The sequence below is a fragment of the Protopterus annectens genome, chromosome 2.part0, assembly GCF_019279795.1.
Source record: "Protopterus annectens isolate FY-2018-M chromosome 2.part0, PAN1.0, whole genome shotgun sequence".
NCBI classification, from domain to species: Eukaryota; Metazoa; Chordata; order Ceratodontiformes; family Protopteridae; genus Protopterus; species Protopterus annectens.
In genome coordinates this window covers 1,602,806,060-1,602,878,148 of record NC_056728.1, presented here as the reverse complement: position 1 = coordinate 1,602,878,148, position 72,089 = coordinate 1,602,806,060, and positions in this window count along the sequence as shown.

Genomic DNA, 72,089 nt, shown 5'->3' with positions numbered 1-72,089 from the left:
TCACTGTTACTATCTGTGGGCTCATGGGCTTGCGATTTCCAAATATCTGACCCCGTCAATTGTGTTCACCCACCCCATGTGTCATACACCGCCCCTGTATGCGTCTTGTCTGTCTTGTCTGTTTACCTCCCCAACCTACCTCCCTGGACATACCTACTTCCTTTACCTCACTTCCCACTCTCACCTGAAAAAAAAAGGGCAATCTGTACCCACAAATAATTACGCCCCATACATAGCTGCCCATTTCACACACATGTCCATTGGACATGTAAACTGATAATTACAATTGGCAGTACAACATACTTTGTTCTCCTCACCCCTCTCCCAGGGGTGGAAGGTTTCACATATCACTCCAAATTTATTGCATATGCACAGCTGTTGCGGGTAAAGAAATGAGCAGCTATGGACCTTCCCTACACCCATCCTCACATCCCAAACTTGTTTACCTACTGTCCGACCCTCTTTGTGCCCCTTTTTTCACCACTTTCCTATCTCCCCATTTTCTTTTCTTTAAAAGAAATTAGTGCGGGGGTTAGCGGGAGTAAGCACTTGTAAGCAGTAGTAAGCAGGTTTAAGCGAGTGTGCACATGTGTGCGCTTAGCTAAGCGTCGTGCAAACCCGCTTACAACTGCTTAAAAGTGCCTTAGTCACTCTATGGCAGGGCCCTTGTTCTGCTCAGCAGCAAAAGAAAAAAACTTTGCCAGTCTCAAACCCCAGACCATTGACACAATAGACTGCATGAATTACCACTAAGCCACAGCAGATATAGAAATAACTGTGTTCTGAAATAAATATATCATGCATTACAATGAGGGAATGTAAATGGAAATCAGGAATGGTATAACACAAATCCTGTTCTATGAGTCTTTAACAGCAGTTGTTGTGGAATTGCATGAAATGACTATGAAAGGAGAACCAGCCATCCTAGCAGGGAATAATGTTAGAGTAGCACCTTACAAACACCACACAGTATCAGACCAGGATAAATACTGGCCACAGGAATACAGTTCAATAACCACATTTGTATGGCAGTTAATTGTGTAAGTCAGAAATAAAGTACATACTCCCATGTATCCTGTGTTAGCATTTGGAGGGGTGAGTACATGTCTACACTGAGAAGTGTGTAGTGGAAGCAGCAACATTCAGGTTTAAGGACAACATGCATATAACTGGCTAAAACCCTAGCTTCAGATAAGAGACATATACCAACCTTCTGACTGACACAACGGTGTCCAGAGCAAACAAGCATGGGCCCCACCTTGGAAGCTGAAAGGGCTACGCCTACCTAACGTAGCATTTTATAGCAGTGGGCTGCAATCACAGTGAGTAATGCAATCACCACACAGCAGTCTGCATGCAATTACTGAATAGTGAGCAGCAATTGGTACAGAGGCTGTCACATGCACAAGTGCAGATACCTAGAAAAGCAGGCTGTACCTGCAGTCCACAAATGCAATTCTATCATTGCAGATGCTGGGAGAGAGAGAGAGAGAGAGAGAGACAGACACAGACACAGACAGAGACAGAGACACAACAGAGAGAGAAACTGAGACATAAACTGAAATAGAGGGGGAAAACCCAAAACAAACAATAAAAAAAAAAAGAAACCTACAAAACTGTAACACACGGAGCAGGGAAATACAAAGGTAAGGTATGTAACTCACATGTATGTGTTGGCATGTAGTAGATGTTCCTGAAGAGTACTCTACACACTGCAAATCATCCATGTGTGGCAGCAGTACGTATCTATCTGTATCCACACATGTGCATAGGGCAAGGGACATACTGCAACTGTTAGTGAAGGGTGGACAGATATCTGTCATTGAAGGTTGATATGTGCATATATCTATGTAGGTCGTAGTGTTTCACCTAGAAAACAGAATGCAGTGCTGATATATGTCATGTGGTGGTTAAATGCTGTGGGACTGATTTGTCAGATCTGCTGTGTTATAGCCAGTGAGGCCTGCTAATGCTACATGGGCTGAGGACACCCACATGCATTCTGCACAACACTGTGCAATATAATCACATAACTGTACATCCCTCAACTGTCGCATAAGTGATATCCCCACCACGAAAGATGGACTGTACATGTGCCTATATGTACATCCATGTGTACAGCAATGGATGTGTACATGTATGTGTATAGATATGCATATATATAATATATATATATATATATATATATATATATATATATATATATATATATATATATGTAGATAGATATATAGAAATATATATAGCCATATAGAGAGAGAGGGAGAGACAGAGTGACACGGGGTCATATGTACTGCAACAGGTGTGTGGTGACCAAGGCATGGACTGTAGACAAGTGCTGATACTGCAGTGTCATTCCTCCTTTCCAAAACACTGTACCATTAACTACCACATAGGTAGAGATCTACCTAACAGTGAAGGTGTGATAAGGGAACATGGGACACAGGTGGACAGTAGCCTCCGCTTTGATGAAGACAGTGCCACACTACACCTGTAATCAGTGAGTGTGTTATGTGTCATGACAACAGGTGTGTCATCTATAGAAATATAGGGCAGTGTTCTCCTCTAGCCATCACAATGCCATGTGTGGTATGTACTTCACATGACAACTACACCAAGTGAAAAGGCCACAGACATACCTCCCAAAGGGTAATACTGGCCGCCAACAGATGCCCTATGCAGACTGACTCACAAAACCACATCTACACTGTATTGCATACTGGCCACACAGAGGTGACCTCTGCCGGACATACAGAGGTATGTCACACCCATAGCTGGGTGACAACTACCATGGCAACATATCACAATCCCTCCGGGATACACGCTCTATTGCCCTAAACCTTGTCAGCTCACTAAACAGCACATGCTGGAGGAAGAGGTTCCCATCTCAGAGATATGCCATACACCAGAATAGACCACCTAGCAATAGCAATCAAGGCTCCTTCTTCGCAGTTGTCATAAATACAGCTGATGATTTTGTGGGAGATTGGTAATACACCCCAGGAAACACCTCTGTGGTTCTGGTTGGCAGGGGCAAGTGAAATCAAAGTACATGTGTGTCAAAGGCCAGGGTAGCATATGGCTAGGTTGCCATAGGCCCTAGGGCCAACAGCATGTTACCTACCTATGACACTATGCACACACACATGTACTCAATGCAATACCTGTTATGTTAGGTTGAATAAGTATAACGCTGAATGTGTGCAAGGTCTGTAAAAGTGTGATAGCTTAGTGTGAAGTTGTATCTGACATGGTAGTGTCTATCCTAGCTGTGAGGACAGCAAATGATGTGTAATGTACTGTTAGGCATACATAGTAGTACGACATATGATGTGATGTAGTTCCTTGCTGACGAATGTGGTGTCTCTTTGTAGGCTAAAGCAATACATGTATGCTTAGTGAGTGGTACTGCTGGTGAATCCAACTCCCATATGAACTGTAGTACTACCAGAAGCTGTAGGCCCAAACAGCACAGTATGGTGTGTGTTCACATTGCTTGGAAACACTGTCATCTATGTTTCCTGTAGTCTGCACAAAGGACAAAACTCAGACATAAGGGTGTGTAAGTAGTGGCACACAGTACTGTATGGTACACAGGTAATGCTCATCTGTGTTGGCATATAGTGGTGTGTTGTATGTTTGTCTGATGTGTGTGTAATCATGCCTGTACAATGGCTGCAATCATATGTGTGTTACAGGGTATACATGTGTATCCAGCAACATATATACTCTGTTACAGCAGTATGCCACCTATAGTAACAACTTTACACATCTGTTAGGCAGGGCTATGGCATCAATGACTAAGGTGGTTGACTGGTACTACTGTACCTATTCTTTACATCTATTGCAATGGATGACATCTCTGTTCGTGCATTGGTGTGATATACACCCCTGTCTTGAGGTTGTACAATGTATCACAAACAGTGTGTCAGATACTGCTGTATAGTGGTGTGATATATAGAGTGTGCCAGGCACTGTTTGTTAGTTGTGGCCTGTGAACCACTAAGTGGTATTGAACGTGTGTAACCTCTGACAGACAATAGGATGGTGTATATGTCAGTAAAGTGATATCTGTGGTTAAAGGTGTAAAGTGTGCCACAGGACTCGCTCACACATATTGTTCATATCTTTTTCAGCCAGATGGCCCACCAAAGCAATCCATTATACACAGCAGATGAGGAAGAGATGATACTACAAAGCCTATTGCAGCAGTACATGATGCTGTTCTCCAGAAGCAGCCAGCACCAGCAGGAGTGGACTGCACTGTGGCAGGAACTTGTTAGTCGGGTAAATGACATAGGCATGCATTACTGGACATATGAGCAGGTATGCCATCACTGCAGTGATTTAATTAGACATGTCTGGTGGCGTGTGTCTGATATCCAAAGACAACAGCATGCCACAGGTGGTGGGGTGGCCATTCATCCCCTCCTCACCAGAGTGGAGGAGCTGCTCCTAAGCATGGTGGCTCCTAGACAGCAGAAACGTCAACCTCTGACATGTGTTGTCATGGAGGCTGGAGCCACCCAGCACGTCCACCTGCAGCAAGCAGGTAACCTGCCCTATCTGTAGATGACATTTAACTGTACTGTTAGATTATGTCGATGTGATATGTGTACTGTGTGTTTAGCAGTTATGCTGCCTAGTGTTGTGCAATACTGATATTTCAAATAATATCTCTACACCTGTGACTGTTGACTGTTGTTATACTGCAGTTTAGCATACCCACTGTAGCAATGCCACAGTTGTGGCCACTGACTAACTCTATCATATTTTCGTAGGTCCCTCTGGTGTGACAGCATGGCAGCCGATCCATGCTGGTGAGTGTGTTATACCTGCAATGTTGGTAATGAAATATGCATGTCATAGGTGAGGTGTAGGCCATATACACGTAACACACCTACGCATAATGCATGCCATGCATGTTTGCTGTAAGATGTTGCACAGCTCAGTAATGTCAGTAGCTGCCTCACTGACATGCAATACACAGAGCATAAGACACAGTTGTGGCAACCCCGTACTGCACATTGGATAGGCATAGTTGCAACACCTGTACACAACATAACACGTTTATCATACGCAGTATGCAAAGACATGCTACATATGGCGTAACCACACACCCACTGTAAGGTCACACCTCAGTATCCCACATGTCATCCACACACACATGATGTACCTCAGGGGTAGAGACCTATCATGGGGCTGTGCAGCAATCTTCAACACATAACACAGTCATGTTAGGCAATGCTCCCTATTGGGCACCTCATATACCCATGTACAAAGTGGCTGTGTAATAGTGAATGTATCCATGGCACTGCAGTTCAGGTACAGCATGCTAGGCGGTGGTCTGTCACACAGTAGTAGCCATGAGTGACCACAAGTTGCATGATGATGATTATGATGGCACATGGTAGTACACCCCATCCAGTTACAGTGACCATAGTAGTACACATAGCGGTCTTTGCTTTGCACCTCAATGTTGTGTGTGTGCAAACATATGCACCTATGCATGATATGCATAGCATGTTGTGTGTGCGCTTACATATGCCAATATACACAATATGCACAGCTGTCGCCATCTGTACAAAGAGTCACATATATGTCCTGGAATGCTATTGGGTGTATAGGTCACATGACACGCATTAGGTATGTGTGGTGTTTAATGTTGCATTCGTGTAGCATGCCATGTCATGGCTAGCACAGATATATCTGCAATATGTCCCACACTCACCATAACCACTGTACAATGGCCATGTCAAGCATTGGGATTACGTCACATCTACATGCACCACTCATCCCATGTCTGTACATTGCATGCATTTGCTACACCAGTGCCCACTATTATTCTCTATGGACACAGACACTGTAAGCAGACATGGCAATCTATGTGTCACACAGATAACACATGCAGCCATGGTATGTATACCACTGAGTGATGGTGCACAGGACATTGCAGAGCAGATAATACTTGTACAGCAATGTTTTGTCCATGTACACATTGTGTTCCAGGGTGTAGTCAATCACTGAAAAACTACACACATGCATCACAGCCATGTATAATGTCATTAAATAGGGCTGTCAACACTTGCACTGCATGGTCTTGAGCAACACATATTCTGCATGCTGACATGTGTGAAGTGACTGTTTGCCCTGTGATACTGTCATCCACCTTCACCCACTATTGTGTATGTGTTGGATTGCTGGTGTGTGTGTGTGTGTGTGTGTGTGTGTGTGTGTGTGTGTGTGTGTGTGTGTGTGTGTGTGTGTGCTGTGGTGAGCAGTGTATTTGTGTTCATGTGTGCATGTGTGTATGTGCTCATGTGTGCATGTGCTCATGTGTGCATGTGCGCATGTGTGCATGTGCTCATGTGTGCATGTGCGCATGTGTGCTTGTGTGCATGTGTGCATGTGTGCTAACATCATGTACAGATTGTGAAGTGTGTTTCCTGTCTTCCTTCCACAGATGCTGAGTTAGGGGTGTCTGAATGCAGCAGGGAACCTGATGTCACTGCCACTAATAGAGGAGATGATGAGACATGTATTGTGGTACAGGAAGGTCTGTCAGGGTCTGTTGTTGGTCCACCAATCAACAGTACACAGTGTTCAACCCCATCTATTCGCACACTCATACTGCCAATACATCCCTCATCACCAATGGCCTTAGCTGAGGGACAGCATACAGTCGGCATCGACCAAGAGAGTGTGGTACCCATGGCACATGTATCCCCTCACAGCAGCCATAGCTGGATTACTGGAACGGTACCATATAGGCGGATGCCCACGGGTTCTCTGGGGGGCACCACTGGATGTATTGCCCCTGGCAGACATGCCCCCAGAGGTATTACAACCTCTAGTATGTTCCGGGCTGTAATGCAGGTACAGGCATGTATGGAATGGTACACTCGACAGGGACTAAGGGTACAGAGGGCCCATTACACTGCTATCAATGACAGCATCCGTGACCTTGCAGGTGCCATCTGGAATTACAACGAGGTCATTGATAGCCATTGGAGGGAGACATTAGATGTTCTCCACAATGTGTTAGCCATGAGCCAGGACCGTGCGGGACAGATGGGAAGCAGACGCGGATGCATGCCAGCAACAGCAACAGCTGGCAGTCTTCGTGGATGGACCTCAGATCACAGCCGCTCCCGTAGTGGCAGTAGCAGACCCATCAATGCTGGGGCTGGCTTGTCCATTGACCGTCCTACTAGACCACGTGCACGTGACACTGGTCAGTCCCAGCAGTGACATGGGTCCAGTCATCATACCTCTGCCTCTGATGATAGCACCCAGTCAGGGTTGGTACCCGATACTGCCCATAGCACCCCTGCCAGGCACAGGTACCATGTCCGTGGTCAGAGACAGTGATCTGTATGGCCTAGCAGGTACAGTCTGTGGCTGTCCCACAACCGCCCTTATATGGCAGCCACATGGTAGAGTTGTGTGCATGCAGACACACGCACATTAACCAAACAACTAGGGCTCACACATACACACACATTACATCAACATTGGCCCATACTGTACTGTTGTCCCTCACACTCACACACACACAGACATGTCGATTGGATTGGTCAATGTCGGGCTCTGGCAAACCAACAACACATCCTGTGCATATGATGACACCTGTGCCTCCTCCTGTCATCTGTCACATTGATGCAGGTATAGGCTAACATGGTTCTGATGCACAGGGTGACATTGTAGCAGTGTAGCAATAGTAGCACGTTGCCAGCAGGAAAGTGTACTGATATCCTTGTAGGTACATCTGAGCAAGCATTATGCATCACAGCTCTGATAGTCATTGTAGCATTGTTTACACCAGTGTTAGGTCTGAGTATGTATTGTCCACCCATGTGCCACTTGGCTGAAGTGTAAAGTGTTGCCAGCATGTGTTAGTGAGTGGACAGTACGTGTGTGATGTGTGCATTACAAATTAGTGGGTGTACATCTGTGAACATAGTGTGTGCGCACTGTCTGAATGTACGTGTATAGTGGACACGTGGGATGTGCGACACACCCTGTTGTACACATTGTTAAGATCTCATGGTATCTTTCCATGGCCAGTATGCATTCTACTACAGATATGTACTAACATGGGTACACATGTGTGTATGACATGGGTTGACACTATTCTGTGGGTGATACTGTTGATATCTGTCAATGATCTGCAGTCTGGTAGTATACACCACCTCAACAGCATGACCATAACCAATCATTAAATGATGTCCTGACAAATGACACACAGTTGTAGGGAACTCAGTAACAGTTGCATCCTTCTGGTACTATACTATATATACTATAACAGTAACCAGTGGTATTGACCGCCACACATTCCTGGGACCACACCTGTATGGCATATAACCCTCTTAGGTACATGCAAACACACTAGGGATATGTCCATCCACATCTGGAAATGCATGCATTGGCCTACACTGCATTCCCTGCATGGGACGCATATCCTACACAAGGGTATCATACAGACAGATACCTGTTGCCCAATACATGCTGTATAGTCATAAGTTAACTATGGCATAGTCACCCACATTTACTAGACATACTATCCCAACAGTACAACATACGTGGTAGCCCTCAACATGTATGTTGGGTACCAATGTGTACAGACAGACACGTGTTATGTCATCTGTCCCTTGGTATCCACATATCCATAGGTATTGTGGGATCCATCGGTGTTTCACATAACACATTAGGGGCCTGCATGCATATCCACAGGGTGTTGTACACCTATAATGACTGTCCATTACTGCCAGTCGTTGTTGTGTATGAACATGTGTGACACATACCCCAGGCAATTACCCTCACTCACATTACTCTATAGTACGTGTCATGGGTGTGTGTGGCACAGATGACTTTGGCCACGGATCACTACAGTGGCTGGTCTTGTTGCATACATACATATGTGACCTATGATCTGAGAAGCAGCGGCACAATCTGTTGAAGGAAACAAATGCATTCATGTAGTATGCAGACTTCACACCTATGTACTGATTGAGGTCACATGTACACATATTCATTTGACACGCAGATACCCGATGTGTGCAATGTACATACTGTTTTAATCATATGTCATACATAGTAAAAGCAAAACCCGAACTGCATTGCCCACCTGTGGCACAAACAAACACACACACACTCAGCATTTGCAGGATTCAAACCCCTACCTAATTATGTTATGATACTACAGAAATACACATTAACACGGTGTGCTACATGCTTTATTGGGTGGTTTCTGTTTTCTTTGAATATTTGTAGGATGCTAACATCAGCAGAAATTCCAAACAGGGATGTACCTCTTTTAATGTGTTTTCCCAGTCTCAAAAAAGGCTACTCTTCTCAAAGGAAATCACAAACATACACACCCCCTGTCAGCGCTTACAAGATTCAAACCCCTACCTAACTATGTTATGATATTAGAGAAATACACATTAACACAGTGCGCTATATGCTTTACCGGGTGGTTTTTGTTCACCTGATATATTTGTAGGATGCTGACATCATCAGACATTCCAAAGAGGGATGTGCCTCTTTTAATGTGTTTTCCCAGTCTCCAAAAAGGCTACTTCTCTCAAAGGAAATCACACACATACACCCCCCCACACACACATTAACACACACTATCAGCGCTTGCAAGATTCAAACCCCTACCGATCCAGGTTATGATATTAGAGAGATACGCATTGACACAGCACGCTATATGCTTTATCGGGTGGTTTCTCTTCACCTGATATATTTGCAGGATGCTGACATCATCAGACATTCCAAAGAGGGATGTGCCTCTTTTAATGTGTTTCCCCAGTCTCCAAAAAGGCTACTCCTCTCAAAAGAACTTACACTGTCAGAGCTTGCAGGATTCAAACCCCTAACTAACTATGTTATGATACTAGAAAGATATGCATTAACACAACTCGCTATATGCTTTATTAGGTTGTTTTTGTTCACCTGATATATTTGTAGAATGCTGACATCATCAGACATTCCAAAGAGGGATGTGCCTCTTTTAATGTGTTTTCCCAGTCTCCAAAAAGGCTACTCCTCTCAAAGGAGCTCATACACATTCCCCCCCACCCACACTGTCAGCGCTTGCAGGATTCAAACGACTACTTAACTATGTTATGATACTAGAGAGAAGCACATTAACACAGCATGATATATGCTTTACTGGGAGATTTCTGTTCTCCTAGTATATTTGTAGTATGCTGACATCATCAGACTGGACATGGGATTGTGTGTGCACTTTCTTTTATGCAATCCCAGGAATGATCCATGTGGGTCAGCAGGTATCAACAGCTTGAACAGGACCCTGTGAGTCGCACCTTGTGTGATCTATCTGTGGACACATTGACATCCCTTCATATGTCAACACATATCTATGCACAGATTGTTGGTTTTGTGGATACGACATGTGTCTGTGATGTTGATGAAGAGCTATGCAAAGTCTTTATGGGACATGTATAGCTCTGTTCAGTGATGTATGTCCTGGGTGGCTGCCTTGCAAACAGTGTAGCATGTTTGGGAACCATGATCTGCACATGAACATACCACAGTTGGTAGGGTTGTGTGTTTGTCAGCTTCCAATAGCTCTGTTTATGACTTCAGCCATGATGCTTTCCATGGCCTTGCAGATTAGACTTTATAGGCTTACTGGACTATATTTCCCATGGTGTGTTGTGCACCCACACTTGTGGGGAGTGCCATCTGTTGCTGTAACACATTTGACGGTTCCAGACCCTGTAGAGTGGGTGATGCTCAACAGACTGTTCAGGTGCAGGGTCTGTTTGTTCTGTAGTGCATGCATGACACATATTGGGAAAAATTGTAATCCAATTGCTGCCATGCCTTTGGCTTTGGGGGGAGCTGGTCAGACATTCTACACGTGATATCACCTGGTATGATGTCAGGGACTATCATCAGTGGGAGGTGGTTATGTATATATGGGCCTGTCTGACAGGATGTCGGCATTGTCAGTAAGGTACATTTGGCCCTGACTCAGGACATATATGACTGTACATTGGTATTTATGACATAGCTGAAGGACATGTCGTGATTCTCAGTCTGGGCTCCTTCTCGGCTACTCTTTACAGAAACACCAACAAACCTGAGCACTAATCCTGGTTATACTCATTTACACACTTAACACCCTACTGATCCTTTGTGAACAGGCTACAGAGTATGTCATAATAACATACTGGCATGTCCAGGGGTCGGTTTCTTGTGTACTCTCCAGTCCAGCTAGTGAATATTGTAGTTATGACACAATGTCACATCTGCCTCATGTACACAGACAACCCTCTCCTCCTCCCAACACACTCAGATATATGTGAGAGATGCAACAATATTGACATACAGGAGGCTGAGCTCTCTCGACCCATGACTGGCATGGTCTATCAGGTGGTGGAGGTGACCACATACACCACATATCAGTCTCACATACACCAATAGTGACAGCAATCAAACCACATTATTACACATACACATACACGGAGGCTCTACATACACTCTGCCTAAGCAGCAGAGACCTCCAAAGCAGACACACAAACAACTGCTACCCCACTACAATACCCACATATCACACAGTTCACAATGTCAGTGTGCCACACAGTCACTGCCCTTCAGGCTAAACAACAGACCTGATACATATGTAATGGGAGACACTTAATGTCAGACACACTGACGTCCCACTTACCAGGCCAAACAAGGGAATAGTCACTTAGAGCTGTCTCTCAGGTGCCAGGATCTGCCACATAACACATGCACTCAGGTCACTCCAAATTAAGTCCAGGACTGGCTCCATCATTGTCCATGCTGGTGCGTACACCCTCAGACGTTCCTCCCTGGACCACATGACATGATACATAGAGGAACTCTCTGATCATGTAGCCCAGGCCGGTATGACCCTGACCTTGTCTAGCATCTTACATTCACCAGGTATGATGTCTCAGTATACCAACAAACTGATCACGTTTAACAGTTGGCTAACATATTGGTGTTATTCAAAGGGGATACAGTGTCTGTCAGCCTGGGGTGACATGCTCGACATGCCACGTAGCTTCCCTATGGACAGCTTGCGCCTGTCACCCTTGGACATTTGAATACTGGCTAAGGCACTTGCTGCCACTATACTGCCTTATTTAAGCGGGGCTCAACAGACAGACCCACCTCCATAGACATTACAGAGTACATGACACTGAGGGTAATGCTGCTCAACACCAGATATATTACTGTCACATTGACCACACTCAGGAATCTCCTCGGTATGGAGAATAGCAATATCTGTGCACTAACAGACACATGGTTCAGGCTCCCATATGCACACCAGCACTACCAGGTTATATTTTGTACCATGCTTTCTGACCACATAACTCGGAATGGCCAACACAAATAGGGGGAGTATCCATATACATCACAGATACACATACCTCCGGGTTGGTAGCACTGCACAAAGCATCACAGACCATACATATGCACCTAATATTGTGCAAATCTGCCTTTTGGTTTATTGCCTGCTACAGACCACACTCACAAACTCAGCAACCACATTCGTCTTTCCGGGGAACACTGGACAATATGACGGTCTCCCCAAACACCATTATATTGGGTCATGTCAAATACACACACATTGACTGGGGATAGTACTCAGGCCCCAACACCTTCGCCCAACAGTTGCTACAATCTGTAAACTCATATGCTATGGAAAAACCGGTCACCACACCCACAAGATGGGACAACATATTGGACATGATCATCACCAACTTGGGGACTCTATGTTCCACATCTGCGATATATCCTCATTGGTAAGGACAGAACATACTTTATCTCACTGGACATCCATATCCCGTCCCCACACCCATCCTGGGTAATCTTGGTGAACTTCCCAAAAGCAAACGTCACACTTCTCCATACCACGGTGGTATCCTTCAGAGACCCTGGGTCAGTGGTAAGTATGGCTCAGACTGCTGAATCCTTTACATACACAGTCTATGGACACCTAGTGGACTGCATGGATCATGCTATCCGAAATAACACCTGGACTCACTACTCCAATGGCAGGGGACCTGTCTGGTGGACCCCAGCCATTAATGTGCTATACAACAAAAGGAGGGAGCTACTACATGATAGAGCACAATCCCAGACAGGGAAGGCATCTGTGATCTGTACTAGCAGACAGCTACAATCACTCGTGTATTTATGTCAGGGCCGCTTCTAGTGCACAATTGCACCAGACACATCGGACACTCACAAGGCCTTCTTCAGTTAATTCAGGTACCTGGCTGGACACTCACTGATTTGCTGTGTGTTACTGCATACTGACTGAACATACCTTGAACCCACAGACATTGCCAACATCCTGGCAAACAGTTTAAATGCAGATGTCTCCCCCCCCATCCCCCCTAAGGAGGTACTGTCCATCCCAACAGAGTGCAACCTCCCTGACATCACGAATAAACAGGTGAGTGCTGCTCCCACAGCAAACAACACAGCATCAATGGGACCAGACAGTGTCCCGGCCTGTGTTGTACACGGCCTTTATGACAGACGTAACCCTCACATTACATCACTGTTCTATATCAGGGTTACTGCAGGATTCATACCCACGGAATGGCATACAGCGATAGTGGTCCCGCTACACTGAATACTGCCATAACAGACCACAGACAATATCGGCCTATAGGGCTAACTAGCCTGTTCTGCAAAGCTATGCAGCGTATTGTAATGGGACTCATGCACATAGACATGGGAAACCTACAGACACTGGGTCCTACACATTACAGCATTGTTGTGGGCAGATCTTGCCTGTTAGACCTGTTTGTATTCTATAAACAGTTACCAGGTCCATCAGTGTTGGGATGGTTGTCCACACAGCCTGCCTGGACCTTGCACAACCCTTCAACACAATACCCCACAAAGCCATTATGCATAGGCGCACCGGCATCAGTATCGACACATATCTCACACGATGGATTGTTACCTGGATCGGGGATAGCACCCACATCCTTAGAGTTGCAGGTGCCATGTCTGACTATACACCAGTTACACATGGCATCCCACAAGTCTCAGTCCTGGGACCTCTCTTGTTCAGTATATATTTGTGTGATGTACAGGCTATCACAGGAGGGATATGGCTGCCCATGTTCACAGATAACTGCAAACTGGGTGCCATAATCAACTCTCCAGCTGGCACATCCATATTCATACAGGGTCTCACAGAGATGGGATGACTGGTGCCTGAGCCATGGCCTATGGCTACATGCCATTAGTTGCATAGTCATCCCCTTAGAGAATGACAATATGCCCACACATTACCACATATGTAGTCATCCATTACATACGGTAGTAGTTGTTGCGGGTTTGGGGACATGACCTGTTCATACTCTCGCCTTTGACAATCACATTGCCAAAGTGGTTAGACAGTACTTCTACATAGCCCACCATATCCCACATGGTTTCACATGTTGATCATGTGTGGTCATTGTGCCCCTATACTCATCACAACCATGCTTGGTTACTATGCCACATTTGGGTTGTACCTTACCCAACACCTGCAGCAACTGTAATGGCCACAAATGTTACTCATCAAGCAGATGTAGGGACTCACACGGATGCCCTCTGCAGTTCAGATACAGTAACTCCAGCTCTACTCAGTCACTTACCACCTACACAGATGTGTTGTGTGCCTGTGGTTTAAGGCAATATCTGACCCAGAATTAATGGACATGCTCCACCTCAGGATATCCAACCGCCTTGGAGCTACACACTCCAGGGACATATACCTCAGCACAGATGTTGATAGGACATGCTGGGGGGACAGATTATTATCCATAAGGCTCCACTCACTGCAGAGTGTAGTCCCAGTTTTGCATAAGCAGAGCCACCCAGTGACCACCTACAGGTGACATCTTGACAAGTGGATGGGTGATCGTATGTGCACCTATGGGATATCTTCTGTGTCCCTGCTAGACAGAGGCACAATACACTAAACATAAATGGGCTATCTTGTGTGACCTACTATTCATGGGCACAGTGTTCTGATTTGACTGGGTTGCAGCAGCCAAACACACTCTGGCTATGCTTGAACATGTCCTAGGGCAGATAGCCTAGTATCAACCTGTGAACCTATGACAATGTTCATGATGCACAATGTGCATTGCTGATACTGTTTGCAGGTTTTTATAATCTTTGCTTTCCCACTTTCTATGTACTGCTTAGGTATCTGCGGAACGTATTTGATTATGACAGGGTTCCACTATATTATATATGTGTCTGTTGTCATATAAGTGTGTGCACAGGGCAGATTGGTGGATAGTGAGAGGTTCCTGGGTTAACACATGCAACTGCCTGATATGTGTGGCCCACTGCTGTACTCCAACATGGCCTAAGTCTGTGAGTATGCCCAGTTCAGCCTGTCAGTGTTCTGTTGCCTGACATTTGGCTCATGTATTCAAGTGTGTGAGCATGCCCAGTGTGACCTTTCTGTATGTTGCTGTTTGAGGTCCACTACATTTGTTAATGTATGTGTACATGTCCAATATTAACATTTGTACTGTGTGTGTTGAAAGTCAGGTTCTATTCTTACTGCAGGACTCACCTTTGTGTCATAACTCAACAGGGATTATGCTGTGCCTGCAGGGTTTCCATGTAATACGTTGCATAAACGTATCAATATTTCTTCATACAAGTTAACCACTACAATACTGTCATGGTTTAGTGGTTCAGTACTATGACTATAGTGCACAATATCCTGGGTTCGAGGCCCATCACCACTGATATTTTCATACTGAGCAGACTATACTGCTTAAGGGCCAGTAGAGCAACTATGAGCATGTTGGCTTTTGTTCAGCTATGCCCTACTTAGGCCCAGCTTGTCCAACATTGCTCAATATTAGCCATCATTGCTGGACATTGGCCAATATTACTCAACATTGACCACATTTGTACTAGTTGGTGTGTGCAATTTGGTTTACATATACTACATAGTGGTAAATGCTGTCTAGCACTGCTTTATATTGCTTAACACATGGCAATCATGCCTCAGGTGTTGATGCAGAGCTGCCTATGTTGGATGCACATACTACACTCCCTATACATGTTTTAACTGCAGGTAGTGTCAACGTAGGCAACCCTTTTACTATATGTGCGGGTCAGATATAGGTATCATTTCCAGAATTCCTACTGAGCCAGTGTATGTGCTATGTGGTGCCTCTTTGCCATGGCCAAGGCATACTTGGCATGCCTCCTTCTGCCTACTGGGGAAGGCTCAGGTTGTTCCTCCTCCGAGTCACGCTCTGCCTGTGATGGCCCTGGCAATGGTGGGGGGCTGTTTGGCCCAGGCCTATGCTGGTCCTGCTGCAGCTGTTTTCACAGGATCATATTATGTAGCATAGCATATACCATGACAAGTTGTGTACATGTAGTTGGTGAGTGCTGCAAGGCTCCACCAAATGTGTCCAGGCACCGGAACCATGACTTGAGCAGCCCAAGCACAGCCCCGATTACATTTTGTGTTTGTGCGTGTGCCTCATTATGGCGTCCCTGTTCAGGTGTGTGTGCATTTCTGATGGGTGTCATCAGCCATGGCTCCAGTGCATAGCCAGCATCCCCCACTAGGTGTCCATGTGGGATGTCCCCATTGGCAAATGTCTGGTACAGCTGTGTCAGATGCCAGATATGGTAATCATGGTAGCTTCCAGGGCAGCCAGCACACACATTCAGTATTATGCCCTGGGCATCACACATGACCTGGCAGTTGATGGAGGGGAAGCCCTTGCGGTTGAAGTAGACCCTACCCCACTCACCGGCAGGTGCTTGGATGCATATGTGCGTGCAGTCTATTGCACCCACTACCTCAGGGTATACCGCTATTTGCTGGAAGAGACACATATTGCTGGCCAATACCTCATAGGAATTGGGGAAGTATACATGATCACCGACATGTGCTGACATGGCAACCAGGAACTGGTGCAGTACCCTGGATGCTGATGCCTGTGATATTCCCATCATATCACCAGTTGGTCTCTGGAAGGTACCCGTTGCTAATATTCTTAGGCCAACACATACCTTAGTTTCCACTGGGATGGGTTCCCCTCTGTTGGTTCTGTGTGTGAGGCGTGACCTGCACAGCTCAACAATTTACTGCAAGAGGTCTCTGTCCACTCTATAGCACTCCACTATCTCCAGCTCATGTAGCCCCTGGTAGGTTACCCTGGGCCTGTACACTCTTCTCCGTCTCCTCACTGTGGGTTGTCCAGCAGTATTTGCATCATCACCACCCTCAGCATGTTGCATATGTTGCCTTATGACAGCAATGGCAGCCCCTAACATTTTTTGCCTCAGTACAGCTTTTTTCAGTTTTCACTGCTATTAGATTACTGCAGTGTTGCAGTGTCTCTTGAGAGAAACATAATGAACTGTTGTTTGCAGTGTTTGAAGTGCTGGGCTGGGCTGGGCTAGTGTTCTGCCTGGGTAATTGCCTGATTCTGATTGTTTTCACCTGCTAGCTCTGCTAGTTCTCCCTGGTAACTTCCCTACTATTTGTTGTGCTTCCTTTTTCCTTTCTGTTTCCTGAGGGGGAGCGCCGCGCACACAAGCGCAAACATGTGCACACCAGCTAACATGCGTGCACACATGCTTACACAGACTAAAACCTGCTTATTCTTGTCAAAACGCATGCACACCAGCGTAAACGCGCTTACAACTGTTTACACAGCCTTACATATGCTTACTCAAGCTTACACGTGCGCACACACACTTACATGCGCGCACAATGTCTTACTCAGGTTTACTGGCAGGCACACACGTGCATGCAAGCTCAGCAAGACACTTTGGTGTTATCCACGGCATACACCTTCCATTTCTTGACTTTACCTGGCCTACCTGTTGACACACCTCTTTCAATGATATGTAATTGTCGGCTGACACTTGACACTTTGCTCCAGTGAGCTTCACTCCTTTCATACATACCCCCCTTGTGATGTCACCTATCTTCTACTCTGTTACTCCCCTTATCTTACTCCTACACTCCACTGACTGTGCTCATTTCCTATGTAAACTTGTGATTCACTATCCTAGCTCTCATTTGCATAGGATTGCCTACTAATGCTTGGTTACATCTCTTAGACTGAGCTTCCCAACTTAGCAACCTCTACTCGGTGACCATGTTGTCTTCAGCCTGCCATTCACTTGCATTGTAAATTCACTTTGGGTATAAATTCCACATTTGTGGATCTTAATTATTAATTTTTTGTTTTTTAGGGCACAGTGCATTTGACAGCAGCGCTGCGCTACGGTTAATCCCCGGAGATCGGGATGAAAAAAAAAATTATTTTATTTCTATTTTCAATCACTTCCCATTGCCAATGGCCATATTTTTGGCCATTGTCATGCTTCCTCCTGTAAATGCATGCTTTTTATGCAGCTGTCATGGCTCCATTTTGCTATTTGCAGAACCGTACTCAGTTATCAACTGAGTACATTTCTGCAAATAGCACTACTCCTACTCGGACAGGTTCGGGTTTCCTGGATTGCAAATTTACCTCATTTGCATAGCTTTCACCTGCAATTGAGGTAATTTGCATATCCAAGCCCTGTCCGTGTAGGACTAGTTTAAGGAACTCTGTTACACGCCCCTACTGGCTCTTCCTGGATCGCTCGGCGGACATGTTGGCTGCATGGAGTCTTACTCTACTCTTAGACTCCGTGCAAGCCTTCGTGAATCCAGCCCAGGGTCTGAAATAATACAAACACTTGCAAGTAGCACAATTATAATCAACACATTTGCTGCTATTGAATGGCTCCTAATGCACACAACATATTCCCTATATCACATTTTCCATAGTTATGGACGTCTAATAACAGAACATGTCAGGGGGAATGTATCCATCAGCAATATGAGAAGTTCATTCAAGGTTGTGCAATAGCATGCATAACACTGCTTATCAGTGGAAATCATGAACATTTTCTTGTTTCCCAGCATGAAGCAAGGTAGCATAAGCAAAGCAAACACATGTAACATATCCTGACATCAGAATGGAATCATGCCAGACACTGCCTCATGCAACATTAACATAACTGAAAACTGACAAAATAAAAACGTGTAAACATCAAGGTAGTATTATTATTGGGATCTGCATTGTTTTATAATGTTGTCTGCCTCAGTAAAACTTTCAGCTGAGTGTTTGGCAGCACATCATTATTTCCATTCTTTTCCCCTTGAATGTGTGAGCAGCTATGTCTGTGTAAATCTAAATCGTAGTCTCTGTGTGTAATGAGTCATATGAACAGCCATTCAAGGAACATTCTTAAAATTAAGGCAGAGTGAGATGACAACATTGTGGAAACTAGGCAAGCCATATGACAAACGTGAGCCAGGCAGCATGGTAATTGGCTGAACCCATGTCAACATAATGAATACAACAGTGACAAATAGTTATATTGTTCAGTCTTCACACTCCAGTATATGTTGTACAAACAATTATGATACGCCTGCAACTGTATGCATGACTTACCTAAAATTTGTAGTAAACAGTAACCTACAAATGGAAACATCATGAGAATGTTGGCTGAATGTCAAATATTGCAAAAAAATGCCTGCCCCAACAAGTACCCCCAAACACGACACCAATATTGAACTGAAAGGCATACCATACAGTCTGCAAACAACAGTGTGAATACTGACAGACGTTAACAATCCTTCAGTCTGTGTATAGACAGACAATCACCAACAGCTTGGTCATAGAGAAACATACCCACAAACACAAGTACATTAACACATACATTAGAAGCAAGAATCAAAGCACTGCAAGCAAAACAACTCCATCATTATATGTGTGGCAGATACACCAACCTGTCATTTAGGTTGTGGCCTACATTTCAAAAATTATCTGCAAAAAGCATAGTTTGATGCTAAATGATATTTCAACATATTTAAATTTCAATCAGACTTTTAAGTACAGGTATAGAGTGATTATTGTACTTACCTTACAGATGCATGATGGGTATTCAAGCGGTCTAACCAATATACATGGCAATGTTACAAATACAGGCCTGTATCATGGATCAGATGTATTTTATTTAACAAAACAGAAAAAAATAAGCAACCTACCTCTCTCCCTTCACTGCTCCTCAAGCCTGTGCATCCATTTGATGCACATACATGAGTTCAGGTCCTGTCCTCATCACCTGAAAAAAGAAAAGCGTAACTATGAATGATGTAGTCCTCAAATAACAGGGATATACGTGGCTCAGATCAGGTTATAAAAATTTTCTTCTGAAGACCATCACCATTCACATTCTGGAATGTTATACACAGGCTTTTACATCTTTGAACACAATTTGGAGGGCATGAGATTCAAATCTGCAGCTCTAATGTATGTCCAAACTCTAACCTTGACACCTACCTCCATAGTTAATCCGTCTTACCTAAAATTATGTATTGTGAATGCAGTGGTAAGATTTGAGGTTATATCACCTGGCTTGGTGATGGCTACTGATATGGATCATGGCTTAGGATTTAAAAAACTGCACATGTGCTGGGCATGTAGGTAAATAATTAGCAAGAATGAATTCATGTCTGCACTGTGACCACAACCATTAATAGCAATGGAAAATCTTCACCCCTCAGTCCATACATCTCATTTGTCCATTTTGTTGGCAGAATGTATTGATTTTTTTAGCTCATATTTTAGTCTGTTCCTCAGAATATTTGTGGGATGGTATGAGGATTGAAGTCACTAAAGAATGGCATATGTTTGAGTTTCATACTTCAAATCTTTCAGAAAATGTATGTTAAAGCAAACCCTGTTACTCTAGCAACTTTCTAAGTTTATAAGAGCAATGTCTAAAGTATGTCCCTATTTTTGGGCCTTTGACCCCCCCCCCCCATTTTGCCAGGCTTTGTCCAGATTTCTTGTACCAAGAAGTTGAGATGTATGCCTCAGACAGTGGGACAGTGTGCAAGTATCCTGTATCACATAGCTGCTGTTAACAAAGATATAAAATATGCTGCACATCAGGTGCACAGTAAGGTATATGGGAGGACTACATTAAAAGATAATCCTTGGCAAAGTGCACATCACAAATCAAATGCATACGTCACTATATCTCCCTGTTCTGCATTTCAACTGTAACTTTGACATCTGCCTCTCTCAAAAGAAAAGGATGACATGGTTGCTGAAGTAAATTTAATAATGATTGACAAAACAACACTTGATAGAACTTTTGAAAATACCACATTGCATAAAACATTACTAACCCTGCACTTAAAGAGATGCTGTTAACATAAACATTACTAACCTTGCACTTAAAGAGATGCTGTTAACAAAGCATTATGGATTACAAAGATATTCATAGGAATTCGATGAATAACCGATATAATGATATGTTTCCCCTATGTGGATTTGAACCCACAGCATGCAAAATCATTGGAATCCTGGTCAGTTTTCTTATTCCTTACAGGCTGGGCTACTAGGCAGTTTGTGTTTGCTTTAACAGGTACTGTATGTGTTTTGCCTGTATTCCTGTGAATAAAGAAACTTTTGACATTTGTTGGCCATAGTAATGTAAAGAAATAACTGCTATTGACATGTAACTGAAAACCTATGTACAATCAGTTGGTCAGGCATTCCTCTTGACTTAAACAAGTAGAACTGTAGCAAGAATGTTCACTTTATTATGAGAAATGAAGTAAATAAGTTTTTTAATGAACTTAATTAATTGCATATGGAGCAAAGAGGGATGCACGTTATATACTCTTACTTTTATTGATAACGGAGTCATAATTGTCTGATAAGGTTACTTGGCATCTGCTAACATTTGGGAAATTTTACCTCTGTTAACATTACTAATTCTCAATTATACTTATTTTGATTAATTTTATTGAAAATGTATGCTTTAAGATGAATGCTTGTACCTTACAGGAGTGTTGTGTGATTTACCATTATGCATACAGGTGTTGGCATTTGCATTTAGGACATGCACTGATTCCCAATATGCAGTTGTATAGACAGATTTACAAGGCAAAAGTGAACAGTGCATAAAGATAGATTTACAGATTATCTGTATGTCTTGCGGATGATTCGATAAACTCTAAGGTGTATGTACAGAAACCTACCAGTTCCGACATTATCCATATGTACTGTGTCCTTTTGCTGTTAAGGATATTTATTCATTGATAGTTTTTAACACAAGCCTTATTTCTACTAGTTCAATATAAAAATAATCCCTACTCTTTGTGCACTGCTTATGGATACTAAGGTTTTATGATGCTTTCCATAAGTTGTTCAATTGATAATCCGTGTAGTATTTTAATGCAAAATGCATGCAGACTCCTGTGGTATGATGCTATTGCCTTTAGACCTCCATTCAACAGATATGCAGTTTAAAATGTTCAAATCCCACAGACAGACTCTACAGATATTGCAGGTCATGTTGATTTTACAACTGTTATGCATGCAAGCATTGATGTTACTTTTTATATGTCACATTAGTATATGCCACAGTGAGTGTTTCATAGTGGTATTGCACAGTAATACATACTGTTTATGATGACATATGCTGTCCACATAATCATCTGCATAACGGGGCCTCCACAGAAATATGATTATGTGCCTATCACTGTCTTTCAGATGGCAAATAGACCTAATGGTGACAATTTTTCCCCACAGAAAAATGAGATCATACTAGATGCTTTGTGACAACATGGACAGAGACTCATTGGACATGCATGGAATAAGTCATGGAGAAATGAAATGTGGCCTGACATCACCAACATGATTAATGTGGCTGGAGGCCACAACAGAGCCTGTGAGGCCTGTCAAAGATGCTGCTCTGACATTCGATCCTCCAGGCAGCCAACAAGTTATAATGATATGAGAGATCAAGTGATGTCACCAGTGATAGACCACCATTGGCCGCCTTTCACTTATTTATTTATACAATTTGTTACTGGGGTAAAGCACTGATCCCACTGGATCAATTTCAGTCCCAGCCCAGAATGTGAATTCCACATCAAGTGGAAAAATAAAAATAATTTATAAAATAAAAGAACACACTAAAAACAAATGAATAGTTAATATAGTCCCTTGAGATATTTTAAGCCACAGGTACTGAGGAAATCACTACATAGAAAACACAACATGTATTGAGCACTTCCGTTCTTTTTTCTTTCAGAACTTGATCAGAATAAAATGCAATTAACACTGAATTCATTTAAATAATCATTAAAATGACATCACTCACCATTTAACAAATCACAAAGTTGTTCTAAGTATAAATGTAAATACATAATTAATTGAACTACACTTAATGAAATACATTGATTCTTGAACAAGTATAAAATATGTTAATGAAAATGAATATAAGAATAAAATATAAATAAAAAAAGAATAAATAATCAAATGCATCTATAATATACTTTTAACTGAGACAGTCTAATTTAATCCTGTTGCCATATCAGCACGTAAAAACACTTGCCACTTGAGTTCTAATTATTCAAGGTAATTATTAAATTGATCAAATTAATAATTACTTTAAATTCTTAGAACTCATTTTTTTATTTTGTTCTTATTTGCATTTTTTTCTTATGCTCATTTTCATTACATGTTTAAAAGTACCCATGCTCTGGAACAGACTTCCCATTCACATCAAGCAGAGCACCTCACTAGCCCTCTTCAAGATAAATCTTGATGAGTGGATGGGCAATAGAAAATCCTCCCCGGGGATCATTTCAGTGGCCCTGCTTGATATGGACACTAGGAACTAACATCAGACAGCATGATGCCAGGGAACCCTTTTGGGCTAGGCTTACATAGGCTCCAGGGTCTTTAGCCAAATACACACCTATGAGCCTATGAACCTATGGTAATACTATTAAAATGTTTAAGTTCATTATGTAAGATACTCCATTCCTCTATGTCATGTTTTTAAATTCAGTTAATTGTGGTGTTATTTTTGTCATGGTTCTAATAAAATACACAAACACCCACAGACCACCATGGAGCAACATGACCATCGTACTCACCACTGCAAGCCAACACTAGACCTCCAGGAACGAAGGCTGGGGGAATAACTGCTCTCAGGGACCATTGTAGGCTGAGGTGACATCATGAAACCAAAAATTAATTTATAAAATTAAGAATAAACTGTTTGTAATTTATTTATTTATTTATTTATGTATTTATTTTTATATGACATCCATTGAGTGCCACACTGGCGCCATTGCGCATGCGCATCCAGCCATTAACAGTCAGTAGCCAGCCTGCAAATTATCACAAACATCTTACTATGGGCAGCACAGCACTAGACCACCAGGGAAAGATAATCAGTAACCAAAAAACATCTTCCTGTGAATGGCGCAGCACTAGACCACCAGGGAAGGTTAATATAAAAAAACCTCTTATATAGACGGTGCAGCACTAGACCACCAGGGAAAGTCACTCATTACCCCAAAACATCTTCTTATGAATAGCGCAGCACTACTAGGCCACTGGGGAACATTAATATTACACATAACCTCTTCTTATAGATGGTGCAGCACTAGACCACCGGAGAAGGTTAATATTAAAAAAAACCTCTTATATAGATGGCGTCACACTAGACCACCGGGGAAAGTCACTCATTACCCCAAAACGTCTTTTTATGAATAGCGCAGCACTACTAGGCCACTGGGGAACATTAATATTACACAAAACCTCTTCTATGCAGCACTAGACCACCGGAGAAAGTTAATAATTAAACAAAACCTCTTGCTATGGACGGCGCAGCACTAGCCCACCAGGGAAAGTTAATAATTAAACAAAACCTCTTCCTATGGACGGCACAGCACTAGTCCACCAGGGAAAGTTAATAATTAGAACCTCTTCCTATGAACGGTGCAGCACTAGCCCATTAAACAAAACCTCTTTCTAAGGATGGTGCAGTACTAGACCCCCAGGGAAAGTTAATAATTACACAAAACCTTCCTAATAACCTGACAAGCAACCTAAAATACCCACCCCCCCAAAAAAAAAGGAATCCTTAAAAACACAACAAAGCTGTACTCACCTTACTGCTTATATCTATCCAAGGCCTACCTTATTCACAACTTCAGGTCATCTGGACGTGATCCTGCCTCAACAATACCACACTAAAAAAGGCTTATTCACTCTGTGTTTCCTTTCAAAAAAACATTCAAGCCACACCCCTCACACTACCTCACTTCCCTTCAAATCCAAACTCACTTAACCCTTTCCTAACCCTTCTCAGCCACCCAGATAACCTAGCACAGCTACCAGCCAGCACCCCCCATCCCACATTAACAGTCCCATGACAAAATTGTCTGTGCCAAACTTCACTTATTAAAATATCCTGAAAAAATCATGTAATCAATGTATTTATTCTTCCCATAAGAAAGAATTTGTATTGCCTTGTAAACAAATGTAGTATTACTATATTTTTATATAATTGTCTTACTTCATACCCTAACATCTCCATATTGTGGATCATTTTAGTACACTAATTTTGGATGTTCTGTAGTCATATTTCTGACATTTTATAAAGGGGGTCTAGTACGTTTTTATGATATTTGACTGCTGTGATAAATATATTTTCTAATGTAGCCATTAATTTTGTTGCAGTCTTTGGCTACTCATTAACCTATATCCTTAATTCTAGAAACCATAATTTCTTTCAATGTATTTGCTCACAATCTTAAAATTACATGCACACTGTGACTGGTAACAAAATAATGTGCTTCATTTTTCATGTTCTTCACTTCTGTTCATGTATTCAGTTTAGTCAAACAAAATTGGAACTTCTTAACACATACATTAAAACTTGTTTCAAATATTATACACGCACACACCAACAAATGGAAGAAAAATATTTTATAAGTCTCTCTAGTGCTTCATCAGAATGCCCTTAGAGTATATTTTCATTAATCAGTAAATACATTTGTTAAAGGGGCAGTCAACACGAAGATAATATTGCATCCTGTTTGTTTAAGGAGACTAGATGGGGTGAGGGCTCTTAATCCTTGCTTTGTGTATTGGCAAGCATTCATTTTTTCATTCTCTCCTTAGAAGTGCATTGCTGTGGAACTAGGCTTCAAAGACTTCAGATTAAAATAAGGTGAACTCCCACAAGTACTGCTTGAGATCATGCGGTCCTTTTGTGTGTGTCTGTGTTCTGTTTCTGAAGCCAGTTTGGAGATAATTATACTGAGGCTGTATGAGGGAATTTTTATTTTTGTTGATCCTATCCAGGTAACTACTTTCTTCTCTTGGACTTGTCAAGTGATGGTAACTTCCTCTGGTGGTACTTTGGCAGCCATTATATATGGATACAAACCACCCCAGGCTTAGTCAAAGGAAGGACAAAACTTGTGTATGTGTAGATACAAAATACTGATTTACAGGATATTTATTTACTTATTTATTTATTTAATTTTACATTTGTTTACTGGGGATGTCTGACTGGGCCAATGGCCCTTTTTCAGCTGAGGTCTAGACAGAAAAGCTCCATTACAAAAACACGTTAAAAACAATACAAGAAATAAATAATAATCAAGTATATATAACTTTGGTAAATATAGGTTGTAAATAGTTTATACATAAACAATGAAATGAGATCTGTGGGAGAGATTATACTTGCCTCATTTATAATCCCTTTATCGTATTTTACAGTCAGTTTTTTCTATGTGCTTCAACACTCTTATAACCCTAAATTAAGCCCTAAATCCTAGCACTCTGCAACCATTACATGAATGATGGTCTTGAGCTGATTATGCAGTGCAAAATTTATGTATTTGTCTGTCAGATGCATGCATGCATGTACAAGCATGCATTGCTTTAATTACAAAAATGCTGCTTCAGGACTGGCCACATCAAAAGAAATATAACGTGTCACTGGCACATGATAAGAAAATGTTTCTATCAATGTTAATGATGAGGTTTGAATTCAACATGAACCTCCCAGGGAGCATATGTATTTGAACTCAGCTTGGCTCCTTTCTCAGTTTATAGTCTTTATACTTGCCTTCTAACAATATATATTTTGCACCTAATAAAGCCTCCATTTGAATATCATTATTCATAGTGCTTCCCATCACTTAACAAATTTGCTTATAAGATATATTTTTATTTTATGATAATATAATTAAAGATGACATACAGATATTATTTGAACTTTTAGTAGTGAATATGACAAGGGTTATTTTATTGTTGCAATGGATAATGAATGTTACAATAAAATGAATGATGCCGAGTAATAATAAATCATATGAAATAGCAGATTTTAATTACTTTATGAAAACATGCAAGTATGACAGAATTATTTAAACAAACTGTTATAAATGGTCTTGTGGGGGGGGGGGGGGTTTGGCCAAGATTGCTAAGCTAAAGCAACAAATGGTGAAAGCTCTGTGACTGAAAACTTTTCTCTGATGGAAAATATAATCAAAAGATTTAAATCTGGAGATACCTGTTAGCTAATTTTATTCTCTAATAGTTGGGTAAAAGATTTATAGCTTCAAGTACTTCAAAAGCTGTAATGTTTCTGCTAGAATTTCAACTGCTTGGTTAATAGAGAAAATACATCAGCGTGAGTCACTCAAAAATGAAACTCAGGATTCTTGTGTTAAAAAAGACATACAGTCACTAATATCTAGTATGCAGAATGTGTTACTTAAAGTACTTAATCTGGATACCAAACTAGAATGTTTCAAAGAAGAGACCAGAAAGAAAATGGAATATCTAGAAATGTTTATGAATCAACAAAGTAGACACAGCAGTATGGAAGAAGCTTTAAATGATTGTGAAGGAATAATAACTGGAGGTGAGTCTCGGGCTAAATTTCTTTTAAAACAAAATAACTGGCTTATAGGAAAACTTGATGATTTAGAAAATAGAGTGAGACAAAATGACATTAGAATTTATGTTGCACCTGAAAAGTATGAGAGAAACAATATAATAAAATTCTTAACTATCTGGTTACATAAAACATACCTGAAACTTTATGTTTTGGATTTGAAGGGTACATAGATCTCAGAGAGCGCCTTTGAAGAAGGAAAACTCACCACCGTGTTCAATAATAGTTAACATCATGTCTAGCTTAGAAAAAGCTCATATATTGAAAACAGCATTGTCCAGCCCACCTATTAAAATAGGTGAACATGTAGTCAGATTTGACAAAGATTATTTCAGTAAAGTAATGAGTAAAATCCTGTTTATCATTGATCAAGGAACTTAAAACGAACAATATTAAAACCACTTTGGTGTTTTCTCGCAAAGATCAAATTATTTCTTTCTGAAAAAAAAATAACAAAATATTTAATACTCTGGAGGAAACATCCACTTTTCTTAACAGCAATAGAACCCTTAATAATACTGAAGAAATCGAGTGGAACAATATATCACTGAAGAGAGAGAGTGAGCTGAATTCCTGAAAAAACTGCTTCTAAAATTAAACAAACAAACAAAAAAAACCCTAAAAACAAGTCACTTTCGTTCTCTGATTGCAGGATTGCTATTTTATGAAACAATAGGTTTGCCCTTTAAGTAAGAGATTTGTACTGGACTTAAAGCTTCAAAACATATGTTAGTATGTGTTTATATTTTAAGCTAAAATAATTTTCATGACAAGAAATATAAACAGTTAGTTTTACTATTTCACTATATTTTCAGTGAAAGACTTAAATATTATTTAACATAATGTATGGATATATTTCTAAATATTAAAACAAATATTTTCTGTAAGAAAATGCAATTTAATTCTAAGCAATAGAATTAGTAACTTTAAGAATATATAAGTCAAGAATTGTATTTTATTTCTTCAACTTTGCTTAGTATATACATTGCTTGGTTAACTGAATGTCGGGTCTAAGTAATATGCTAATTAGAAGTCTTAAAGTGCTGATGACTTTGCTTTTTGTTTTTGTTTTCTTTGTTCCTGTGTAACATATTCCTTTCACACGTCATTTATGAAGCAAGTAAAACTTAAAGAAAGCTTGAGGACAAAAGAATGTTCCATTTTTGTCAGAATTCTGGATTCTTCCCACCATGAGCTGTTCTGAAGAAAATCTAGGACAAAGTGAAAAAAGAAAATAACTTTCTCATTCTTTCTTTTCTATTTTGAAGTATATATGTGAGAAATCTACTCAAAACAACACATTTTTCCTTGTCTTCGAAGTGAAGAATTGAAGGGAATTAACAGAAATAGTAAAGTGCTTGCTTCACATATGAGTGGTAGTAGAAGTGACACCCACATATTCCATACCTTTAGGAGAGGATAGCTTACACAATTCTGAGCTGGGAATTGCTGATTGAAGGCTTATTGTGTCTGTTATTCGAAAAGTGTCTTAGTTCTGCTTTAAGCTCTTGGGATCCAAACCAGTTATTTTATACTTGGGAGGTTTGTGGTCTATGCTCTTGTGGGAGGAGAGGGTAGCCTCCATCATTCTGAGTTTGGGATTGCTGGAGAAGGCTTATTGTGCCTGCTATTATAAGCGTCTTTGTTCTGATTTAAGCACTTGGCTCCAAACCAGTTATTTTACATTAAGAACATTTGTGGTCTACATTCTTGTGAAAGGAGAAGGTAGCCTTTAACTTCTAAACTGGGAATTGCTGGTGAAGGCTTATTGTACCTATTATTGTAAGTGTCTTTTTTCTGGTCTGTGGTCTGCACTCTTGTGGCATTGCTGTCTAGACATATTTTATTTATTTCTTTTAAATACTAGAGCATCTAGATTGCTCATAGCTGAGCATTGTTCATAAAGTTGCTTGTCGTTTTGATTTGTTCAATATTTTAGTTTTCCTCACTCCTCCCTAGTAGATCAGTGGCCATGGATATGCACTTCCGGACTCACTCTGTGGCCAGTCTAGTTGAGATGGGTATTCTGAGGTACTGTACCATTTGCCTCATGTACATTGAAAGCCCACTTATTCCTAATAAAACAGATAGTGCACGTGAGAGGTGTAAATACACTTTAACGCTGAAGGCAAATCTCTCTCATGCAAAATAAATAATCCTATTGTTGTTAGTGACACTTGCACCATGCCTTCTGTACAGGGTAAAGACCTACATATAAAACTACTTATGCTGAGGCACTTACAGGTAACCATCCTAAAATACTAAGACCTCCTGCATGGTACACTCAAAGAAAGGGACCTCAGTCATCATGTAAACACTCCATTTAAACACTCCTGCAGCTACACATAGTAACACTGTATCCAGTGCCTCCACTGCTAAGGCCTTAAGGCAAACTAGTACACAGCCAAATTTATTGGTCATTGACGATTCTCTAGTGAGGCACACCAATGTGCCCCTCACCAAACTGAGTAAGGAGGAAGTTGCACTTAACTGCCTTTTCAGGTCTAAGATACATAAAATCAGATAGGCACTCAGGTCATTGAACCACAGGTACCAGTATGACTCTGTCATACTCCATGTGGGTGTTAATGACCTGAGATGTACTTCCTTTAACTATATGAAGCGAGATACGATTGAGCTCACTGATTATATGTCTCAGGCAGGTATGGGCCTAACACTGAGCAGCGTACTACATTCTCCAAGGACAATGCCACATTACCAACAGAAAATTATAGATTTTTAACAATTGGCTTAGCTTCTGGTGTCAGTCTGGGGGGTACAATAGTTGACAGACCACACTGCTTTGCCAGGGATTGTCACATTTATCCCCTCGAAGCTTTTGGATATTGGCAAAGACCTTTTCCACCCCAATAGTAACTTTTTAGGCAATGCTAAATTGATACTCCTACTGACTTAACTGAACCTATGAATGAATATCCTAAAGATGGCACTGCTCAGCTCTAGAACTATTAACAAGAAACTCCCTGCAAGCCTTCCTCTTCCTGGAGAGTGCTGATATCTTTGTGGTAATGGAGAATAGTTTAAAGTCACAGAGAGTACTCGAGCAATGCAAGGTTATAATGCCTTTCACACCTTTAGACCAGCTACTGCACAGAAGGGAACTAAAGGTGGAGGAGTGCCAATCTATATTAAGAACAATCTCACATGCAGACTAGTTAAAGTGTATGACCCACTGGAACTGATACATGTACAACTCACCATAAACAGAGTGTTGTACCATGTCCTTGCAACTTATATGTCCCTCTCCATGTCCCAGGAAACCCATACTACCTATCTCAATGTACTAGAGTTCCTCATTGTTCAACACAATACGATATTCATGGGGAATCTCAACCCCTCTGTATATTAGGAATCCTGTACCACTTCTAATGCACAAGCCCAGTGATTCCTATTCTTTGTTAACACCAACTTCCTGGAACAGTTGGTCCATTCTCCTACAAGGGGTACAGACATCCTTGAACTTGTAAAAACTGGAAACTGGAACAAATCCTGATATGTACTATATCTAAGAAACTAAAAACAACAGTATCACTATGAAAAGGCATGGAAAGATGAAACGTAGCGTAATATACTCTTTAATAGCCACTTTCTTTAAAATAACTTCTTCAGAAAATACATGAAGTTAAAATCCAGATCATCAAATCATATGCCCAATTACAGCACAACCAATCAGGAAACACATTCAGTTATGTTATAACAAGATGTTTTAACTTTTCAAATACCCTTTAGTTTTCAATCATTTAAAAACACTTGATATTTATTGCTTCATTTAAACCAGGGAAACAGTCAGCTTTTAACTTAATTTGCCACTCTGTATCTACTTTTTCAACCTGGTTTCTATAATCCCCTCCACTTACATTTTCTAAAACCTGTTGTAAGACAGCAGATGTAAACTTTTTATGGCTACTACAAATGAGAAAGTGTTTACACAACACATTCTTGCTGTCTTTTATTTTAATGGCATAAACATGTTCCTTTATTCTTTCTCTCAGACTCCTAGCTGTTATTCCCACATAGAAACTGTTACACCCTGAATACAAACTAATATATAATGCTCCTACTGAAGGGCAAGTGTATCTTCCTGGGATTTTTATAGTGTGGGAAATATGGTGTAAAGTAACAAATGGGCCTTCATATATAAACATATATGCAGAGCAACCATTGCATTTGTATGTACCCCAACACCTAATGGTAACAGGGGGCTAAATTTTGCTTTGGTCCCGTTCCAACATCTGTTTGATACTGGTGTTCTTCTTATATACAAAAGTGGGACTTTCCCCAAATATCTTAAGCAATTCATTGTTCCCTGCTACTATTTTCCAGTTGTTGATTATAATGTTCTTGATATAATATGCATCGACAGACATATCTAAACAAAACCTATGTATACTTTCTTCAGCCCTTACATTTGTACTTAAGGCTTTTTTACTTTGATATCCGTTCTTAAGTATTGTCCCAAACTGTTGTATCCTCTTACTTATAATTTCTTGCGCAGTCTTTTTTAAATGTTCCTTATTGTAGCCTCTAATTTCAAACAATAAATGCATTACACCTCTTCTAAAAATTGTTGGTCGTCATTTACCATCTGCGAGGCTCTTAAAATTGTCCTCTAGGAATATTATGTTTAATAAATGTAGGATGACTGCTATGCATATGTAAATATCCATAGAAAAGGTGTTCTTTCTATGGATTCTGGTTTCAAATCTATGATGTATTAAATTCCATTCTAACTGGACATCTAAAATGTTACCTACTTGTCCATATCACCTTCTGTAAATTTAAGAAACGTGGAGCTGGAATTTAAACTTGCACGTATATCACACTTATTTTCCTTATCGTTCTCTAATATTAAAAAAAAATTGTCCAGAAACCTGCAATAAAAGATGACCTTTTGTATTCTTCTATTGCTGGTAGAATTTCTTTCTCCCACCAGCTTAATTCTATCTTAGCTTATGCTGGTGCAACTGTTGTACCCATAGCTACCTCTTGTCTTTGTCGGTTGTATTTGTTTCTAAATACAAAGAAATTATTATGTAACAAAATCTCTAATAAGGCACAATACATCTGAATCATATGATTGTTAAAATCAATATGATTTCATGAGTATAACCTGACTTATTCAGGTCCTACGTCTTCTGGTATACTTGTAAAGAGGGATACAAAGTCTATTATGTGCACAGAATTTTTAGAAGGATTGTATAAGTTTCCAATATGACATTCACTTAGGTTACCTAAATCCTGGGAATCTTGTATGTAAGAGGGAAGTTGTCTCATCAGTGGGTTAAGGACAGAGTCAAGGAACAAAGAAAGACCTTCTGTTACCCTTGTAGGTGCTATACTGATAAATTCAGCTCCAACTTTACTCCTCTCTCCCTCCCAACCTTCCCTCAGGAAATATCATCAAATATAACTTCCCCTACTGTCACTAGGGAACAGGTCCTTAATGCTCTCACTAAGATAAAGAATACTGCATCAATGGGCCCAGAAAATATCCCAAGATGCCTTCTAAATAGTACGAAACATGACCTATCAGGGCTTCTGGAATTACTATTTAACTGTATCCTCCAAACAGGCTTCATGCCTCATGAATAGAGAAAGGCAACAGTCATCCCACTGCACAAAGGTGAGCCATCTACAGACCATGGAAACTACAGACCCATATGTCTCACTAGTCTTATATGTAAAAGCATGGAAATAATTTTCATGGAGATGATCAACAGAGATACAGTAAACCTCCAGACACTGGACAAAACCCAGTTTGGATTTGTCAAGGGCAGATCATGCCTATTCAACCTGGTGAACTTCTTTGAGAAGGTCACCAAAGCAATGGATGAGGGCAAAATTGTTCACACTGCCTACCTTGACCTGGCCGAGGCATTTGGCATAATACCCCATGCAGGGATTGCTGACAAACTCAAGAGGTTAGATACAAACCCGTATGTCACCGGGAGGATAGCCAACTAGCTCACAGTCACAGACAGGACCCAGGAAGTTAGAATTGGGGAGTCCACCTCTATAAAGAGACCAGTCACAAGTAGAATCCCTCATGGATGAGTCCTTGGACTGCTCCTTTTTGGCATTTACTTCTTAGACATCAAGGCCAATGTCAGTGGTCTCTGGCTGACTAAATTTGCAGATGATTCACCCTGACACAAATGTTCTACAGGAGGGGCTGACACAGACACACAACTGGTGTCAGAGCCACGGACTAAAACTAAATGCCAAGAAATGCATAATAGTATCCTTTGGGAAGTCATCCATCCCTGGTAACTATCGTATTGATAACACACCCTTTAGAGCCAACCCAGTAATCAGGGCCTTCTGGACACACATAGATAGTAATCTAGCCTCTGATCATCATGTGTCTACAGTGCTGAGGGAACAATTCTGTGTTGCACAATTTATAAACCAAGGTTTGGCATCTAAGTCCAAGAAAGTTATTGCTCCTCTGTATTCAGCATTCATCAGACCTGTCATTGAGTACAATGCTCCCTTTGGTAAATACCTAACCAGGCATATCCAACAATTAGAATGTCCACAGGGATTCCTTACTAAAAGAATACAGGGCATAAGTAATATGTCCTGTGTAGATCACCTCAAGGCCCTATCCCTATATTCTGTCTCCTACAGGCTTTTGAGGGGAGATCTATGCCTGGCATACAGGGCATTGTCAGGCCACACTCTGATGGACCTTCTGCATATCCACAAAACAAACAGCACCAGAATTACCCATTCTAAAGACTTAAACCTTGCCTGTGATATAAGTAGGACCTGCTGGAGAGATAGGTATGTATCCCAGAGACTACCCCTTCTATATAATAGGCTCTTCATCCATGTGAAGCAGAGTTCCTTCCTAACCCAATTCAAGTGCAACTTGGACAATTGGATGGGAAACTGGAAAGCCATCCCTGGTTTGGTACCTATGTCTCTAATGAACCCAGGTAACCTGTAAATGGTTCCATCTCCCAGACCCATGCTTACACTTATCAAGGGTAGCAGAACTTGTCAGAAAATGGGGATGCATGGTTAGGCTTAAAACGGCACTTGTGGTCATTAACCTAGTAAACACCTATGAACCTATGAACTATTACTCTAAATGGTGGGTCAATAGGATTCTTATGTATCTTAAGTATGTGAACAATACTCCTACAGTAGGATTTTTAACCAATAAAAAATTATATAGTCCATAGTCGATCTCTCCATTCATTAATAAATCATATAAACAATAATGAATAAACTTCTGATTTCTATGAACATCTTGTAATGTAACTATGATATATTCTTCCTTATTGTTCAGCATTGTCTCTATACTTTCTTGATATTGTCATACATCAATTATAGCCATCCAACCCCCCTTGTCTGCTTTCATGAATCTTAACGTTTTTTTTTTGGTTATACAACTCTTTTAATGTTTTTTTTTTCTTCAAAAGTTAAATTAAAATATGGACTTTTTTCTTTGTGCCTAGAAAATCTCTAATTTATTTGCCACAAAAAAATCACAGGTATTTAATGTGTGAAGTAGTGGTAGGTTATACACTGAAGGCTTACTACAGGTTCTATTAACATTGACACTTTTTAAAATATATTGCAAGTTTAATTTACATGTATAAGCTTTTAAATCTAAAATGGATTGGGTTAAATTTGCCCCATGGCTTGGTATAAAATCAAAATCAAGTCATATAACATTCATATGATGCTTGTGCATATCAAAGTTCAAAATTATGTATTTTAAAGTCTCTACAACTCAGTCTGTGAAGTGTCAGTCACCTTTTTTTTCTTCTGCTTCTTCCCCATTTGTGATTGTTGTTCATTCTCCCCTATTCAACTGTTTTGTTTTGCCATCTCTATTATGCTTGTCTGCTAAAGTAAAACTGTTATTAACAGAACAAACAGATAATTGGCCTTGTAGTGAAGAACATGGGAGGGCCAATGTTCGTCACCAAATATAATATCTTCACTCATCAGATCTGACCATAAGGCAGTATTACTTGAAATAAAAATTAAATCCAGGGATCCAGTGAAATGAAAAACCTTTAGGAATTATTCCAAGGCTAACCTCTCTCTCTGCTAAGCAACACATTGACTAAATTCCAAACACCCCCAAAGTCAGTTAACACAATAGAATGCACTGAACTATTTACAAAATTTCTGTACAGCCATATTAACAGCTGTATAGAGTGAGCTGTGCCCACTCCTTTTAAGAATAAGTCATAGTCAAAAAACAAGCCACACTGGTGGAAGCACAATATCAATTGGTTATACAACAAAAGAAAACCTATTTTGGTGAAGCTTCGGAGGAACAAAGCCATACATACTAAAAGTCCCCTGACCATTCTAAACAGGCAGCTAAGAGGGTTAATTAATTTTAAAGGCTAAATTTGAAGAAAAAATAGCTTCTAAGGCAAAGGACAACCACAAAGCATTCTAAGGCTATGTCCATAACCTCATAGGTAATACACAGTAATTTGCAGAACTTATTGTAAATGGCATCACCCACACTGAACTGGAGGTCATTGCCAACCTTTTGGCTGACAGGTTCAGCTCAAATTTCTCCCCCCACTCCCCCTCCTCAATAGTCCAATGTAAATACCACATAACATAATCCTCCTAACCAGTACTAGGGAACAGGTCATTAATGCACTTTCCAAGGCTAAAAACAGCTGCATCAATGGGCCCTGATAACATCCTGGGATTTTTAATAAATAACATGAAATATAGCCTCTCTGGTCAACTTGATTCACTTTTCAACTGGAATCTTCAGTCAGGTTTTGTACCTAAGGAATGGAAGATGGCTATGGTCATAACCCTACATAAATGAGGTCCAACCACTGATCTGGGTAACTACAGGCCCACAAGTCTTACCAGCTTCATATGTAAGGCCATGGAAAGAATAATCATGGACATGATAAATTAGGACATAGGTAACCTGGAAATAGTGGATCCATCACAGTTCAGCTTTGTTAAAGGAAGGTAACGCTTATCAAATTCGGTGGACTTTTTTGAGAGGGTCACCAAAGCATCTGATGAAGTTAAGACTGCGAATACAGCTTAACTTGACCAGACCAAGGCTTTTGATACAATACCCCACTCAGGCATTATAGACAAACTCACTAATTTATGTATAAATGCTTTTATCTCCCAGTGGATAGCCAACTGGCTCAGTGATAGAACACAGGAGGTCAAAATGAGTAAGGCCACCTCCACCAAAATCCCATTTACTAGTGGAGTCCCCCAGGGCATGGTATTGGACTCGTTCCTTTTAGGAACCGATTTCTCACACTAATGAAAACACAAGACCATATTTACAATAGTGTGTGTGTGTGTGTGTGTGTGTGTGTGTGTGTGTGTGTGTGTGTGTGTGTGTGTGTGTATGTGTGTATGTATTTCCTACGGTTTTAAACTTCCCATTGTATTGCAAGTTATTTACATAATAATTAGTAAACGCAGCAAAGATGATAAAAAACAAACTATCATAATGTATCAATAGTCATCACCCATAATTCTACTAGTAAAACCATAGATCATTTTAATGTACCAAATTTGGATATGTTGATGAGTGATAAAAGAGATCAGTGATGCAGTGTAAAGCAGACTTGAACTTTCATATATATGAGCTACAAATCTCAAAGTAATGTTTTGTAATAAAAGGGAAAATATGTGACTGATATGCTGAGGGCCCTTAGATATATCAGTTATAGTTCATGGTGGTACATCAGTGCAGCTAATAGCTTTGACAAATCAGATACAGAATTTCAGACAATTCAAAGGATTATGCTTACTACAAGTCTACTGTAATTCTTTCAATTTAGGTATGTGCTCATTGCAAATATTATCTGGGCAAAACAGGATTGTTACTGCATAAAAGTTGGCACAGTGGTGCAGTAGTTTGCATTGTTACCTCACAGCAAGAGGTTCTTTGGCTGGGGTGCCTTCTGTCTGGGGTCTGCATGTCCTCCCTCTGTTTGTGTGGGTTTCCTCTGGATGGTCTGGTTTCCTCCCGTATTACAAACACATGCGTCTGGAGCATTTCTCCCTGGGCATCTACATAAAATAGGCATGTTCCAAGTTGGACTTTCCTGGTAAACAAATAATACATAGAACATTTATTTTATAGTAAGCAAAAGAAAGCTAAGAATGTCTTTTCCAAATACTGCATAGAGAGTTCAGAAGCAAAGAGTTTAAGGCTTCAAGTACTGCAAGCTGTATGTTAATAGTTATTATGGATTTATTTATTGTTTTGCAATATAAAAGGCACAGATGTGCTTAGATGCTATGAATGTTTCTGGTTTAAATGATCATGTTGACATCAAATCAAATGTGTCCCACAGTGGATGATGTGATACTTGCATTAATTTAGTGATACGTTTATATATTTTTTTTATTTTCTGTTTCTTACACTGAAGGTATATTGCTACTTGCAACTTATTTCTGTGCAAAATCTATAAACTTGTTTGCGTCATTTTTATTTATTTAACATTTGTTAACCAGGAAAGTCTGACTTGGAACAAACTTTTCAGCAGAGGCCCAAGGAGAAACAAAAACAGGGAAGACATGCAGACTCCACATAGAAGGCACCCCAGCCAAGAATCAAACCAGAGAACCTGCAGCTGTCAGGCAACAATGCTACCACTGCTCTACTGACTGTGTAAAGACAGAAAAATACAGAAACCACAGATTTTATGAAGAACAGAACAGAACAAATATGAGGCAAAAATCTGCAAATTTTTTACAAATGGTGATGGGTCGGGAATTCAGACTCTTGTCACCTGAGCCCACACACACACACACACACACACACACACACACACACACACACACACACACACACACACACACACTCAAAGAGCTCAAATACAGTTCCATAAGCAAGTCACGCCGCCCGCGAGAGCAGAGCAAGCTGGGTGCTACCCAGTCTGTGGATGTTGCAGTCCGATCCCCTTCCAGTCTATGCAATTGTAACTGCATAGACTTCTGGGATATTGCTGCTGAGTGCTGTCATCCTAATCTGGACTGCTGGTGAGACAGTCTGGATTCTGTGCGCATGATCCAGACTGGTTCACCAGCAGTCTGGATATCGGGAAATACCGCGCATACGCAATGTTCGGCGACTCGTGTTTGTTTTTATTTTTATTTTATATTTTCTTTTCTTTTCTTTTTTGTTTTACATCTGGGAGTCTGCAGTCCTGCAGCCCAATAGCTTGAGCTGTCACTGGTTTTGCAGGAAGTCTGGTAATACGGATTGAAGAGGAATTAAAATGAAGCATGCTTTAAGCAATGTTATGGGATAAATTAGGGGTATAGGATCTCTTAGTAATACGAAGTGAGTGTACACTGCTGTAATTCTTTTACAGGTAGCAGGCAACGGAGAGGCTGGATGCCCAATGGGGTGGCAATCAGAGTCAACTTTGACCTCAAATGATCATTTAAGCCTTAGATTGCTAAGAGGATAGGAAAATTAGAGAATAATAACAAAATGATTGTGTGGGATCCATTCTTTTTCTTTGATTGTGTGGAGAGAGTGACTGATCCTATAAGGAGACAGTAAGTGATAGGAAAACTGAAAAAGGTGTGGGAAAAATAGTCCTATTTCAAGAGCACAGATAGTGCAGTGGTGTAGCAGTTTGTTTTTATTTTTCTTTTTTGTTTTATTTTCTTTTCTTTTTTGTTTTACAGTTGGGGCTGGAGTCCTGCAGCCCAATAGCACGAGCCTCCCCCTGGTTTTGCAGGAAGTCTAGTAATGCAGATTGAAGAGGAATTAAAATGAAGCATGCTTTAAACAATGTTATGGGATAAATTAGAGGTATAGGATCTCTTAGTAATATGAAGTGAATGTACACTGCTGTATTTTTTTACAGGTAGCAGGCAACGGAGAGGCTGGATGCCCAGTGGGGTGGCAATTAGAGTCAACTTTGACCTCAAATGATCATTTAAGCCTTATATTGTTAAGAGGATAGGAAAATCAGAGAATAATAACAAAATGATTGTGTGGGATGCATTTTTTTCTTTGATTGTGTGGAGGGAGTGACTGATCCTATAAAGAGACAGTAAGTGATAGGAAAACTGAAAAAGGTGTGGGAAAAATAGTCCTATTTCAAGAGCATGGATGGTGCAGTGGTGTAGCAATAGCGTTGTCGCCTAACAGCAAGAGGTTCTTCAGTTTGATTCTCAGCTGGTGTGCCTTCTGTGCAGAGTCTGCATGTCCTCCCTGCGTTCGTGTGGGTTTTCTCTGGGTGATCTGTTTTTTCTCTCACGTTACAAAAACATGCATCTGGAGAATTTCTCCCTGAGCCTCCACTGAAAATTGGCTTTGTTCCAAGTTGGACTTTCCTGGTTAATAAATAAATAAAGAGCGACGTCAGAAAAAAATCATGAAATATAAAAGCTAAGGAAAATGGGATATGAGGTTTTATGGTTGATCTGACAAAAATGAGAAAAGAGCACGATAATAAGTATTCTATGGAGTAAACTGGGAAAGAAAAGAGGGGCCTGCCATCAGGAGGGCTGCAATTTAGCGGTGGTACTATTGAATACGCCTATTAAGAAAGTGACTCAGATGAGCACTTTTATAGACTTGGTAGTGACACCAAGGAGATTTTTGTCCATTTGTTTTATTGGATGCATGATGTAAGTTGGGATGAAGGCAGAAGTGGTGGACAAACTATAATATATTAATGAACCAAGAGATTTACAAGATGCTTCTTAAAAAAGAATGTCATGTGTAATGCAAGATGCAAATTTGAGACAGTATGGAAGGGATGGTACTTACTGATGTGTGGAATATTAGAAGGAAGGGATCTTGTAGATGGTACACTGTTCACAGTAATGAAAATAAACATACTAATTGGTAAGACTCATTTATCATCAATAAGGAGATTGTTTCGGTGTTATTGGCTATGGAAATAAAGGAAAGATGTATTTTTTGACTATATTCATTTTCACCCAGAAGAGAAGGAATTTCTTAGTGTGGGCAGTTGGCAGTGAAAAGATTGAATGGGTGGAGTCATTTAAACACAAAATATTATGCATGAAGTGGTTGGGAGGAATTAGACAGATATTGAATGAAGACTGCATGTCAAATGGGATGAGGTATGGACTGCTTAGATGAGTGAAATCTTTGATAAGATGGGTAAAAGACTGAGGAGGATGCATTGCATTAAGAACTCAGAAAATGACAAGTCAGTAATGAAGATGAAGGAAGAAATGAAGGAAGACACTCTCGAGGAAGGTTAAGCAACATATAGCTCGTGTCACATAGACCACAGCTTACAAGGTTCTTTATTTTTTGTTCTTAATCATCATATTCAAAGTAACCATGGTTTAGTCACGCGATGACAGTCACTAGGCTTTCAGCATGCACTATAGTGTTGGAACATAATAAAATAAAGAAAAAAATTGTGAAGGTATATTTTAATTAAAACAAATGTTTTTATTGCCAGCATTCCCGAGACATGAAAGCTGAAGTACTTCACTGATTTGTATCACAATGCCACATCGCTGAATAATAAAATTGAAAAGGAAAATTACTGAGCCATAGAAAAACATTTTTTGCTGGTGCGGTAGAGAGGTTGTGTGACATTGTCAGATGGATCACATTTATTATTTCTTTCTGGTTGTAATGTTTTTTGGATTGTTTTTCAACCTTTTGGAGTATTTTCTCTTTCTATTGTATCCTACTCATATACATAACAGTATTTTCTGACAGGAAAATTGTTGTATAATAAGTCTGGCTATCACTGATGAGAAAAACAGTGTGTACTGGTGCTGGAGGCCATTTTGTTATTGTATTTTCATGTTATGGGTGTAGCTCACTATTCCAATTTGGCATAAAGTAACAAGCAATTGACTGTATTAGTTATGTCAATAATCATGTATGTAGCTCTAACACTTAGTCTCCTTATACCTCTTGTCTTTTGCCTTATATATGAAAATGACTATTATTGTAAAAAGGGTCTGTGGGTAACATCTCAAAGTTTAGCAATAACAGCTATTTCATCATTTTCTTTAAATACTGTTTCTTTAAGTTCAGCTTATTTTCTTGCAAGATTACAGGTGCTTGTATAGATAACCCTGACAAACGTATCCCATCTCCTGAGATATAATTGATGTTCTTCATACTGATCACTGCTGCAGTAGCCTTAGCTATATGAGTTATATCCTGGATGGGAGATAGGAAATTCACCCTTGGGATCACATCAGTCACCCTGCTAGACAGAGGTCCAGGGAAGTAAATATTGTGGGAATTGTTATGGCTAGGCTTGTATAGGCCCTAGGGCCGAAAGCCTAGTACCAACCTATGAACCTATGAACAGTGCAAACTTTTAACAAATTTCTTTATTAAGACTACCCGGTTCATAACAGATTCACACTATACTACAGATTGTAGCAAGCAGTCCTTGACATGTGCATATATTGCACATATGTGTGTTCCAATTACACTGATTACAGTTTACAGCAGGCCAGTGGTACCAATGCTTTACAGGTCTGACATTACATTGCAGTATTGATGAAAACTTAACAGTATTGTATATTTGGGAAGTATGGTTCTTGAACCCACAACCTTTAACTACTCTCTAGCACTGAATTGTTGTTTTGGACTACAGACTAATGCATATATACTTTCCTGTCACAGTTCAGAGATGCATGCTCAATAATAAATGAATAAAGGTGTCTTTACTTTTATTACTAAAATAACAGTACTGTTCAGATGCATGCAACCCGATGCTTATCACATCCATGCCAATCAAGAGGCATGGGTTCACACATTCAATTCTCAGTCTGTGATGGCTGTGGAAAAAACAGAACAGAATACCATTATGAGTAGCAATCCTGACTATATCCAGCTTTTAACTTTTACAAGTAGTCTCTGAAAATGATGCTTGCACATCTGCGGGGTGCCCCCAGTCCTACATTCCTGGATCTAACATTTGAGGGTAACCTTCTTCCTCATCTGGAGGTCTCTGCAGGGATTTCTACATTGTTTGCCGGTGTTGGGGAAACTGGTAGCACTGGTCAAAGCCTGGGCAAGAATATTCCATGCCTCTGACTTGTAATCTGAGCCACAATAGTCCCTCTGCAATAGCTTGGGCCCATGTTCATTCACTAGGAGTCCAACAAACACTATGGACTCCTGGACACCCCATCTTTGAGCACAGAATCTCAAAACCTCCCCATGAATGACTGCTATGCCTACCATAGATCAAGACCAATGTACAATAATGTTTTCCCGGCAATTGCAGGTATCACACTTACTGATAGTACACACTTTTTGATTTTTCAGCATCTGAAAATGTTGTGTATTGTTTACCATCACACATACATGGTACTCAAGTATGAGTACTGGTGGGCAATGTGTTTGCACAATGGTCAATAGTATTAAATGAATGCATCTGATTTATGTTTGTGCCTGCCTGGATCCCGTCTGCTACCTGGGTGGTCCATTCATCCAGTTTTTGCTCTGCCACGCTATGCACAAACCAGATGAGCAAAAACAAACTAATTTGTGGTAATCGGTGCAGCGAGCAAACAGTGACCCTTCCCAAAAAAATAAATAAATAAATAAAACAACTGAGAAATAATTGAAATGAGGAAAATCAGTCTAAGACATACACAGCAAAAAATGTTAGTACACATGAGATATGTCTACATAGATCTGGATTTCAACTCACTGCAGTGCACTGTCAGAAAACAGGATGGTTGCCTTTTCCATCTTTGCCACACAAACAGCTTTGCAGCAAGGAAATGAAGTAATTCTTCATTCAGCCAAGTGCAATTGAATGTACACTGATATCAGGGCATAAACTGTTATTTGTACATGTATTATATTTAATATATTTGGATGTAGTACACTTAGTGATCACACAACCTTTTATGATTATTGCTTTCAAATATACAGCTCTATCTTACCTTCTTTGTGTGTTTCTTGGTCATTCATCAGTTATCTTACCAGTACTCAGAAACATGCAATGTATAAACCAGTCTATACTGTATGAATTACATTAAAATTTGTGAAGATATTAACTGGGAATACTATAATATGCAGTTGCCATCAAAAGAAAGGCGGGTTGGATGGCACAAACAAGTATAGAGTGCTCTTTTGAGGGGGGGGGGGGCAAAGATGAGTTCCTCTTATGGCATATGCAAAAGTACACTGTTCTTTGACAGGGGAGGGGCAACTAGTCTGAGCTACTGTTATGGCAAAAACAAGGAAATGTGATCTTGTTTCTCTTCCAGTTTTGCATCCTGCCTGTTTGATCTTGTGAGGGTTGTGAATTCAGAAATTGCAATGTGTCTCATTACTTTCTAACTTCTCTCTGTTATGATTTGCCATTACAAATGTATGGTGGTAAACTGAGGGCATGCAGTGATCATCACTACTTTGGAGAAGTATGAATGTGTGCATCTTTGATGCCTGAGGCCTACTACCTACTAATGGACATACACAAGTCAAATAACTCTCTGTTATCACATGTTATGTGAATTTATGTATGCATCTCCCACCTATTACTTGCTTACTGTACCAAGTGATGAAATACAAGGATATGCCATAATATTATTATACAATACAGTACATGTTCAGGACTTACCTTGTAAATGCAACAGTTGCCACAGTGTTAATTCAGGGCTGATTATGAAGCAAGCAGTACATAGCCAATACATGTTAGGTAAAGGCTCTGTCTCTGGGTTCAGGCCAACAGAGGTCACAGAGTTCCTGTATTGTGTCCCTGTCCACCCTGTAGCACTCTACATTGTCCATGTCACGTATGTTGTGATAAGTTAAATGTGGCCTGAAAATTCTTCTCCATCTTGTCCTAGGCCTATTGGCAGCAGCAGCAGCAGCATTGCCTGCAGCCGGTAGCACATACAAGTGGAGTTAAGCAGCAGCATCTCCTAACATTCTGTCTGTGTAGACTTTGTGCCTGCACTCCACTAGTTTTGAAGTCCACAGGAAAAACCTTCATGAAGTCTACATGGTTGCTTTATAACTTGTTGAATGGCTTAACCAAACTGGTTGATTATCATGCAAGTGAGCTGCTTATGCTGTAAATAGCATCGCTGAAACACAAGCTAAGACAGATGCAATCCATGAATAATCTACTCCATTATGAAAATGCAAATGTGTAACTAGCCAAACTGATGGTGAGGACACTTGCTACACATTTGCAGGACTTCACAAAATTGAATTTCTTCCAACTATATCTTTACAGAAGATTATTGAACTCCAGGAGGTATGCTCCCCTTCTGTCACCTATATCGTGCATATAGTGGAATACATTAATGAATAATGCGAAGCAAAGCCTTTTACACTTTTATCTGTATGCATTAGTTAGACGTGTTTGTCAAGCCATTTCAGAAGTACACATGATTGACAATACATGAAAAGAGAATGCTGTTTATTAAATATGTACAAATGTTTCAGGGACAGGTCTTTTGAAAGTACTTTTAACATTTCAAAAATGCTTTATTAGCAAAATGGTGCATTTGCCTGTCCCTGTGTAGGTGGGGGGAGCAAAGTTATGTTTATGTTTATGTTATGACACAAACTAGAATGGCCTTTTCTTTTGGTGGGAGCACAGTTGAGTTACTGTTATGGCACAAACAAGGATATGTTGCTCTTGTTACTCTCCTTGTTTTGCATCCTGCCTATTGTTGGTATTTCACATCTGTAGACTGTTGCATGTTTTTACACTGGGTACTACTGACTGCCTACCTTTACTGTTCTGTTGGAAACAGCTACTCTGTAGTAAGTTCATACCTGTGTGTATTGTCATTCTGTTGCCATTTAGGACACAAACAATGTCAGTGAGGCAGAGACTCCCATTCAGTGAAGTTGAAAACAATATCATTGTTGACAGTCTCTGTCAAGATGGGAGATTTCTGCTGGGAAGGGGTTGACCCAATATGGCACACAGGCTACAATTATAGCAGCACATTGTTGACAACATCAATTCTGTGGATGCTCAGAGCTGGACTTATGAGCAAGTGTGCTACCGGGCCACTGATATGATTTCCTCTGTATGGAGGTGAACAGCTGCAGGTGCCTGAGACCAAAGGGTAACCAGAGGAGGGCCTGCTACAGAACCATCTCTTCCCCCAGTGAAGAGTTCCTGGAGAATATCCTCCAACATGACAGCTCACAGCAGAGTATACCACAGCATGTCCTTGAAGTGGGTGCCACTCCTTCTGTGTCCCAAGAGGAGCTTCCAGGTAGGCTTTGTTATATGACCAGTTGAATAGTGTTGTATAGTAAAACAATTGAAGTAAAACTTACTTCTGTGTCACAAGTCTTTTTTTTTGGGGGGGGGGTTGAAGATTGCTACAGTTATAAGCTTAGTTTGGAGCTGTTGACCACTTTCATTTTGAACATATAGTTAATGCAGATATAGAGGAGTATGTGTCTTATCCCCTGTCTTACTGTTAAATGTAATGATGTTGCCCTTACCTCTTGCTTAACTTATTTCAGGACTGTCAGGAGCCCAGCAACATATACTTTCTGCAGATGGTAAGCTAAATACATTGTCAGTACTGCAGATCAGTTTAAAGAAATATAATGTGTCATGTTAGCCCTGTTGTGTGTATGCTGTACTGTCTGTAATAGTGGCAGCACTATTAGTTGTTTAGCATATATTGCACTGTAGTAGTCCAGGTATTAATGTATGCCTGTGTTTCTTCCTTTTTATCACAGTTGATCATGACAGTGGGAATGCGGGCCCTGTGCCACCTGATGGTCTCTCAGGAGACACTGATGATTATGGTGGCAAAACTGAGGCTCAGTCAGTAGGTACAGAGGTTGAATCTGACACAGATCTTGATATTCAGCCACCACCTTCATTTTCCCCAGACACAGCCAGTAGTCCTATGACTACCCATTCCACTGAGCCCACAGATATTGGACAGGTGGAGGTCGAGGACATTTATCAGGGAAGTGTGGCTACTGCTGCTTCAGTGCCTGCTGACTTTGGCCATAGCCAATGTGTGGGTGAGGTGCCACATAGGAGTGTTGATAGGGGTGACCAGATGGTGCTTGCTGTCCCTCATCAGCCTGGTACAGGTGTCTCTTCCCATATCACTCAACATATGTTTAGGGCCATCATAGAGGCACAGGCACATACATGAAGGCACTCCTGACAAATACTTAGGGTTGTAGATGTGGCACAGTCTGACATGCATGACTGCCTACACCATATTGCTGATTCACAGGATTGGATGAATGACATGTTGGAACGAAGGGTGTCTGTGATGGTTCGAGGGAGTTTGCCATGTAACAAGCAGTGTCTGTAATTGAATGTCTGCTGGGAGGGGATCGGTGTCTTCATGGACATAGGTTAGCCACAGCATGTGCTGAAAGCCAATATAGCCATGGCTGACCATGCTCCTGTAGTGGCAGCACTTCCACTGGTTTGTTGGTGAGTGTGCTATCCATGCAGTACTGCATCTGACCATAGGCAAGGAAGTGCCAGTGCAACTCCTGGCAGAGCCAGCTCTCATGGTCACAGGTGACAATGATGAACTGCCAAATCTAGCATGCATGGCTCACTCCTATCCAAAATACCAAGACTTAGAGCTAACACTGAGCTTGGCTGTGTTTGTGGAGACTCCCACAGACCACTTTCACATGGAGGACCCCTACAGACACACACAAAACAGTTACAGGGTTTAGCCTGCTTGCTTCCTTTTTTACTCACACACACCTACTGACCTTTTGTGTCAAACTAGACCTCCTGCTCCTCCATACAACACCCTGTGCAAGTGATGATAACTGTGCCATATTCCTGTTTTCTCTCTTTTGGATTCAGGGATACAAAAGCTTTGTGTCTGATGCACAGGGTGCATAGCTATATTAGTGTTTAGTATATCTGCATGTGTGTAGTTGAACTGAAATCTGCACCTGTCACTTATATTTGCCTTACCATGTTATATAGCAGATAGCATCATAATGTCACTACTTTCTAGTGTATTCTCTTGTGAGGGTTGTGAAGTCAGAAACTGCAATGTGTTCATTACTTTCTAACTTTTTACTTTAATGATTTTCCAGTACATGCATATGGTGCACATCATAGGTCATGCCATCACATTCAGAACTTAGGATTGTATGACAACACTACAATCAAATCTCATCAGAACAGTCATACAGTCTAAAGCTCTCTTTGGCATGAACTTCAATAGACATATGCAGCAGCTGGACAGACCACAGGGCTTTCTCTTTAACTGTTTCACTCCAATAGAGTTCAGGACGTTTGCACTGTAATTTCCAATGGGCAGATCCTAAGCCTTTTGCCAAGAATCAAATTATGCCCTCATATTTCAAACAAATGTCCATATCTCTAGAATCTTAGGGGTTATGAAAGAAGTATAAACAGCAAACTGTCCAGCATAAACTATTTTTATAGTAGTTCATAGGTTCATAGGTGTGTACTAGGTTAATGGTCCTGGGGCCTTTACAAGCCTAGCCCATAAAAGTGCCCTGGCATTGTGCCGCCCGACATTAGTTCCCAGTGCCTGTATCAAGTAGAGCCACTGGAGTGATCTCTGGGGTGAACTTTCTATTTTCCATCCACTCATCAAGATTTCTCTTGAAGAGGGCTAGTGAGGTGCTCTGCTTTACATGTATGGGAAGTCTATTCCAGAGCATGGGCAGTCTCTGGGTTATGAACCTGTCCCTCCAGCATGTTCTGTTGATTGTGGTAATGAGGTTGAGGTGTCTGGAGCGTGTGGTGCAGAGGGATTGGGATTTCTTTAGATGTAGCATTTCTAACAGAGCTGGGTCAGACATGACTTTGTAAGTCAAGCAGAGATTGCCTCTTAGTAGATGATATGAGACAGAGAATAGCTGGAGATTATTGAGTCTGTCCACGTAGGACATATGTTTAAGGCCTAGGATTCTCTTCATGAGGTACTTATGTGGCCTCTCCAGCTGTTGCAGGTGTCCAGTGAGGTACATGTCAAATTGGGTATTATACTCTATGACTGATCTAATGAGGGAAGAGTAGAGAGAAATGATGACCTATTTCTTCCTGGATGCAAAACCCTTGGTAATAAGATGTGCCACATAGAAGAACATTTTGACCACAGTGGCAATGTGGTGGTCGAAGGAGAGTTTGCTGTCAGCCTGTCTCCCCAGATCTCTTATAACACCTTCAGTGTTCAGTGGGCTCCCATCAATGTGTTAATTAGTGGGAACTGAGTTTTTACCAAAGGGGATGACGATGCATTTTTTGGCATGAAGCTTAAGCCATGGTTTTGACACTAGTCATTGGTCTCAGTGAGGCCTTTCTGTAGGATGTCTGCATCACTTGGAGAGTTAATAATGGCTCCCAGCTTGCAGTTGTCTGTGAATTTCATCATCCAGAGTCCCTACGTGTTGGCTTGGACTTCTGAGAAGTAGATGTCAAACAGAAGAGGACCCAGGACTGATCCCTATGGGACTCCACTCATGACTAGTCGGCAGTCTGACTTGGAGTCTGCTACTTTCACACTGTGTGTTCTGTCTGTGAGCCAATTTGCAACCCACCTAAAGTTATAGGGGTTGATGCCTAGTTTGGTGAGTTTATCAGTAATTTCTGAGTGAGGAATGGTATCAACGGCCTTGGCCAAATCGAGGTAGGCTGTATGAACTGCCTTACCTTCATCCACTGCTTTGGTGACTGACTCAAAGAAGTCAACCAGGTTGAGCAGGCATGAGCTACCTTTCACAAAACCAAATTGTGTGGGATCCAGAGTTTGGAGATTCCCTATATCCTTGTTAATTATTTCCATGATGATGCACTACATAGCCTTACATATCAGACTCATCAGGCTAATGGGGCGATAGTTCCCAGGGTCTGTAGTCACTCCCCCTTTATGGAGAGGGATGACTGAGGCAGTGTGCCATTCTGTAGAGACAAAGCCTGAGATGAGGCTGTGAGTGAACAGAGCACACAGATGTAGTGCCAGTTTACTTTGAAATTCATGTAGAACACAGCCAGGGATATTGTAGGGTCCCATGAAATCTGTATTCTTGACTTTAGACAATGCAGTTTTAACCTGTGCTTCAGTAATACAGGGTGTCTGGCATTCTTTCTGTATTGAGATTGGTCCTTTGGGGGGTAAAGTTGGCACTGAATCTGTCAGCCAGTATGTTGGCAACATCTGTTGGCTCAGTATAGGAGGTACCATTGTGTAGTAACTAAGAGCAAATCTGGGTATTGCCATGGAGATTTGTGATATAACTGAAGAAGGCTTTGTGGTTGTTTTTAGTGTCTCCCACAATTCTGCCTTCATAGTTGGCTTTGGAGGTTTTGATGAGGGATCTCAACCTTTTGTTGAGGCTAATAAGGGAATTTTTCCAGTCTTGGGACTTCACCTTTTTCTGCAAAAGTTTATTCCTTCTGCTGTAGAGTTTATCAATGGCAGGGGACCACCAGACTCCTTTTTTTGGAGGACAGCATCTTGGCTCTGTTGGGTATGGCTAGTTCCATGCATTTATGTACGTGTTTGTACAATGCATTGGTGTATGATTCAGCAGTCATGCATCTATTTTCAATTGGCATGGGTGCCGTGAAGTTAGCCACCTCTGGTTTTAGGAGTCCAAAGTCAGCTTTAGAGAAGTTTTTCATGGTGGATACCTTTGCAAGGGTTGTGGGTGAGATGTGGATTTCCATGGTGATTAGTTTGTGATTGGATCTAACCAGGGGGGAATTGACTATTGGTGTAGAGCGACAGTTACCCATGTTAGTAATAACCAGGTCAAGGATGTTGCTTCCTCTAGTGGGAGTAAGAATGAGCAGGTCCAGGGCATTGGAAATGATGAATTCCAGGAAGCATTGGGCCAGTACATTGGTGTTGAATAGTTTTCCCAGTTGATGGAGGGGTTGTTGAAGTCTCCTAGCATGAGAGTGTTGGGTTGGACCTTGATAGATTCCAGGGTGCTTAGGAACATAGAGTGTGAGTCTAGGGCCATGGTTGGGGACCTATAGCAGGTTACAACCTGAATTACTGTCTTACCCAGTGTTAGCTGTACCTGAAGTATCTCAGACATCTTACTCAATGTTAGTTGTACCTGAAGTATCTCAGACATCTTACCCGATGTTATTTGTACCTGAAGTATCTCAGATGCATTATGCTGGGCTACTAGTCTGGAGGTGTGCATATCCTTTATGAATATGGAGACACCACCGCCTTTGGAGCATCGGTCCATGTTTTGGGGCCAAAAGGTTTGGAATGAGTTATAGACTGGTAGTACAGGGGTGCTTTCTGCCGCTATAAACAGGGTCTCCATCACAGCACAACTGTTGATGTTCTCCATTTTGAGGAGTGCTTTGAACAAGTGCATCTTGTGATTTAGACCTCTAGCATTGAGCAGCATGACCCTTAGATTGCATTTATTTATAGCTGCTATGGTAGTAATTTGGTCTTTGGAACACCACCTAAAAAAGGCACCATAGGGGTGGCAAGAGCCTTAGCCAGTAACCAAAATCCCCAGGGTTACAGATGCAGGCCATCTCTGGCAAAGCATTGAGGTCTGTCAGTCTTGTCATCCCAAGCAGACAGATACTAGATCCCCTTAGAATGACACCAGAAACTTAGCCAATTGTTGAAGTCAATCATTTTTTGCTTCTACTGCGGTATCATGCTGGGTGATAGTAGGATACCACTCAGGGCTAGGACCTCCATTATGTCTTTTTTCATGTAGTCTAGGAAGGTGCATCTCAGGTCAATCACACCCACATGGACAATGACTGAGTTATACTTGTACTTGTTGTGGAGTGACCTGAGTGGGTTTATGTGTCAGATTCTGGCAGCTGATAGACAGCTGACTGTTACCTTCTCCTTATTCAATCTAGTGAGTGGGACATCTGTGTGCCTCACTATTGAGTCACCTATGTTTAGTGTATTCAGCAAGATGTTTAGCCGTAGGGGCTTAGGTTGAGGGGCACACTGTGGAGATGAGCTATGAGTCCTATGGTTTGTGCAGTGTTGTGGTGGTCGAGTGTGTTTCTGTCTTGGAGGTCTCTGCTGTTTGGGTAAATTTCTGTTGAGTGCCTTTGCGAAGGTGAGTGTGTGGTTTGTGTTTTTATGTGAGAGCTATGCAACTGGGTGTTCTGGAGGTTTATGTGTTCCATGTGGTTTGGTGCAGGTGTTGATCTTCTCCTCTTGACCAGCTAGTGCGGTCTTGGCTGGAGAGTGCAAAGATCTCAATTTGGTGATATAAGTGCATCTCTCACAAGTCTGAGTGTTGAGAGGTAAGAAGAGGGAGGTGTCTGTGTATATGAGGCTGTTGCTATACTGCCTCAGAATGCCCAAGTGCACCAGGTTAATAGGAGAAAGCATAGGAAACTGCCCATTAATAATGCCAGCAGGGGTGTTCATAACTACTAAGTACTGGAGCTATTTCCATGAAGAAAGACTAGTGCTGATGGCTCTTAGGTGTGCTACAATAATTGCTACAGAAACCTGTTCAAGTGCAAAGCGATTAGGCTATTTGTAGTGCAAGAGAGAAAGAACTAGCAAAATCTAAGGGAAAAACTGAAGAGCAAACTTTCTGGCACCAGTAATAGTTTACCTCAGCTCGGCGCCACTGAGCGGAGCTTAAACAAGGAAAATCTGTGCAAATGCAGGCTTTAAAACCAGAAAATTGAAAGGAATGAAAAAACTGCCCAAACATTCAATAAACCACAATTTCTGGGCCAGAAACTACTCCTCTTGTGGTAGATATGCTACCTAGTGCTTACCACTCCCACTGATGAGCTAGAAGGCTTCTTCCAACACAGGAAGGCTTGGGGGGTCAGAAGCTTACAAACCGTCCTGGATACAACAAATCTGTATCAGGACTAGACTAGTTACAGGAAAGGCAGGGAACAAGTGCAAACATGGGCTTTTAAACCAGAAGTAGTATTCTTTAAATTCTAGATCTTAAACTGAAATTTATAAGTCACAGTAAACACAGTAACTATTACATTTGTAATATTTTGTAAGCAACTTACAGTATCTCAGCAATCACTCAAGGTACACATATACTGTCATCTGCATTTTATTCCTCTAGCTGAGAGCTTTCATATGAGGCTAATTGGTTCTGTCTGTGTTATTTGGTTGTTGAGATATTTAGAAAAAGTGAAAATGATATCCTGTATAAATTAATATAATGAAAACAACAGTTAATATCTCCTTACCTGCACTAGACAGAGGTCAAATGTTAATGCAGTTGAGTTTGGCATTATGTAAGCTTTAAGATAAAATTTATAAAAACTTGTACATAGCATGGTTTTGTAATTATTGATACAAATTTGAACAAGCAATATTTGACACCTAGAGGCATCAGTAGGAGTTAACTGCAGATGCATTTGGAGACATCACTCGGATGTAATGAGTTAAGATAACACAGGGCCTACTAACCATGCCATGATGTATGTGGATAGAATAAAAGACATGTCACTGTAATCTGTCTGGTATCAGATGAGGCAACATCTTCCAGGGCTCCAGGCTAGTCTCTGATCATGCCCTGGTGGGATGACTGCATATGCAATAATCTGATATAGCTAATGACGTTGGCATTGCCCATTGAGCATATGGTAATAACAGTGTCCTACATGCAGGTGTAAAATGCTCTTTGCAATGCCAAGTAACAGCTGACATACACACACACACACACACACACACACACACACACACACACACACACACACACACACACACACACACACACACACATGACTACTGTGAGAACAAAATCTCTACCTAAGTACACAGACTACAGAACACAGTACATTCTGCAAGTGCCACAGCACAAGTGCGATTTTTATGTGGCTGTAGGTCAACTTATAGTGGACGATATCAGCAGGCCATGTGGAAGACTAGAAGTTGTGAGAGTTGTATGAAATGGATGTGTAGCCTTGAGCAAGTATCAAAATACTGACAAACCATGCCATTCGAGAAGTAACTGGAGGATAGCACATTTACTCTGCTGAGTAGAGATACACACACACATTTGATTGCAGTGAGAACAGAACTCCTACCTATCTAAGTACACAGACTACAGAACACATTAATTTACACAAGCACCATGGCACACATCTGATCTTTACACGGTCAACTTATAGTGGATGACATCTGTAGTGCATGTTGGAGAGAAGAAGTTGGCATGCTTACCAAAAATGGATGTGTAGGCAGGTGCAAGTATCACAATATAGGCAAGCCATACCATTGGAGAAGTAACTGTAGGATAGCATGTCTACTCTGCTGGGTAGAGACATACACACACACACACACACACACACACACACACACACACACACACACACACACACACACACACACACACACACAAGTTGACTGCACAGACAACAGAACACAGTACAATATACAAGCAGCACTAGGGTGTGTAGAAGCTTAGCTGTGTAAAAACACAAATACTCTTATTAAGCATAGTTGGATGTTTGAGTTTAGCAGAACAAGTTTGTCAGCACCACTGACTGGCCCTGTACATGAGGGAGCACACAACATTATATATTACACTTTGTAGTGTGGCTGATATATGTGTGTAAAAAATGCTGAGACTCCAAGGTTGTACTGCTTGGTGGGTGGGGGGGGGGGCAACACATGGATGCATTGTGAATATATGACATATGCTTACATTGTGCCTTAGTTTGCAATGTTTCCACTTGTACTTTTATGTCCTACAAAGAAAATGGACAATAACCACCAATAAGAAAGCATCATATGTACAGTTCCATAGCACAGTGATAAGTGAATTTGTGTGATGGTTAAAAAAGTGTGCATATATGCAAGTTATACCTGTTTGCGTATACTTAAGCAGTGCACAAACATGAGGTGCATTTCTGACATCTGACAAGCAGAATGCAACAGTGGCAAGCAATTGCATGTATAGGCAGCTGTGTATGTGTTTTTTTGCAAAAGTTAAAGTCATGCTGGTCCAGATAGCAGGAAAACATTTACAGGACTATAGCACACAGTATACCCTCAGTCATACACTGGATAATAAATGTGATAATAGATAGATTACTCCACCAGTAAAAGTAATAATGTATAGGATATGCTGTATTCAAACTTAGGGCCATGTGTATGGTAGTCCTACACTTACACCTGTTGCCACAAGAATGTTGAAGAAGCAGTTGTCTATGTTGTACTTCATTGCTGCAAACTGCATTGCCACAGCAGTAAAACAAAGGTTGCACAGTTTGTACTAGAACCTAGTACCACGTGTACTCCAAGACATTTTTTCACAATGGCCAAGGGCATTCATTGAATGTATCCATTTTCTATTTTGCGCTGTCTGCTTCATAGGTGGTCCACTGCACTTTGTGCAAACCAGATAAACACAGCCAAACTTGAAATGTATTTATTCCTTGTTTCTACTGTTTGTGCTATGTGGCACATCGCATAAAAACTGCAATTAAAACAAAAAGAATAAGACATACAAAAGCTTAGTAATGGACACATATAAGTAAATTAATTGTCTGCAGTCACATGTTAAGGTACTTTCTGTACAAATCCACCACTGTTTACTTGATTACTGCACCAAGTTAAGAAACAAAAGGATATGCCATAATATTATTAAAGAATTCATTCTAGGGTCAGGACTTACCTTGCAATTGCAGCAGTTGACGCAATTTTATTTCAGGGCTAAAATTTCCTCGTCTCTATTCCATGGTATTGAAATAATGAGGAAAAGCTAGAATGGAGGCTACATGGATGCTTTATAGCTCGTTGAATAGCTTTACCATGCTGAAAATCACCTGCATATGCTGTAATTAGCACCTATGAAAAACATCTGCTGTTTTACCATTGGTGCTCAGTGTGTGATGTGCACCTAAGCACATATGCATGCACTGATGCTTAAATAAGATAAACACAAGTAATCTTATTACTTTTCTCCATTCCTGTGATATCGCGCAAACATGCAGCTCAAAAAGTGAAGGAAATGTTGCAGACACTGTACTAGAACCCAGGACCATGTATCCTCTTGCCCTGCATATACATGTACTGCCACAGGAATATTTATGTGATAAGAACCAAGAAACCTGCCATTATTCATTCCTCTGTTTCCCATGCTTGTGCTAATCACCACATTGCACTGTGAGAAAAATTATAAAAGAAAATTTTACTTAAAGTGGACAGAGATGACACATTTTAGCAAACAATAAAAAGGATGAAACATAACTTGTGAATTGTGCACTGCTTTCATACTTCACAGACTTACATGCGCACCTCTGTAAGTTTATTGTGGCACCCTCCGCGATGTCATCATTCACTGTTGCCATCTATTGAACTCAAACACTTTAGAAGGGCCTACATGAAGTGAACATCCCTACATGGTTACAATTTTTTTTTGAATTCAGCAATTCTAATGAGTTTTGACCTCATTTGCATCTTCACTGTGCTGACGGCCCTGCATCTACATTGCTGGTAACCTTGTAGGCAAAGAAACGGAAGGAGAGCCCAGTGTTGTACACACAAGGGAGGGTACTACTTCATTAAATATCTGCAACGAGGAGTGAAGGTTTTGATAATATTTGACTGTATTCCATCAGATATATACTGCATCTGCTTATATGACAGTATGAATAGTATGTTTCATGGGTTTTACACTTTTAGCTGTCTGCATTAGTTATGGGTACATTCTGCATTTGGAGGTGGGGAGCAAAGATACATTTATGTCATGCCACTTAAAAAGGAATTGTTGCTATCGTTATCTAATTTTCTAGCAGCCACCATGTGTAATAATGTCATACTGTGTACAGGGTTACATGTTATGGTCAGTTTTGTGCAAATATATGGACTTTTACTTAGTCCTGTTTCTGTGTAAGCTCCTTCCCATGGATGTTTTCAGAAAACTTTTGAATAAATGGGTAACATGAGCACAGAGTCTACACGGTTGCCTTACAGCTTGTTAAATCACTCCACTGTATTGGTTTGCTTCATTAGCATACAATTCAGCTACTTCTGCTGTAATTTGCATGCCATGAAAATTGCCATGTTTGTGATTGAGTACACACCGCTAAACAGAGTTTTCTAAATCTAAAAATATTACTGGCCATGTGCGCATTGCTGCACAACTCGCACACAGTCAAAAATGACCATGTAGCCTTTATTGAATCCCCCTCACATGTGTGTGTGTTTGTGTGGGTGTGTGTGTGTGTGTGTGTGGGTGTGTGTGTGTGTATGTGTGCGTAGGTATATGTAAATTATCAGAACATTTGATATATATATATATATATATATATATATATATATATATATATATATATATATTTTTTTTTTTTTTTTTTTTTAATTAAACAGAAAAGAAAATAGCAATTGAGTGATGCTATCTCTTCTTTGGAACTTGAAAGAAAAAAAAAACAGACTCTACAGTTTGTAGTAGTTTATTTTTACTCTCAAAATAATTTATTCATCCTTTTTTGACCAGGTTAATCCCACTAGGCAAGAAATCTCTTTTCAGGGGAAACCCAATATGGTGTTTATATTACTGTGGGAAATTATCCAGGCATGATGGAGCTCTTTTCAATAGGTGCCATGGGATCTTTTCCATCCACCTGTTCTGCCACCAACTCAAGCATATAGGGTCTCAGTTTAACATCTCATCCAAAGGACAACACACTCAGAGGTGAAGCACCCCCTTATGCTGCATTGCAGTGTCAGCAATGGATTTACCAGGTGTGGGAATAGAACCTGTATTTTTCTGCAGTAATGGTGAGTGTGCTACCTATTGCACCACTGACACAATGAGATAAAACATCTTCCACCTGACTGTTCTTCAGCAGAATATCAGTAGGTTGTCTCAGAGTCCTTAAGGTGGTCCATTCCCTTCCACAGCAATTCCCAGGGCCATAAATTTCCATTTTTATACGTTAAATAAAACAGGTTATTGCTTGTTACCCTACTGTTTGAAGAAATAGGTCTACCTGTAAAAGAGACATACCTATCTTTACTTGAACAATGAATCATTTTCTGTACAGCAATATTTACAACCTAATTTCCAAAAAGTATTTTAATACATCCTATGACAATATTATCTGTTATGCGATTCACACAGCATTAATTTTGGAGGATCCTAGGGTGAGGACTGACACTAAACTATAGTAAACCCCCCCATAACATAATATATAAATATGCAGAGGCATTCAATAAAGCCTGCACAATAATTTTGACCATGTGCACATTACAGTGCAATGTGCACATGGCCACAAAATGTTTTAGATTCAGCAAACTCTGCATAGCAGCACACAGTGGCTCACACTCACAAGCAAACACAGAACCATTTATGGCATACAAATTACAACATTAGTAGCTGAATTTTATGTTAATGAGCACTATCCAAGGCCAAGAATACAGTTTCTATGGAACCTGACAATATCCCTGGATGTGTTCTACATTACCTACAGAGTGAACTGGCACCTCACCTGTGTGCCCTGTTCAATCATAGCCTCACCTCAGGCTTTGTCCCTACTGAATGGCGCACTGCTACAGTCATCCCTCTGTACAAAGGAGGAGGGACTACAGACCCTGGCAACTATCTCTCCATTAACGTGACGAGTCTGATATGCAAAGCAATGGAATGCATCATCATGAATCTAATAAACAAGGATATAGGGAATCTCCAAACTCTGGATCCCACACAGTTTGGTTTTGTGAAGGGACAATCATGCCTGCTCAACCTGGTCAACTACTTTGCGTCAGTCACCAGAGCTTTGGATGATGGCAAGGAGGTTCATACAGCCTACCTTTATCTGGCTAAAGCCTTTGATATCATCCCCCACTCAGGAATCATAGAAAAACTCACTAAGCTAGGCATTAACCTTTATATCACAAGGTGGGTTGCAAACTGGCTCACAGCTACAGCCCACAGTGTGAAAGTAGCTGACTCCAAGTCAGACTGTTGACCAGTCACGAGTGGAATCCCACAGGGTTCGGCCCTGGGTCCTCTCCTGTTTGGTATCTACTTCTCTGAAGTCCAGGCCAACATGAAGGGACTTTGGCTGACATAGTTCACAGATGATTGCAAGTTGAGAGCTATTATTAACTCCCCAAGTAATGTTGGCATCCTAGAGAAAGGCCTTACTGAGGCCAATGACTGGTGTCGAAACCATGGCCTTAAGCTCAATGCCAAAAAATGTTTCCTTTGGGAATAACCTGGTTCCCATGAATTACCATGGTGATGGTAGTCCACTGAACACAGAAAGCATTATAAGAAATCTGGGAACACAGGTGGACAGCAACCTCTCTTTTGACCACCACATTGCCACTGTGGTCAGAAAGTCCTTCTATGTGGCACATCTCATTGCTAAGGTTATTGCATCCAGGAAGAAAGATATCATTGTCTCCTTCAAGTCTTTCCTCATTAGGCCAATCATCGGGTACAATGTCCCATTTGGCATATACCTCACTAGACACCTGCAACAACTGGAGATGCCACAAAAGTACTTCACAAAGAGGATCCTAGGCCTTAAACTGTTGTCCCATGTGGAAAGACTCAAAAAACTCCAACTATTCTCTGTCTCATATTGCCTACTTAGTGGCGATCTCTGCTTGACTTACAAAGCCATGTCTGATCCAACTCTGTTAGAAATGCTACATCTAAAGAAATCCCAATCCCTCTACACCACATGCTCCAGAGACCTCAACCTCTTTACTACAATCAACAGAACAAGCTGGACAGACAGGTTCATAACCCAGAGATTGCCCATGCTCTGGAATAGACTTCCCATACATGTCAAACAAAGCACCTCACTAGCCCTCTTCAAGAGAAATCTTGATGAATGGATGGGAAATAGAAAATTCACCCCAGGGATCACTCCAGAGGCACTGGAAACTAAGGTCAAGTGGCAAGATGCCAGGGTAATCCTAAGGGCTAGGCTTGTAAAGGATCCAGGGCCATTAGCCTAGTGCACTCCTATGAACTTATGAAGCAACTCAACATGGTGGAGTGATTTAACAACCTCAAATGCAACCTTGTAGACATTGTGTTCATGTTCATCATAACAACCCCAAAAGGTTCTGGTCAACCCTAAATTCACTCCTACACCCAGGCCACTCTACTACACCTTCACCTTCAGGGCCCGAAAAGAATACCTCACATCAAACTGCCAATGCCTTCAACTCCTTTTTCACAGACACTATTAATTCACTAGCAAGTCATCTCACAATAGACAAATCTAACCTTCCTACTGGTACATCTACTAATCTCCCTATATTCCAACTACAACCCATCTCTACTTCTTACATCCTAAAACTCATCCAAAAACTCAAACCTTGTACCCATTCTGCAGATCAGTTACCATCTGAATACCTTCAAAAAGCAGCTGAAGAAGTTGCCTATCCCATATCTCTCCTTATAAATAGAACCATCAGTGAAGGTACCAACCCTGCTATCTAGAAAATTTCCCACATAATTCCTTTACATAAAGGAGGTAGCTCAAATGACTATTCTAACTATAGGCCTATTGCACTCTTATCACCATTAGCAAAAATTATGGAGAAATGCATTCATCATCAGCTAATGCACCACTTAACTCAATATAACTTACTAGCCAACTGTCAACATGGCTTTAGGCCATTTCATAGTACTACAACAGCTCTCCTATCGTGTATAAATAGAAACCATAATAGTATTCTGTCATCAGCACTCTTTATAGACCTGTCAAAAGCCTTTGACATGGTAAACCATAATATGCTCATAAAAACCCTTGAATCCCTCTCTCTAGATACCAAAGCTATTCAATGGTTCACTTCCTACCTTAATAACAGGCAACAGGCAGTTCTCTGGGATAATACTCTTTCATCCCTTCTACCAGTCTCTTGAGTCCCACAGGGGTCCATCCTAGGACCTCTCCTCTTCTCTTTATTCATAAATGACTTACATGCAGCAATACCTCAAGCTACATGTATTCAATATCACACTCATATGCTCTACAAACACTTCCCCTGAACTACAAACCCTAACACAGAATGTATTTAGCACAGTTGAGGCATGGTTCTTGAAACGCTGCCTCCTTTTGAATGCCAATAAAACCAAACTCCTGCTGTTTAGGCCTCATATTAAGTCTGCCCTCATAGACTTCTCTATTACTTCCAGCAATGGCACACATATAGCCCCTGACTCTACCACTAAGCTATTAGGTATTATAATTGACAATAACCTCACTTTTGATAATCACATTAATAACACTATTAAAACTGTAAATAGAAAACCTTATATAGAATTAAAACCTTTTTAACTCCACAAGCCAAAATCACACTTGCGCACTCTCATCTTATTTCTACTCTTCTTTATGCTTCATCCATATACACTAACCTAAAGAAAAATAACCTTACTAAACTAGAAAATGCATACTATAGCATTGCTAGATTTGCCACTGGAAACCCATTTAGAACTCACCACTATCAGAATCTACAACAACTAGACTGGCTTGAACTAGAAAATACACTATTACTCTCCCAACTTACCTTTGTTCATAGGATATTTTACCAACCAAAAAATACTCCTATACTTTCTGACCTTATTTCTCCTTATTCTAACCTAAATTCTTTACACTACTCTAATAAACTTCTTGTGAAGTTAAGTAAGTCCAATAACATAGCAGGTGATTCACTTTTCTCCAACACCATAGGTAAATACTGGAATCTTCTACCGACCACTCTAACTTCTACCTCGTCACCCTTCCTCTTTAAACAAAAGCTCAAACAACATCTAAAAACACTCTGGCTATGCCCATGCATCAATCCTGACTAATCTTATGATTCTACTAATTACTCTTCTCTGAATCACCCTCTCTCACCTCTTTCTACTCTCTCTCCTTGAGTAGACTTTCTCTAAATCACCCTTGTTAATTAGCCTCTGTTATGAATTTATATAGAACTCTCTATGGTTTATACTTACTTAATTAAATAGACTCTTCATGAATGTTTTACTAAAGTATACCTCACCTGTCTTGTACTGTAAAGAAAATGAGAGTAAATGTCCTTACTTATTTATATTTTTAACTACTAGAATCTAGATTAAACCTTATTTCTGTTGGTATTTTACTAACTACTTACTTTCTTTATGTAAATGACTTGTTTGTATTAACTTCAATGTGGAGCTTTTCTCCCCGGGCCTCTGCTGAAAATGGAAATGTATCCAGTTGGACTAGCCCGGTAAACAAATGTAAAATAAATAAATAATTAAAATAAATAAATAAAAATGTTGGATGTATATTCTAAAACTTTCCAAATACAGCCACAGAAAGCCGTCTACACAGAAAAAACAGCAAGTAAAAGCTCTTACATTTGTACAGAATTCCCATTAGCATATAACACCACACATATCTGACCTAATTACACAGGGTGGATGCTAAAAGATCAGTGTAACAATCATAATAATTATTTTCTAAGTGACATGACATAAATACAGCTTTGCTCCCCCACCCACAACTGAAGAAAATACTTGTAAGTAATGTAGGTTGCTAACATTTGTAAACCTCCATGAAACAGAGTATTATACTGTAATGTAAGCATATGCAGGATGTGGTTAATTACACTTCCGTTTTATTAAAAGATATATTCCTCTGTTACAGCATTGGGCACCTATGCAGTTTCCCTGACTGTACAGTTACTAACCATGTATATTCTGGGCTGTCAGCACAGTGAAGATGTAAATGAGGTCAAAAGTCATTAGAATTGTTGAATCTCAAAAGAGAATAACCATGACTTGGCAGTTGATGGAGTGGTATGTACACTTTGTGTAGGCACTTCCACAATGTTCATGCTGAATGCATGGCAAAAGTGAATGTTGGCATCATGGATGTGTGTCAGGTTATGCTTGCAGAGGTGAACCTGTAGGGCTGTGAAGGGTAAAAGTGCACATAAACCCTGCACAATTCCCAAGTTCTGTGTCATCCTCATTATTTGGTTGTTAAAATGTGTGGTCCCTGCCAGGTTTATTTATTTATTTATTTATTTATTTATTTACTTTACCATTGTTTGCGTGATATGGCACATAGTGCAACCATGAGAAACAGAGGAATGAATGGCAGGTTTCTCTGGGTTGTAATGTAACTACTCCTGTGACAGCACACATATGTGTTATGACCAGAATATAGATAGTCGTGGGGTTGACTACAGGATGTGCAACATTTCCATCACTTTTTATGGTCCATGTTTGTGCAATATCAATAGAATGGAGGGAATATCAATTTTCCCTATGCTCACTTTATTTATACGAAGGTGCGCAGAGGTGTGCTGTGGTACACAGGGATGCACATTGTTCACTAATGATCAAGCAACATGTGTTTATAATAGATGCTAGTTACAGCATAAGAAGTTGAATTCCTTGTTAATCAACCAATCCAAAATGGCAGAGCTATTCAACAATGAGTAAAGTATCCATGTAGCATCATCCTGGTTTTTCCTTTATCTTTCAGTACCATTGGTGTAGAGAGAAGGAAAATTTAACTGACAGAATGCTAGGGGCTACTGCAGCTATTCTATATCTATATATGATAGAGGCTGAAGTCAATGCTGCTTGTGCTGCTGACAATAGGTGTAGGCCAAGAAGAAGAAGAGTGTTCAGGCCTAGGGTACTTTTCCAGGTGCTACATGAGCTGGAGATTGTAGAGTGTTACAGTGTGGACAGGGACACATCACAAGAACTCTGTGAGCTCTGCTACCCTCTACTCTGAGGTAGAGCTAGCAAAGGGGAACCCATCCCAGTGGAAACTAAGGTATATGTACCCCTTAGAATATTACCTAATGGTACCTTTCAAAGACCAACTGGGGACATGGTGGGTGTGTCACAGGCATCAGACTCCAGGATTCTCCACCAATATCTGGATGCTATGCTCATACATGCCAGTGAGCATATATTTTCCCACACTGTTCTGAAGAGAGAGAAAGCAATATGGAACTGTTTTACAATGTAGTGCACTACCCTGAAGGACTGGATGGCATAGATTGCACTCAGGTACACATTAAGGCACCACCTGGTGAGCAAGTAGAATCTACATTAAACACAAGGGATACCACTCCATCAACTGCCAAGTCATGTGTAATGCCCAGGGAATTATCCTGAATGGTGTGCTGGCAACCCTGGCATGGCTCCCATATTTGGCACGTCACACCTGTATCACATGTTTGCTAGGAGGCACATCTCACAGGGTCATTTACTGGGGGATGCTGGCTATGCCCTAGAACCATGCCTGATGATACCCATCAGAATTGCACACACACCCACAGAAGAATGCCATAATGAGGCACATGCTAAAATGAGAAACATCGTACAGTATGTGTTTGGGCTTCTGAAGTCACGGTTCCACTGCCTAAATATATCTGGTGAAGCCCTGCGGTATAGTCCACACACATGTACACAAATATTCACAGTATGTGCTATGCTCCACAATCTGATCTTGTGGAAACAGCTACATCAGGATCAACAAGAAAAGGGACACACATCACCCCACCAATGCCTAGGTCACCACAGCCATAGTCAGAGGAGGACTCAGAGGAGGAATGCCCAACTGCTGTCCTTGTAGGTAGATGTAGCTGTGCTCAGTATTCCCTTGCTTTCTCTAAGAGACAATGCATAGCACATTCACTGACCACCTAGGGACCTAATATCTTTCTCCTACTCACATACATATAGTAAAATTGATGCCACGTAAATCAGACAACTTTTACCTCCCCATGTATTGGCTGCATACTGCTTGCATCAGAGTCAGCCCTGTGTCAACTGCTGCATTTGCAAGGTAAGTCCTGAGCCTAGAGTGTATTCTTTAATAATATTATGGTATATCCTTGTATTTCCTAACATGGTACAGTAAGCAAGTAAACTGTGGTGGATTTGTACAGAAAGTACTTTAACATGTGACACCAGAAATTATTTTACTTATATTTGTCCATTAGTAATTAGTAAGCCTCAGGCATGAAAGATTCTCACAGTCATACCTCTGAAAAATAGATTTCTATAGAATTGCCCCAGCTGCTGTGTGTTCCTGGCCTAGAGTCCCTGGCTACTGTGAGTACTGAACCATTACCTTATTGCTGCTTATTATTTACTGTATAAGAAAGATGCAATGATTTGTCAAGTTTACAGCTGTTTAATGTTAATGTCATCTCTAACTCTGCATAGCTCTGCATTGGTTTACATATTGGTTTCAATACGTTTAACTAAATTATAGTGAGACTTTGGTAAACCCATAGACAGTTATGATATGAGATTTCTTATCACATAAGCGATGTTAAATCTCTGTGCTGTGTGCCAATGTAGTTTCATAGAAATCAACATCACTCTTTCATAATTATATATTTCAGAAAAAACTAATTATCTAGCCTATTTTTATCATTTTATTTGTGTACATTCTCAAGCTTCATGTATTTCTAACTGTGCCACCAACGTGGAGCATATTTAGTGTCTAGTCCCCTCTTTAGAATTAGACAGCATTAAACATATATTCTATATATATTATATAGCCTTGATGTCCTAATTTAGCAAACCCTAGTTAGGAAACACATCACTAATAAATCCTCTTTTTGCTGTTTTTACTTTAAAGAATAATTTATGGAGTTTCCACTTACATATAGTGAACTGTACACATCTCCATAACTTGAATGGTGCTTCCTTAAGGAACGCCTTGAAATTAAATGGCTGTATTTAGCCTTGCCTGTATTTTATCACTACTTTTTTACAAATCCTATGATGCTGTAAGTGTATGAGCCTGATTTAAAAAGTGCCGTACTATATATTTTACTCCTACTTGCTATTATTTTTTTTAGAAGTTGAATTAGCCTCTACGCACGTGAAGAGAACTTATTTTCACAGCTTAATGTGAATAGTGATTCCCGTGTGAAAAAACACCTGGCTGTCTCTAAAGTTTTCAATAAAGGCTACAGGTATATGCGTGTATGTTTAACCGCACCACTACCAGCCAATTTTATTTCAAAATATACCTGATAAAAGCATGAAGTACCTAAAAGCTTTCTTTGAGCTTGTACTTCCCGTGTGCAGTCACATTTAGCTACTTCTATTAATTCAACAACAAGAAGAGGTGTACAAGATTACGTTAAATGGCTCCAAACTTAGCTAACTTATTTTCCACAAGTAGCAGAGCCTAGCTTTATTCATGCTGTCTCTAAATATGTGAATTAGATAATGGGCTGTATGTGTTAGTGGTTAAACTGCTTTACAAGTAGGCTACTTATATTTACAATCACAAAGTGCCTAACATTACATTGAAATGTTGGCTTGCCATATTTCTTTACCAACAACTCCTGAAATGTGAATGTTATGCGTCTTGAGTGTACTATCTTGTGTTCCATAAGACCTACCCACTTTAAGCATTATAATCTTTACCGGGAAATTATATTCCCATTACATGGATGTACAAGCTTACTACCTTAAACCAGATAACTTATTGGAGCGCTAGTTTAGTAGAATAGTTACACTGCTCTCGTCTTATATATGTATATTGCTATCACTTAACTACTTAGTCCACTGTGTCTGTTCTATGTTAGTGTGTCTACTCGACTGTTATGTCGCCCTAAGGTTAGTGTTTAAAGTGTATGGTTAATTACATTGGCTGCTGTATAATTTGTAAAGGTTTGGTAGACTGCACTCTTTGTGGTCAGTTGCATATCTTGTCTTACTTGCCTCGTGTTAACATAGCTTATGCTCACACATTGAAAATAGGCCTTTAAACATGGCGTGCTAGCTCTATGAGAACCCAAATAAGCTGTTTCTGTGACATGTAAACTGTACTTTTCTGTAACTTGCTAATGAATTCTATCACAGTAATTTAATATTACCCAACTGAATTTTTACCCGAATGCTATGTAGTGTTGATCCTAGCTTAGCACATTTTATAAGCTGACTCTTTTATTTGCTGATATATTTTGTTTTAGCCTATCAGAATAGTGACTAGGTTGACTGATATATTTTGTTTTAGCCTATCAGGATAGTGACTAGGTAGACGTATAAGGTGTTCTACATCTCTTTGATTAACTTGTGTATCTGCTTAGCCAAGAATTCATGTTTGTTCAAATATAAATGCTTTTCTGCTTTGTTAAATACTGTTTAATTATACAGCCTATGTTATTGTACTAAACTATGTGTTTCTCCTACTTTCTTTCTCTTTCTCTCTCTCTCCTATAGCAAACTTAGCTCTCCAACCTGGTTACACTTGGACGAAGAAGCTGAGTTTAACTACCTGAAGAACAAGGACCCTGTCTAAACTCCCTCCAGGCTCGTCTTTGAGCCACCTATTCCCTGTACTATCTCAAGTAAAGGGAGCAAGAAAGTATGTGTCTACAATATCACTGCCAGTATAGCCTTTAATTTAATATTCTATTTTGGTAGCTCTAAGAGCACTAGCCAGGAAAGTCAGCAGCCTCACCCCCTTTTCACTCTGTAACCTGTATATCTCTTTTCTTTCCCCTTCATGTAAAAATCACCTGAACTACTACGCCTTCCTCTGAATCTGAACACAAGCTCCCATTATTCCCATGTTGCAATAATAACTCTGCCCACTAGGTGGCAGTCTTGTCCTATTCGGGGGTTAAAAGCCTTTTTCTAGCCTGAAAAACACCCTTACTATTTTCTGTTTTTAAGTCCTTGGGCTTGCTCTTAAACTATAGCCCATTAGTATCAGTAAGAAACTAAGGTCCCTCATAAAATCCTCCAAGGCTAACTTCGAAAGAAAAATAGCCAAGGATTTGAAAGATAACCATAAAGCCTTCTTTAGCTATGTTAAGAATCTAAGTGACAACTCGCAGATATGCTATGAGCTAGTGCAAAATAGCACAAAATATACTGAACCACTGATATTGCCAACATCCTGGCAGATAGATTCAGTGCAAACTTCACCCCCTTCTCACCCCCTAAAGGGCCCACAACAATACTGGAAAAGTGTAGTGTCCCGGAAATCACAGACGCACAAGTGAAAACAGCCCCTTTAAAAGCCAAAAGCACAGCGTCAATGGGGCCAAATGGTGTCCCAGGCTGCGTCTTGCACAAATTACATTACAAACTAACCTCCCACCTAAACACACTGTTCAACCTCAGCCTCTCCACAGGCTATGTGCCCATAGAATGGTGAACAGCAACAGTTATTCCGCTCCACAAAGGAGGTGCCACAAATTAACTGGGTAACTATCGCCCCATAAACCTGAGTAGCCTAGTCTGCAAGGCTATGGAGCACATCATCATGGAACTCATTAACAAAGACATTGGGAACCTCCAAACTCTTTGACCCAAACAAGTTCGGCTTTGTTAAGGGTAGATCATGCCTACTAAATCTGGTTGACTTCTTTGAGACAGTCACCAAGGCCATAGATGAGGGAAAGGTAGTTCACACAGCCTACCTTGACCTCACCAAGGCTTTTGACACCATTCCCCACTCAGGAATTATAGAAAAACTCACCAGCCTGAACATAAACCCCTACGTCACGAGATGGGTTGCCAACTGGCTTACAGACAGAACTCACACGGTAAGAATAGCGGGCTCTAGGTCCGACTCTAAACCAGTCACAAGTGGTGTCCCACAAGGCTCGGTCCTGGGACCCCTACTGTTCAGTATATACTTCTCAGAAGTATAGGCAAACACAGGAGGACTATGGCTAACCAAGTTCGCCGATGACTGCAAACTGGGAGCCATAATTGACTCTCCGGCTGACACGGACATTCTCCAAAAGGGCCTTACTGAGAGGGACACCTCGTGTCAAAGTCATGGTCTCAAGCTAAATGCCAAAAAATGCATAATAATCCTGTTTGGGAAAAACAAAACACCCATGAATTACCACATAGGTGGCAGCCCCCTTAATACAGAAGAGGTAAAAGAGATCTGGGGACCCAGGTAGATAGTAATCTCTCCTTTGACCAAAGTACTTAGGAAATCCTCCTATGTAGCCCATTTAATTACTAAAGGGTTTGCATCTAGAAATAAAGAGGTTATAGTGCCCCTCTACTCGTCACTCATCAGACTCATCATTGAGTACAATGCCCCGTTTGGGATGTACCTCACAAGACACTTCCAACAGCTGGAAAGACCACAAAATTACCTCACCAAAAGGATTACTGGCCTCAAACATATGTCCTATGCAGCCCAACTGGAAAAACTCCAGCTGTACTCAGTGGCATATTGCTTACTCAGAGGTGATCTCTGTCTGACTTACAAAGCCATGTTCAACTCAGAATTGATGGACATGCTCCACCTAAAGAAATCCAAGTCACTGCGAGCCACTCACTCTAGTGAGCTAAACCTCGCCACAACAATAAATAGAACATGCTGGAGGGATAGATTCCTGTCACAGAGACTCCCCATACTTTGGAACAAAATTCCTAACTACATTAGGCAGAGCCCCTCACTAACACTCTTCAAGAGAAACCATGATGAGTGGATTGGTAACAGAAAATACACCCCTGGGATCACTACATTGGCTCTTCTTGACAGAGGCTCAGTTAATTAATCAATGGGGCGGCGAAAGTTGACACACTCTGGCTAGGCTTATAAATGCCCTCAGGCAGATAGACTAGTACCTACCTATGAACCTATAACATCTCCTTTACTTGGGGTGAATCTTAGACTCCCACCTAGAAGGCTAATTATCCTTCTTTAACTTCACTCCATTATTCAGAGTTACTTACCTACTGTAACCTGCTTCAGCTGATTGTTCTTTTCTGCTCCTTACCTCTCTTGTTTCTATCCACTCCATTTGCCCTGCAGGATCACTCCCCTCCCCTACCCTACCTCCAAATCTCACCCACTCCCAGTGCTCTTAACCTTATACTTCCATAACCACACCTCCATCCATCTTAAACCAATTGCTCACTCCATCTCATTACACACTTACTAGTTTATCCCCTAATTACTTATTACTCCCCACCACTCACTATTCTATAAATAGCCCCACCTTTAACTTTCCTTTCTTTATACCCCTATTTCTCCCTTCTTCAATTTCACCTATCCCCTTACTATGTCTATCTTCAGCATCCCAAGGAACGATAACTTATTCTTTTTTATAATTCTTAATACTTTACTTGTATCCCGCATCCTTACTTCCTATGAACACCTAAGCTTTACCAAATTTCAACACCCTTTAAAACAAACAATTCCTCTCAATGTTCTAGCTTCACTGCCCCACAGTAATATTACCTCCACATCATCCTACCTTCTACCACAGTTTTATAGACTAACCCATATTAAAAATCGAACCAGAAAACCTGATCCTATTTTTTTAACAAACTTTCTAAATGTACACACAATCCTCAACTGCACCTACTAGTACATGGTGACATTCATCCAAACCCAGGTCCAAGCAATATCATCCCAGATTCCTGACCATTTCATACAACTACTTCTCTTACCTCCACTAGTCCACCAAACTCACTACTCATAGCCCACCTCAATATACGTAGCATAAACAATAAAATTACCCAACTTCATGCCCTGCTAAACACACAGTCTTTTGGCATCCTATGTCTAACAGAAACCTGGTTCAAACCAGTATGCTAATAAATCCTTATACATTATTTGCTCCTATATCCCTCCAGGCAATAACATTAACACTCTTGAAAATACCCTTAGTTGGCTCTCCACATCCCTTCCACAAGAAACCATATTACTAGGTGATTTTAATATTGATTGGAATTGTTGTACTTCTCCTAAACCAACTGCTCACATAAACCTTTATGGCTTCTATCAAACCATCTCCTCCCCCACCAGAATCCATAAACCTAGCAACAAACAAAGCACCTTAGACTGGATATTAGTGAACAGTAATCCCTTCACTTACAAAACAGGCATACTTCCAGATGATATTCGTGACCACTCTCTTACCTTCACTACTAGACAAAAAACCTTTATTCCCAAACAAATAATCTTTAGAATGACCCGGAACAAAAAAAAATCTAGACCCAGTTAGCTACCAAGCCAAGCTTAAAGCTTGTAACTGGTCACCCCTAAAATACCTGCCTCTTGAAGAAGCTGTCCCTTACTTTAATAAAAAAATGATTGCAAATCCTAGATCATCATGCCCCCTCCCGCAAGGTGAGAACTAGGAACAAACCTGCTCCTTGGCTCACAAAAGAGACCAAGCACAAAATACTACAGAAAAAAAAAATCTGGTCTAAATGGAGAACTACCAAAAACCCATCAGATCATCAAAACTTTAAACAACTTAGAAATGCGACAAAAAAATTAATACTCCTTGACAAAAAAAAAAAAAAAAACTATTACCTTAAATTCCAACAAACCCAACATCAAACCCCTCAAAAATTCTGGTCAGGTATAAATAAACTACTCCACCCAGGGCATGCTAAAACTCCATCCCCTTCTAATTTGACTCAGAATTCTCCCAACCAAATTGTTGACACTTTTAAAAAATTATTTTCTGAAACAGTCCAATTTTTAGCAAATACCCTATCACATACTAACACCACTGAGCCACTCTCGCTAATCAATAAATCCCCTATATTCCAGCCAGTCCCAGCATCTCTCATCCATTCCCTGCTTCTTAAACTTAAACCTTGTACACCATCTGCTGACCTTCTTCCTGCTGAATATTTACAAATTGCAGCAGGAGCACTTGCCTACTATATTTCCATCTTAATAAACAGAACCATTACAGAAGGTTCTATCCCAGCTCTTTGGAAAGTCTCACATATTATCCCATTGCATAAGGGAGGTAACTCAAATGAACTCTCAAATTTCCGTCCCATAGCCCTACTTTCTCCCTTAGCAAAACATCAAGGAGAGATGTATCCATCAGCAACTACTTGATTATCTCCTTCAAAATAACCTACTAGCTGACTGCCAGCATGGCTTCAGTCCTTTTTATAGTACCACAACTGCACTCTTATCCTTTTCTGACTGTATTAATAAAAATCGTAATAACAACCTACTTTCCTCAGCACTCTTCTTAGACCTCTCCAAAGCCTTTGATATGGTTAATCATCAGTTAATGTTAGATATACTTAAATCACTTTCACTAGACACACAAGTAGTCCAGTGGTTTAAGTCCTACCTAGGAAATAGACAACAAGCAGTTATTTGGGACAACAGCTTATCAACTCATCTCCCCATTACCCTGGGAGTCCCACAAGGCTCTATTTTGGGACCACTCCTTTTTTCTATTTTCATTAATGATCTCAAAACTTCTCTTCTTCAAACCACCTGCATACAATACGCTGATGACTCAACACTAATCTGTGCCATTGTCTCTTCTGCTGAACTGCAGTCCAATACCCAAAAAGT